The 57,435-nt window shown below is 42.5% G+C and overlaps 1 protein-coding gene across 1 annotated transcript; it reads left to right on the top strand.

Moving 5' to 3' along the window:
• The first annotated feature begins 24,625 nt into the window (after positions 1–24,625).
• errfi1a (ERBB receptor feedback inhibitor 1a) lies at positions 24,626–32,655 on the top strand. Its single transcript, XM_083770478.1, has 4 exons — positions 24,626–24,817; positions 28,377–28,576; positions 28,911–28,999; positions 29,355–32,655. Exons 2-4 carry the CDS (start codon positions 28,425–28,427, stop codon positions 30,482–30,484), a joined length of 1,371 nt encoding a protein of 456 aa, XP_083626604.1. The 5' UTR covers positions 24,626–24,817; positions 28,377–28,424; the 3' UTR covers positions 30,485–32,655.
• Positions 32,656–57,435: the final 24,780 nt, after the last annotated feature.

Genomic DNA, 57,435 nt, shown 5'->3' with positions numbered 1-57,435 from the left:
ACCTTGGCTGGTAATCCAGCATGACAGTGTGTCGCGGGTTCGAGTCAAGATCCCGACGAACTTTGCTGTGTGTCTTCCCCCCATCTCTCTCCCAGTTTCCTGTCTGCCTATAGTACCTACTGTACTTCTATCAATAAAGGCAAAAAAATATATCTTTAAAAAATATATATAATTCACTGCATTTGCATTGCAACATATTGTGAGCTTGTGGCTGTAAGTGGTGCAACTCCGTGTGGGGGTCCCCGGGGGGGTCCCTGGAACTTCCAGACCCGCAGGAACGCACCCAGGGTGCCGGCCCGGTTCTGGCGAGCCGCCCTGCTTCCGAAACAGTTGAGAAATGACAGAGTTACCATGTGGGGGTCCCCAGGGGGTTACTGTACTGTACTGTACTGTACTGTACTGTACTGTACTGTACTGTACTGTACTGTACTGTACTGAACTGTACTGTACTGTACTGTACTGTACCAAATGCAATTTCCGTGCACAGACAGTGCTGTATGTGTGCGTGTGTGTGTGCGTGCGTGGCTGCGTGCGTGCGTGCGTGGCTGCGTGTGTGAGTGTGTGGCTGCGTGTGTGCGTGTGTGGCTGCGTGCGTGAGTATGTAATTGTAGTCTGTGTATAAAGGAATGATGATCAAATTCTGTATGTGTGTGTAAAGGAGTAGTGATGATCAATTACTGTGTGTGTGTGTGTGTGTGTGTGTGTGTGTGTGTGTGTGTGCGGTGTGGGGGTAAAGTGGATGGTTGACTCCATTGGAATGCGGCGCTGACTCAGTGTGTCTGTCAGCCCTGCTGTCCATGTTCACTCTGGACTCATTCACACTCGGCCCCCCGAGTGGGGGACGGGGGTGGGGGGCTGCCTGTTGCCTCATGTTGGATTTCCGGCGAGCCTCTTAGAATTTCACGGAACACAACTCCAGGAAGTTCTGGAATATTTTGGCTTCCTCTCCCCCATAACCGTTCACACAAACAGCCAGGCTTTTGCATACATACGTAGTAGTGTAGAATAAAACTGATTACAAAATATAAAACTGAAATGCACCCAGAAGATCACAGATGTCAGATGCAATGTCACTTTTTCCAATAATATCAAATCACATACATATTAGTTAATATTTCAATGGTGAGGTAAGCATGATAATTGGCATAAGTAATCCTTAGTTCTTGCCTATAAACTTGAATTATCTGTATGAAGTGATAAAGTCAAAAGATAATAATGGCAAATATTATTAGCTTATTAATTTTGCTGATACTTCTACCTCCACCTCCCCATAAGCTGCAGCCATTGCAATGAGAATTGGGAAAAGATTTCACGTATCGATTGAGGATCAAAATGTCAATAATACTGGTACATTTTGGTCACAGTTGTATTTTGTTGACAAACGCCTGTTTGTCAAGAAAATACAACTGTGACAGACAAATAGCATGTCATGCCAAGTCAAACTAATTAAGTTTATTTGTGTAGCCCGATACTGTCTCGAATTGCTTTACTGGTCCACATTCAACAAAGGAAACGACACCCTCTGAACTTCATAACATATTATGCCTCTTTAGTGGAGCGAACTGAATCTCCTTGGTTGAGGAATATGTGTTGGTACTTGAACTTGTTGTGCAGTGTGTAATCTTTGAGATAGCCTCATCTATGAGAAATAGAATAATTGACACTTCATCTCCTGTACCCACAGCACAGCACCAACCAGCGTTTACCATCTGTAACCATCACAGCCCCAGCCTTCTGGTCTAAACCCCTCCCCTGGCCATGCTTGGTCTTAAGAGTGCTGCCTCATCATTCAGAGGTGCCTCTTGTCAGTACTGCTGTTGTAATAGCATATAATGTTGTATAATGGCTTTGTTCCAGGAGAATAAGCTTTGTCTCGACTCTGCTGTCCCACCCGTCCCGTCCCAGAGTGACAGAGACGTTGCCGTGCGTGCGTCTTCCACTGAGGCTCACCTGATGATGATCGCCCCTCCCTTCACCACATGCTGCCCAGAGTAGGCAACAACACCGGAGCAGTTGTGTCTGTCTTAAGTGTCTTTCAGTTCGGGATTACCTGGGCGCCCTCTCAAAACAATGTCAGCTCAGAGTTGATACTAGACTATAAGACTATACTCATACTGATAGCGTCACTGTTTTAGTTTAACCACTTTCAACCCCGGCGTCCCTATTTTGGACACTCAAAACCTTTCAATAAATTGCAGATTTTCAAGCTTGTATGATATGATGGAATATAAAACAGGGCTTAGATATGATTTGAAATGTGGTTTATAAATTATGAAAGGTACGATGAAAAGTTAGTTGAGCTCTCACCAGTCAACCAAGAGATGCTTCCACTCTCATTTAGATCTATTTCTAAATAATTATCATTTACGTTTCCGCTGGATTCAAATGGATATAGGTTTGCCTGCAGTCAGGTCGAGTTTCTTGTTGATCTGTTACTACCTTGGCTACCATCGTTGCACGGAACTAAAGGATCATACATACTGTACAGTATGTCTTCTTGCCATTGATCCTGATACAGTAGATCGCTGCCCAGCCTCCAGCTAGCAGCGCTTTCTCATAGCACTCATCTTTCCAGACGGCTGGAGGAGATGCATCTAGAATCTTCTTGCCGCGACAGTCGCATAAATCACAGCAGCGTAATGAGCGTATAATGGTATACGACTGTACAAAGATTTATATTTCAAGCATAACCTGTGTGTGTATGTGCGCGTGTGCGTGTGTGTGTCGCACTGTGTCTCTATTTGTCAGCAGAGCTCTCTTGCAGAGTGCAGATTGTGGCACACTCCTCTCTCTCTCTCTCACTCTCGCTCTGTCTCTCTCTCTCTCACACACACACACACACACTCTTCCACGCTACTTGAACCCTGGGGCAGAATGCCAAAGAGTTGGTGGAATGTGACCCGGTGACCTTGGCCCGCAGACTTCCACATGGAGACCGGACATTGGGATGGTGTGCACGGGAAGAGCAGGCCAGAATAGCTCCGGTGTCCGGTGACAGGAGACAAGCTCTGTTTGTAAACCCTGGCCATATGACACACGTAGACAAATAACAGTGGGGCCCGCAACCACTTGAACCCTAGCATCTCTATTCTAGGCATGGCCTAATATCCATGCGGTGGAAATAGGCGAATATTCTGCGAAAAAGGCGAATGCACAAGTTTGTAGCACGGTGCGTTGTCGATGATGTCAATTATTAGCTTCACACCCATTGTAGCTTTTAGCAAAACTACTACAAAACACCTCATAAGCTGCAGCTGATTAGAATTAAAAAATATATCTTATGTAATATATTGATTGAGAATGCCTATTTTGTCATAGCAGAACAGGCACACAGACAAACCATGTTGTGTCAAGCCGAGTTGATTTCTTATTGCCCATAATCAGTTACCGTTTCACATTATTTTACAGGCCCATTAAAGACGAACATTCATTGAATCCCTACAAGCTCCCATGTGGTCAATGAAGTATACGTGTAGGGTTTACTTTAAATGGATGCATAAATACAGACTGTAGAAAGGTGTTCTAAAAAGTGGAGGAGGCTTACTTGGAGATCAGGGGGAGTTTTTGTATGTTTTGTCATTTACAGCACTGGGTTACCTCCAGCCACACATTTTCTGCTTTCATAAATCCTGACTTTCCTGTTTGACTTTTTTTGTTTTGTTCTTTCTCTTTCTCTTAAAATACACGCATGGTGTGTAGAGGAAAAGCCCCTGTATGATTCATTCATTAATGAATAAGATAAGTTAAGGGGAAGTACTCCCGGTGAGAGCCAAGCTGTTTGAGAGACACAGGAAATGCATGCATGCACGTCCATACAATCTCGTACACCTTCCTGCATACAGTACATGTACAATGCTAAGGCCAGATTGGTTGCACAATCCCCCTGACCTGCTTTACCTCGCTGTTGTAACTGCATGTAGCATGGATACAAGTCATGCATTTCCTGATGGCAAAGATATAGTGTACAACAGCTGCTAGAGACGGACTTGACACATTTTATAAACTAGATAACAGTCCTGCATCCTGCAGCAGATTTGGCCACAGTTTGCTAGTCTGCGGCCCTCATCCTGTATAGCAGCTCTATCTAAATCTGTTGATGGAAAAGTTAAATAATGTCAGTTCTTTCTGGACTACAATGGACTGCATGTTTCCTCTCCAGTCAGTCACCATGTAAAAGGTCCCGTCACACACGTTTGGTGGCCGGAACTTTTCCATCCACTCCCATTATGGAGAAAAAACAAGTGCATTGAGTTGACGGAGGCGATGCGCGTGCACTATAGCATGAAGTCCGACGCATCGGGTTCAACATTGGTGAACCATGACCGGACCAACATCTGATCCACATTATTACTTAACTAGAAAAAGTGCCCTTCTGGGCACAGGTCTCCACCAGGATAGGAATGTAGGACATTGCAGCTTGCCTTCATCTGGTGGTTGGATAAAAGGGCAACAAAAGTAAATTAGACTTGTTTTGCACAAAGCGGCCGCTATAACAGGCCGTTCTGGAAATTTTGGGGCAGAGGGTCATCGTTGGCATCCAGGGAGTGTGTGTGCAAAATTTGGCATCGACCGGGTTAACGGTGGCCGAGATTAGCTGCTCACGGACACACGGACGGACACACACACACACACACACACACACGGACGGACGGACGGAGTGCAAAACATACTCTCCCCCCATGCCTTCGGCCTGGTGGAGACAATAATACGTAATAATAGCTGGATCTGAACATTGAGTTATACCACTTAAACCCCTCTATACTTAGTAAACTAATACTTGGTACCAACTTGACCGGGGTCTGCACTGTATTCGGCACACTCTTTGTCCTGTCTTCGCCAAATCTCTTCAATAGCTGATCTACAAGATCACACAAGGCGTCGCAATGTGACGTGGTGTGAGCTTGTACAGTATTTATTTTTTTAAATATATTTTTTATCCCACGATTTTGTAACCCATTTTTCACCCCTGTGTCAATCATCTAATGTGATCCTGGGCTCTACACACCCTCCGCCAACCTGGGGAGAGCAACGGACTTAACTCATGCTTCCTTCATGCTTGAGTGTCCAAGTTGCTCCTTTACACCTGACAGGGGGGAGTTTCCCTGGTTGGACGTAGCGCGTGGAAGGAACACGTTATTCCAACCAGTTCCTTTCCCCTCCATCAGGCGCCCCAGCTGGCCAGGGGGAGAGCTTGTACAGTAGATCGGCTATTTTTGACGAATGTCTGTCTGTCCCCCCCCCCAGAATAGAGACGCTAAGGTTCAAGTTGTGAGTAAAAGTGAACAAGGGTGATAGTGACAATGAACTCCATCCATGGAACACATTCTGTGTCAAATTTTATTTAGTACAATCTTTCTGCAGCACAGACAGACAGGCCAGGGGTAAACCCCACCCACTGTGCAAGGAGAAAGGACATGGATACATACACACACCTGACGGATCAGGTCCAACCAGTCACTGATGACAAGCCTTCAGAATTGCCCCAAGTGTATCTGACAGTAGTGTGAGCCCGCTTGCAAGTGTCACTGTCACCTGTGACTTAGTCCTTTCTTTTCTTTTACAAACGTGTTCAGCGTTTTGGTGAGCCATGCGGTCTGAAACGCTTTCCTCTTATGAGCCATGAATATTCCTATAGATCTCTGATCATTTTGCCGGAGATGATTCTTCAACTTCGACTTCAGCTTCAAGTTTATTATCACCAGTGGTGGAAAAAGTACTTGCATTTTTACTTAAGTAAAAGTATCAATACTGCAATGTAGAACTACTCCGTTACGCGTAAAAGTCCGGACTTCAACATCTACTTGAGTAAGAAGTTCAAAAGTATTGGTATCAAAATGTACTTTAAGTAACAAAAGTAGAAAGTACTCATTATGCAAAATGTCCTATTTCAAGTTTTAAAAATAGCAGATTTACAAGCTCACAATGCATCGCATCGTGACACATTTTGAGCTTGTAGATCGGCTATGTATGTAAAAAAAAAACATCTACAAAAATTCTACAAAGTAACTAATAAATATAGTTTACAAATAAAAGTACCATATTTGCCTTCCAGTAAAAGTACTGGAAATTACGTAAAGTAAACAATACCTCAAAATTGTAGTTAAGTACAGTACTTAAGTAAATGTACTTTCCACCAGGAGTGGGTGAAATCTTTTTCTGTACAAGCTGCCCATGTTTTGCAGTTGCAAAAATATAGTCAGAATAATCAAGCAGGAACAAAGGGAATAAACAGCAATGTCCAATACACATAACACGTTGTCGGGAAGCCTTAGAGTCAATTTATGTTCACCACTGTCAAGACATTAATGTCATCAAGTCTCATTTCCAGGCCGAGAGAATACAACACCCACCCACTCAGCACATAATGCGTTATTCACAAAGCAACCAAACATTGTGAGTCAGGATACAGTCAACAGCAGAGGGTTAGGACTAGCAGATCGTGTGTGTGTGTGTGTGTGTGTGTGTGTGTGTGTGTGTGTGTGTGTGTGTGTGTGTGTGTGTGTGTGTGTGTGTGTGTGTGTGTGTGTGTGTGTGTGTGTGTGTGTGTGCGTGCGTGCGTGCGTGTGTGTCATATCTATCTTGTTAAATGCAAAGCTGCAGATCACACTACCTGAGGGGCAGACAGGCTGGTGCCAGGGGGCCATAAAACAATCAGTTGGAGGCAATATATTCCTCTGCCTATCAAACTAGCCGTTTAATAGGCAGAGGAAAAGACAGAGGAGGAAAAAGATCAGCCCCGTTGAGCCAGGTCACTGCCATAGACAGGAAACAAACAGCAGGCTCCCCCCGGCCCTTACTGGTCTCTCTCCATCACTGTCACTGAAGAGACAGACTCTTTGCCACGCTATCTCTCTCTCTCTCTCTCTCTCTCTCTCTCTCTCTCTCTCTCTCTCTCTCTCTCTCTCTCTCATACTCCACATGGAGTTAGGTTACCAGATGTACTCAGGCTGCAGTCATAAACATGTTGTACAGTACTGACTAGTCCACTCGGAGGAGGGTTTTATACTCAAACCAAAGCTGTACTGCACTGTAAAGCGCCCAATTGCAAGCGTGTTGTTGATCATTCTGGAGCGCTAAATTAGACAGATTTTTTTGAGAAGATGCTTTTTTGCATAATTGTATCAGGTTCACACGAACGTGCCGAAATATACCGTGAGAGGCTTCCTTTAGAAATCTGTGATCTTTATCTTCTCTTACCCATTGCTGTTGTCAGTGGTTTAGGGGCACGCAAATCAGTCATCAACACTATTGCTAGGGCAACAAGTAAAACAAACAAAGTGAGGGGGTTTTGTAAGTGGATGAAACACTAGAACCAAATCAGCCAGCCACACAAAATGCCGTTAGTGGGAGCGGAAGAAGTTTTGCGCCCAGCCGAAGCCCATAGAATTTACCACGTCCTGCCTTCGTGAGACGGAGTGGGTGGTGGGGGTTTGGGAGATGACAAGGTTTTTTATCCATGTTTACTCAAACGGCAAGCTCCATAAACGCAGGATTAACCACGGCATTATTCCAACACGCCAGTGCACTTTCATACAGGGCTGGCTGGTTTCCTGTTGCTTCCTCACAGAGGTTATTTTTCTGATGCGATAATGCTCCTAGCTGTTGAAAAGGATGAGTTATACTTAGTTGCGTGCCAGTGTCATGCTGACAACAGCAGATCTACAAGCTCACATAGGCAGTGCACGACACTGTGGCGACCAAGCATAACCCAGGCTTAATGTTGCCCAGTCCTGCCTTCATGACTTTGAACTACAATGAAGTTGTACAATTACAGTTGTTTGTGTAGAAGCCCCTGATGCTTCTATGGGTTTCTTCTGATACTATACTGTACAGCAGGGGTGGCCTAAAGGTAGATCGTGATCTACCAGTAGATCACATAGGCTGTGCTGGTAGACCACACTACATATATATAAAATATATATAATCATAAATATATAATGCAATACTTTGTTTTCAAGGGGGTTGCAGACAAACGTCAGTAGCAGGGTTGCAGACAAACGTCAGTAGCATTACAAAGTTGCATACAAGAAATCCTACCAATTCTATTTCCCATTCCAAATTAGTCTTATGTAACTTATTTAAACAAAAATTTAGCAAAGGGATTATAATTAGTTTGGTCAATAGATCTTGTTGAACTGGTCATTTTGTAAGTGGCTCTCAAGACAAAAAAGTGTGGGCACCAGTGCTGTACAGTATGTAGCATGTAGGTACCATTCTATACACGTATGCATGGTCCTGGTTTGAAAATAATGGAATGGATGCAACTTACGTACGCATGCACGCACGCACGCACACACACACACGCACGCACGCACACACGCACACACGCACACACACACGCACGCACGCACGCACGCACGCACGCACGCACGCACGCACGCACGCACGCACGTACGCACGCACGCACACAAACACACACACACACACACACACACACACACACACACACACACACACACACACACATTCTGTCTAGCTTGCATTGACGATTACTCTCTGCATTGTTCTTGCCTTAGGCCTATAGCTGACTTTATGCTTAGTCTAACTCTGAAAGTGTATAGTAAAAATTGACCCTGCAGAGTGTCCTGTAAAATAATGCTGAGGCTGTGTAAAATTGCACTTGGTTAGTAATGGCTTAATAATACGGATATCTTAGGCTTGACCTTTTGTGTTTGACCAGTATGAATGAACAAGATGGAGGTATTATTATTATTATTATTATTATTATTATATCTTTGGTGACCTGTTAGGCTTCACCTTTATTTGACTGACCAGTGCATGGTCAAACAAATAAAGGTCAACTCTTACAGGTCAACAAACAGTTAAAGGTCAAGCCTAAGATATAATAATAATAATAATAATAATAATAGTATGACGCAGTAATATAATACCAGTTAATTCGCCCCCAAACTCCCCATTCTTAGGCTTTTGGGTTTATACTTCTTGAGTCACTGTGTGACCCCAGCAGGTACGGGAGATTTCAACATTCAGTAAACACCATTAAGCCCGTCATGCTGGTTAGGAACACATTTATACACCATGTGTGTGTTTTGTCTGGGTGCAAACATGCATTGGCTACTCCGTCTGTGGCGTAATCAAGTGCCCTTATCTGAGTGTCCATAGCAGAGTTGTTATTATCTAGGCCGTGGCCTATTGTATGAGCCTGCCAGGAGACACATTGTACAGAGTTGCAACAGGACAGTAAATACACTGGGGACATAGTGGCATGTAAACAGGAAGGGACAGGCATGGGTAGAAACAACAAGCCTTTGTTTTTGAGCGGTGCCTAACCACTCCAATGAACAGCTATGTGTGTCCCCATGGATGTATGTCTGCATGTATGTATGTCTCTATGTATGTATGTATGTCTCTATGTACAGTATGTATGTCTCTATGTATGTATGTCTATGTCGGTCTCCATGTATGTCTGTTTGACTGCGGACAGCTGCAATACCACTAGGTGACCGAAAGTGGCACTGTTGAGCAGCATGGCCATGTATGTCTCTATTCCTCTATGTACCTGTATGTCCCTATGTATGTGTGTCTGTTTAGCCATCAGCCCAACACACACACACACACACACACACACACACACACACACACACACACACACACACACACACACACACACACACACACACACACACACACACACTCTGCACTGTTCAGTTCACACGTTGGTGTGATTTTTCTTTTACAGCATGTGACTTATGACACTCATGCTTTGGGAAGAACGGATATGAGCATCTATCTATATATACATTTGAGCCGGTAAGAAGTTGTGAGCGAAGATTTTGTGTGCAGTTCAGTTCGGCAAGTCATAGACTGCATGACGCATGCTGAGCATGCGGAAGCGCGGCTTACGCCCGTGCTTCACTACTGCGATACGTCACCGAACCCTACCCCTGTGTTTTCAACCCAGCAAACCCGTGGTTTGCCTTTCCGTGATATTATGATGGGCCGAGAATATACATGGACAGCGGACACACGACATTCACGGAGAAACAACAACACAACTGGCCCAGCACGGAAAACACATGGTCAGTGGGCCCAGATAAAGTGTGTGTGTGTGTCTCAATCGGATCACACTGTGACAGATATTCGTGGCATTAAACGCAGGCAGGTCGAGCTTCTATTTGAATACAACTGGGACAAGTAGTGAAGGGCCAAAACAGTGGGGTGGAACAATTTACATAGTAAGAAGTTGATAGCTAATTTGGGACAACGTTAATAATACACTTGGGATGCTGGTTTTGCACTACACCTCGTTTTGTTAACTCGAGTCGTCTCATTTGACTTTGCTCGCCGTCTAGTACACAGTAAAAGCCTCAGTGTTAATTTAACACAAATGGAACCAAATGGACCCTCATATTTGGTTCAATGTGTACCTTTTTGGGTTTAAAATTAACACCAAGGGTTTCACAGAGAGGTGAACATGTTCCTGTGAGCGAGGGAGGTCGTCCTACACAGTAAAATATCCGGTGTTAACTTAACCGTCAGAGTTTCTTTAACTCAGAGAGGGTTCAAATAACACCGATGATTTCTCTGTGTGCTCTCCCTGACCAGAGCCCTGAAGTGATTGACCCCGTTATGCAACGTGGATTTGACAGATGAAGCATTGCAGCTGCAAGTGCAGCGGTAAGCACACAATGTGCCAATAAGCGCCGTGGCCTTGTTGTTGTCACCACTTATAAAGTGTGTGTAGCGAATGTGTGTTTAATCATCACCAGCAGTCTATTTATCACCTCCTTGTTCCCCTCTACACCAAATCTTCTTGGAGAGCCTATTGTATTACCGCCTATTTTGAGGTACCCAAGAATACGGATGTTACTGTAGGGTTCATATGGTTAATTTGTCAATCTTTTTTTTACTGGAATAAATAAAGTATAAGAGAGATAAATCCAGACAAGTTACACAAGATGATAAGATAAATTAAATAACCAGCATTATCACACACAACGTGTGTTTGATAATGTTACAGTATTTAACTGGTGAACTTTTAACTGGCAAACACACCCTGACCAATACAATGTTAGGAGTGACACTTGACAGCATGCTATATAAACCACAGTGCTTTGGATCACAGTGCGTCCAACTCAAAGTGGCTGCCCTTGTCCTCGCTGTGCTGCCGTCATGAGAGCTGATTTTGTGTGTAGACTATAGCATGTGGAGGAGACCCTGGCTAGCGTCCCTGTCCCAGAGCTGTGTGCCAGCCCAGCTAGAGTATGAGTCAAGCCATTGTGGTCAGTGTGGGTGGCTTCCCTCCCCGTCTCAACCCAGTGACTACTCCCTGATCCATCTCTTCTCCAATTCCCTTTCTTTTTCTCTCTTTCCTTCCTTCCTTCCACATGAATCACCGAGGGCAGAGATGATGAACGGGTATGGCCCGGGAATTCCGCGTCTCCTTCTTCACTTCCTTGGATGATGTGCCGTTGATTGAAACGTGTCGATAATGTCATGCTATGCCTTCATACAGCAATACTACACTGTTGTGGAATTAAGATGACATAGTTCTCTGTTTGCCCAGCCGTGTGTCACATGAGAAAGACGCATTACGTCAACCTGGACACACGTTGCCCGTGCAAAACGTTCCAGCACATACAAAAGGCCAGTCGGCAGCAGGGAGTGGTGCGTGTGCTCGCTTTTATTGGGCTGTTGTAGAATAAGATAAGATAAGATAAAGATAAACCTTTATTGATGCCCGGAGGGAAATTCAGGTGTCATAGCAGCTGACCCTAACCCTGACAATGAAACACATGAGAGCCAGGTACGGGTAAGAGTCAAGAACCAAACAAAGAATAGCCCTTTATATCTACAATATCTACAGTATCTCTGAATGGGTGATTGAGTGGTGAATGAGTGAACATTCGTACCGGTATAACAGTATATCAATAAATATAAATGTACATTGGATAGAGCAATGACTATGCATTGCTATACAGGCCCAGCTATCGCCAATGAATATAAAATTAATGTCAGTCAGCAACGATTATACAGTTGGATATATACGTGCTTTATCTATCTATGCATGAATATACAGTATACATTCTACCAACAATGAAAATGTATATGAATGAATGTACAGGCTAGCAATGATGAATATAGGAATGGATATGTGTGCAATCAGTATGAACAGTGAATATGATAATTATTAATATATTGGTCTGTATGGCAACCGACGTTCAACAATGAGTATCTGGATGAATATACAATCTATGTAATCCTACAAATATGGTGAAATAATATACAGTAGTAAAGGAGGCTGAAAACAACAGCCAAAAAAGAACACGAACATCCAACAAGTGAAAAGTAAAAGTAAAAAAATGAAAAAAATCTGCACACCATTTTCTGCTCCCAGAAATGTCTCTACTTAAGTTGGTAACGTTTCGAGCCGTAGGCCTTCTTCAGACCTTCCTCTTCAGACCTTTAAGGAAGCAGAAAATGGTGTGCAGATTTCTTTCACTTATTTACTTAGTAATAATATACAGTCCCTCGACGGTTCTCCTTTACAGGCATCTGTCAATGTTTGGCAAGAGTCCATGCGGGAGTCATTAGTCAACAGTCAGCAACAATACAGTGCAGGTCTTGGAGTTCAAGCGAGGTGGTGCAGTCAGTGGATATATAGGTGCAGGCCTGCAGGTCTGTTTCTCACTCGGCTGATCTGTGTCATGTTATGTACCAGCAAAGACATATACAGTACAGTACACTGATGTATGTGCACTGTCCCCTTCTTTCCTCTTTTGCTTAACAGCTGATGATGTGTTGGTGTGTGCGCGTGCGTGCGTGAGTACTCTTATCATACATCACATTCCGTGCTCAACCAATCAAATCATCACAAATGTCATTCCGGCCAATCACAATTTGCGTCTTCACTTTTCTGTCCTCACTTTTGGCTTCAATGTTTGTGTTTACACAGACACCAAAAGCTGGGCATAGGAAATCAGAAATGGGTCACCCTTGAGAATGAGATGCTGCATCTCAAGGGGCTATCCCCAAGATAGAAGAAAAGAAGATTTTCTGCCTTTATTGATCGGACATAGTGGAGAGAGACAGGAAACATGTAGACAGAGACAGGGATCGGGACTCAAACCCGTGACACACTGTCAGGCATGCGCCTACAGTATATGTGGTATGCGCCTGGACCGCTAGGCCAGCGGGCGTCCCCAGGGCCTATATTCCCTTTAATACAAATCTAAAAATCTGTGTCTTCTCCGTGCTGGGTGTCAGTCCCTGGTTACCTGTTACTCTGAGCAACTGGGGGACTGACAAAACACTTGTAAGTGTCATCCTGTCCAGGGCCTGGTTCTCCTCAACGCTCAGTGCCAAGTGCATACGGGCATATGCTTCCATGAAGCACTGCTTGTGCTCCCCGAGCACTGTTGTTGTTCATCTTGTGCTTGACACTATAGTTGGATTACCCGTCACACTTTTCTGGCACACACGCACATGCACGGGTGCGCACACGCATGCACACACACGCGGGCGCGCACGCACGACTTTTTCCATTTTCCAGAATCCATGTCAGTTTCCTAATGACGCAACATCCCGGGCAAGGGATAAAGGGGAAGTAAAGCTGTTGTCGTTTCTGTTGGCTGGGTGCTTCCTCTGCTGATAGAGGGACAAGTGGAGATAGCCCTGAAAGGAGCTGTTAGGACAGGGAGGGATAGCTGGGTGACTTGGATCCCCTTCAATGACTCGCAATCTTATCTGCTATGGAGTTTGGTATGCATCGTCCGCTGGAGTGCCCGTGCTTTCCCTTCCACGCGATGCTGTAGTAAAGCCTTTGCAAAACTATACTGCTTTACTGACGCACAGCTCATAAGGCATTCAAATAAAAAATCTAATAAAAACCGTCAATCGATCAAATGTATTCATTCACATTTTGCCTCCTCACTCCTTCTAACCACACGTGTGTTATGTACCCAGTATTAAACCACTACAAACCCTATTAGGCCCCCTTCTTTCTCCCCAGGGCGGCTGTGGCTCAGGAGGTAGAGCAGGTCGTCCAATGATCCCTAAGTCGGAGGTTCGAACCCTGGCTCCTCCTGTCCACATGTCGAAGTGTTCTTGGGACACTGAACCTTACATTGCCTCCAATGAGTTGGTCGGTGTGAGCTTACCACCATTGGTGTGTGAACGTGGGAAGTGAGGACGCTGGCGTCGACTGTTCGCCGCTTCACCTCCCAATGTATGAATGAATGAACCATTGTGAAGCGCATTGAGCACTTGGAAAAGCACTATAAAAATGCAATTCTTTCATTATACTATAAAGTGTTGCAACACAACACACTGTAGATCTGCTATTTTCTCCAAACAATATAGGAACAATGGGTTCATGTGGTAATTGTGAAAGATTTCCTGTGGATTTGTGTGGCGTTTGCAGTATTTCAACCAGTCTTTGAAAAGTGTTGGTGACGGGAGCTGTTTAATGAGAGTGACCTTGATCAGCTTGTCCTGGTAGAAATGTTGCGCAAACTGCCTTCAAAAGGACTGCAATTACTCTGAGGTAAGCTCAAAACACACAACAAACGGAATATTGTCAGAGAAACTTTACCCATAACAGTCAACAAACTGTTTGCTATAGCCAAAATGATTCCACACCACACTGTGCGATAACTTTCCAATTATGTGCAATGCACAGCACTTCAGCTCATTTGACCTGTACTGTATTAAGCTCTGTCATGGTCAGTTGGGTGTGAAATGACCCTTGCATTCCTGCTTTCTTCATTTCAAACCACTCATTAAAGAAAACTACTGTATTAAGGTCCCTATTCCGTTAATTTTTTTTATTACATTTTTTTATATTTAATTTTATTTAATTTTATTACATGCAACACACAGAACACAAATATTATACGACATTAAAGCGAGACAATTTTTATTCAGAAAGAGGTCAATGTTTCACGGTGAATACGTTACCATGCATCAGCCAGTATAAATGAGGCATCAATGAATAATATTTATGCTAAATACTAATTTCATACATTTGTCATGCCTTACTCTGCTGTGGGGGAGAGCAAAATGGCCACAGTGCGAATCTGGTCAATTTCAACACATGCTGTCTGTTTAACATGTCTGTTATCAACACTTGGAGACAGCCTGTCTGTCCACCCATCCCTGTCCCAGTCAGAGCGTCCCGTCTCTTCTTTATGACACGGCGCAAGTAAGTCAGTCCGTGGGAAAAGACCCCTCTATCAGTGTGTTGGGTGAATGTAAACATTGAACGGTCCTCTCCTGGCCTCCGGGCCCTGCCTGTGGATAAGAGCTGCAGGTGATAGCTACAAAATGACCTGGAAAACAGGTGGGTCTCCACTTATTACTATAGACAGGGTGGCTTTGTTATCACAGTTAAGGAAACATGATGGGTCATTGGATGTTTGGCTATTGTCTCCGATGAATGAAGGATTGTGGCGTCTCAGACACATGTATGCAAGCACCCACACACATCCACACGGTTTAAGCTGAAGCACTGCATTTAGCCCACTGTACATTGTTGCTAACCTGCTATGACATAATGATATGGCAGCATTTGTGATAAACAGGCAGACATAATTATCTGATGGCAGTAATTTGGGACTTGAGAAAGAGGCTTTAGCGGTCTTTATATTGAATCCATAAACACCTTAAGTGTTGAAAAGTAAACTTTCTCTGCTGAGAATGCCTTTTCTAATGTTTTCTCAGAAGGTTTTAAAACCTCTCAGTGTTTTGAAATAGTTTTGGGAGGAGTGGAACTTTAGTAATAAGCCATAGGGCTTGGTGATATGGGCTTGGTGATATATATAAAAATCACAATATTGATATCGTGACGATAATATAAATTAGATTATACATTTTCAAAACATTTCAAAGATTTTCCAAAATAACAAAAATAGTCAATCTACAAGCTCACAATGCAGAAAATAACCCCTCATACATACAGTGTATGCAATGTATGTATCCCAGATATCTAGTCTCATCACAATATCGATATACCGGTAATATAAATATGTTGCCCAAGCCTAGTTGTGTATACTTACGCAATATTACACGTCAATATTACCGTCATTAATGCATGCCTGCGATACTGCAGGAACTCGGAATGGCAGAGCAAGCCACACCCTCGAGTATAATATTGCAATTATACAACAGTTACCCTTAAAACTAAGATATTTGCTAAAACAATTAATGTCAGATGTAGCCACTACGACCAGTGACCAAGAAACTCATTAGCTTAACAAGTCAGTCCGCTGCGCTCTGGGAGAACAGAGCAGCTGATTTCTATGTTTTGATTAGGCGTTCCATCATGCTAGTTTGAAACACGGCTAGATGGCTGTTTCAGCCAATCAGATCGCTTCCTCGAAAAACAACTTGTTGTATACAACTTCTACTGCCACTGTTAGTCACTCATTTGAAATAGTGTTGTGAGGACATGATTCTAGCAGCACACTAGGTCACGATAGATAAGATGGAGAGCACTTCAATGCCTAATGTCATAGTGTGTCTTAACCACCTCAACATGATCCCCTGTTTTAAAGCCAATCCTACAACAAAGGCAGCCTGAGGTCAGAGAGACGTCGCCGTGGGTGTGAGGTCTCTTTGAAGGCTGCCAAATGATTCTCTTTTCCAAACGTAATGCGTAATCATCTTAAAGGCTCTGATGTTTTCTTTCTCAAAGCCCCGTTCCCCCCACCCTGGAGAAAAAGACTATAATCATTCTCGTATTTACTTGAATCCCTCAAGTAAATAGTAGAATGATTATAGTCCTCTTTTAAACATCGTATTAGGGATGTTTCAGAAGACGTTACCAATTGCATGTGCTGTGCCAGCCTGTGCCCCTGTTTTGAGTTTGAATGTGGGAAGGACTGTGTGTATGTGCATGTGCACATACAGTACGTGCGTAGCGATATTGTGTGTGTGTGTGTGTGTGTGTGTGTTAATTTGGCATGAGTTCTCGTGAGTTTGTGTCTGTGTATACAGTAAAGTCTGTTCTTGTACTTGATGCGTAAGTAACAAGCCCGTTTGTGCCTTGTGAAGTGGCGCGGACACCTCCCACACACCCACACCTCGAGGCTCCAGAGGCCCAGGCACTGTTTAGCCCCGGGGCGGCTCCCCGGCTGATCCACTTCCTGGCCAGGGACCACAAGGCTGTGGCGAGGAGGAGGACAACGTCTCTTTTTTTGTTTTTTTCTTCTTCTTCTTTTTACACATAGGCAAATCTTTAGCGTTAACGTTTTGGTTCCTTTGTGACATGAAGGTTTTCACTGTGCTGGAGTGGAAAGAAAACGAAGCATAAACTGAAAATCTTTTTAAATGTAAACAACAATGTATACAAGCATCTATCTCGGTAAATACAGAGCCAGCCAGCCAGCCACTGTCCCAGTGAGTGTGTATACTTTAGGTCTCTGAAAGTCCACAGAGCCTTCAGGCCAAGGTATGGTTTGTGTACAAGACAATGGAGTGAGTCAGTTCACACTTTGGTAGCCTTTTACTAAACAAGCGATGATAGTGACAGAGCTCATGCCTTTCAACTTTGCTTGTTATTCCATTTTTTAAATAAGGATCCTTAGCAACAATAACTATTATTATTCTTTGGTGCTTAGAATAAACGACCGGTTGAAAGATAATTACAGTCCTCATTTAAACTCTCGACTCCCAATGTTCTTTCCATAGAGTGCTTCATTTACTGAACAGCCTGAATTGCAGGTCACAGAATTATGGGTCAGCTGCCTTTTGTCTTGGTAATAGCATAGTAGAAAAAGCCACGTTAGTATGATCTCATCTTATTTTGTTATGTTATGCAAGTCACGGTATGTAAATTTTTGTTGTGTTTGTATGTTGTGCTGTGCTGTGCTCTTGTGTTGTGTTACTCTATGTTGTGTTGTTTAATACAATATAAAGAACAAGTCTGTGCCAAGCACCTACGTAGTAGTAATTTCCGGTGGGCAGCTTTGTCTTTGGTTTGCCTCTTCCTTTGTTATAAATCTTTTAATTGGTTGTAATTAGATTCATGCCAGTGGCTTCATTAATTAAAAAAAAGCAGCACACAGAAGGCGCTGAGCAGACGGCAGTGGTTGGGTTATTCATCTGCCTAGGCTTTCAGCACGTAGCCTGAAGGCTCTTACAGTCCTCTTACCCCTTAAGATTGGGTTCAAGACGAGACTGTACATTTCCACCCACGCATGACTCCCTCCCCGGAGCACCTTATTTTGTCCTGAACAAATGCGTCTACACAGCCGACCTGCTTGTGGGAGATGGAAAATGAGAGCTCTATCTCATCTGTATTCTTCGGAACCCGCAGGCCCCACTCGTTAAGGAGCCCGCGCGAGCGGTGAGCCATAGCAGCTCTGATGTCAGGAATTAATGTGGTGGCTGCCCAGCCATCGGATCAGGTAGCCTGATGGGCTACATGAGAGGTCCTAATTCCACCGGGGAACTGAACAATAGGAGCCCTGACTGAGCACATACTCTGCCCTGGATGAGTCAGGCCCTGTCATCAGGCATGGCGACACATGCATGCACGCACGCAGACATGTACACACACACACACACACACACACACACACACACACACACACACATGGACAAACGGACACGCGTCGCGTACACACACACACACACACACACACACACACACACACACACACACACACACACACACACACACACACACACACAACGGAAGCCTGGCCTCACTGATTCTAGCTCATCTGTGGGCTTTCGACTGTATTCCTCATTAAGCATGTGTTCTCATCTCCTCTCCACGTACCTAGAGAGCGGTGCTTTCTTAACCTTTTGGATATTGACCTAACTTCAGCCCATAGACAAGTCCCCTTTGAAGGTAAATGCTCTCCATCTCCTGGACAGACACAACATCTGATATGTGCATCATGGAGATCCGGGGGCCTGGGTCCCAGTGAGCGTCTGTGTTTGCAATGCCTCCCTCGAGGGAAGCCCATGCAGGAAACCTGGGAATAGTGGACTCACACGGCAACCACTTGCTACTTCAGATTAATAGATTGCTACGTTTTCAAAGGAGCTTTAAACTCGTCCTCTGAAGACTGCCATCGGAAACGCAGGCAAACCTGGGATACTCATTGGCCATCGACTGCCACAAACTCGATCCTGTTTTAACTGTTGAAATAATATACTGTACGGTACCAACTTTTGTGGTCATATATAATGTCTGTGACTTTTGTATGTGGTTTCAAAAGTTGGTGTTGCATTGTTGGACTGGTCAGCATAGTTGCTCTTTTAGGATTCAATACGGAAAATGTTACAGACAAAAACGCACTTAGGTTTCAAAGATATGTAGGTGTAAAATAACAGATTATATTGTCAGCAGAAAGATTATCAGACCTTTGGGACAAAAGACATCCAGACGGAGTAGAATATGGGACCACTAAACATCTGTGTCAGTTATTGCTTTTGAATTCCTTTGTGCTGAGTTGGTTTTCAGGGAGTCTGTCCAACATAAGAATCAATCAGACCACAGCTGTTTGTCTCACTGCTTCTCTCCAAACATCAGACACAAGTGTGTGTGTGTGTGAGAGTGTGTGTGTGTGTGTGTGTGTGTGTGTGTGTGTGTGTGTGTGTGTGTGTGTGTGTGCGCGCACGCGTGTGAGTGCAAGCGTGTGCGTGGGAGAGAGTGACTGCCATAGTTAATTAACACTGCCCTAAAAATCTCTTTTTATGATGAGGAATCCGTTTCGTCACTGTGGAAATGTTTCCATGTTTCTCTTTTCATGGCCGTTAATAGTTGCGAAACCAGTAATATTTGAGTCATTTTAATCACAAACAATCTTCCTCACTGAATGTCCGCTGACAGTCATTGGCTGTGTGGGCCAACAACACCCTCAAACTGAGCGTAATGTGATGTGAGTGAGTCCTGGAGACTAAACACACCCCGCCACCATCAAGAAGAGCTGGCGTGCTACACCCATTACTAACATCAGCCTGTGTGAACATCTCAAATGACAATGTCCTGAGTGATGCAACATAGGGACTGTTGTCATTTCTGTTTTCACTTAAGTTGCCATTACCAGTGGTGGACACAGTACTCAACCCCAGTACTTCAGTTCAAAGTTATACTCCTGGTCAAATATTACTCAACTACACATGGAGGTTGCTTAGTTCAATTTGTACTTGAGTTAGAGTACTGGAATACTTTTTTTCATAGATTCAAAGTACAGTACAAATTACAAAAGTTAATTTTCTTTTTGATATGAATGCATGCATGTGAATGATGTATTGACATTTTTATATTTTCCAAACAAAAACAAACAGCGGCAATATGTGCTGTCGCGTTGTGAGAGCCTGCATGAACATCTCAAATGACAATGTTCAGAGTGATGCAATAACAGGGACTCCTTGCTGCTTTCAATTACAGCATACTGTGATTGGAAGTACCTGATGAAGTACCTGATGCAATTCACCATCCTTTTCCACTGTAATTTACCATCCTTTTCCCAGAAGTCTTTTTTTACCTTTAGCGGAAGTGATTAATAAGAGTGAGCCAGCGTGAAGGACTCCTCACAGCATGCATGGTTAACATCTACAAAGTGTTGTAATACGGTTATATATTTACATTGAGGCGAGAGATGACAGCCTGTTGCCTGGGGATTTGTGTTTTGTTTCCAAGGCAGAAGCCAAGACTGTGTGGGTCTGCCAGACAGAACCGCTATCCAGCCAAAGTACATGGAGATGTGTCAGCTAAAGCCTTTGGCTCTGGCTCCCACAGCTGGACTGGTTGGACAAACAGGCTTCTGGGGACATGTTTAAATGACAAACTGTGTTCTTTCTATTGTTGAATCTCCATTGTTTTAATTACATAAACCTGCCGTCCCTATTTTGGGCATGTCATCATAGGCAAAAATGGTTCGCAAATAGCAGATCTACAAGGCTAAGCTCATACAGTATACTAGCTTGTACAGTAGATACGAGTAGTTACTGTATGGATAGTTTGAGCCTTACAGTATATGACAACTATTATAAAAACGTATTTGATCAATAATGTAATCTAATCTCATAATTTGTGCCTTTACCATTTCCCGGTTTTGCCCGTGACGTCACCTTTACTAAACGATAATTCCAAACCTTTTTACTTTTTAATCTCTAGGTGAACTTTGGTCAGAGGCTGGATACGAATGCATCTTAATTACCTCAACAGCCAGAGAGGTCATCAAACTGCTGACCTCCATAGTGAATGAATCATTTACGCTGACTGTGGAGTCTTGCCCTCCTTGTAGCGTAGCCAAACCACACCCTTCCTCTTAGCAAGACACCCATAGTAATCAGCTGATCGAATGTAGTGTCATTCAATAAGTATAGCCTTCCGTTGGAGTGTGAGCCACAGAGGGGAATTCCTCCAGGCACTATTTGCAGCAGAAGTGAAAGCTTGTGTGAGAAGGTGTGATTTCTCAGGATGCTTGATGCGGTGGAGATGAAGACCAGCGTGAGTCATCATCATCGTTATCATCCCACGGACACTAATGACATTCTTTCCTGACCCAGATTTCCTTTTTTGATAGGATTTATGGTATGTGCCATCAAAAGCTCAAATCTCTCTCTGAATGTACCTACTTCTCGTCCTCTATGACTCACTTTATAAGGAACTTCCTGCAGATGATGATGTCACAGGTGGAAGGGAGGTTCCACTTTGGAGAGGGAGACAAGTGGGAGGAGAGACTGTTTGGAGGCAGGACTTTCAAACTGTCTCACTGCACTGGGAAAAAGAAAATCATGTTTCTGTTGAGGTGCAGTACAAATGGTACAGTATATGATTCTCAGCATGGCTGGCTGGGTGATATGACTTCAAATCAATATCAGGATTATTTCAAACTTTTGCCTCGATCAAGGAACAATTATAACAAAAAGTGAAAATCTAATCTGATACCCATGTCTCTGTGTTTACTCGTATGTGTGTGTGCGCACACACACACACACACACACACACACACACACACACACACACACACACACACACACACACACACACACAATGTGAAGCTCACCTTGCAGTGCCTGACAAATACCCTCTTCCTCCTGCTGGCCACAACTGGCCCACAGGAATCTCAAAAATGTGATTGAAATTATAAAGGGGGATTAGAGAGAGCCTGGTCTATGCGAGGGCCAGATATTTCATGATAAGCCTGTTAGGTTTGGGGGCCACAGCGAGCCATGGAGATTTACCAACTCAAGCACAAGAACACTCTGTTCCTGCCTCACACCTCTGCTTTCTGCCACTATTGATTCAGCACTCATGTTGTTTGTATCCATTGTGCTGCTATGTTTGGTTAGCCTGGTTAGGATAAGTAACAGAGCTAATGCAACACCAGTCACATCTGAAGTAGGTTAAGTGAACGTGAAAATATATAGCCACAGTAAAATGTATCGATTTGTAACTCAGAAAGTGTACAAATGTATCACATGTATTACATGTGTACACTCACAGAGTTAACTGAAGATTTTACTGTGTGATGTATATAGCTAGATTACCTAGTACCGTAAATGGCTTTAGCTATAAAATGTTGCTTTTCTCTCTTTGTATTGCACATATAGCATAGCTCTCAAACTGCAGTCTGGGTCTGGGACAGATGTCAAAGGACTTAATTCAGGTAAACATAGAACAAGTCTAGCTGCAGAAAATGTCCAGTGATCTGATAAAAGAGCTGCTAGGCAATATCTGTTCAGGTACCAGCACATATATTGTGCAGATAAGAATGTTTTGGCTGTGTCGCAATGCGACACGTTGTGAGCTTGTAGATCTGCTTTTTCTCTATTTTGGGCTAAACTTCTGGAAAGTCTTTGAATTGTGGGGGAAATGTTAATACAGCAATGCATTGATATTAAAAATTAAATGTGCTTTGTACTTCATACGTTTGAATACTTACAGTAAGTGTTTTTGAAAAGCAGGTACTTTTGAATATTCAAATATTTTATGCTTTGTGGTTGAGTACTTTGTCCAGATGTCCACCTCTGATTGCAGCCTCTGTCTCCCCTCGGCCTTCATGAGTTTTTCATTCCAGTTCAGACTCTTCTTCTTTTGGAAGACACTTCAGTATTACTAACGCAGTGGAATCTATGACTTCCATTTTCACGTCATTGTGCATGCACTTAGTATCCTGCAGCGTTTGATGTGACTTTGATTCTTTGGGCCTGCAAACAACTTCACAGTCCAGCGCCAAGGATGAAGCACGGTGACGCTGCAATGAGCTTTTAAAATTCCTTCCACAGTATTCATAACTAACGTATCCTTAATATAACATTGCAGCATGTTTTGGTAACAAGTTAACAACCCTTCATCGTATGAAATAATAATAAAAAAAGCTTATAAGAACATAATACTCAGAAAACATGTATTTTCAGATTATCTTTGTTTTAACTGTTTCCACTGAACAGTTCCAGTGCTGTCTTTTGTGCAGGATTCGAAGTATTTAGAATCATAGTACTATGTGTACTGTACTCATCATGACAACGACATACGTAGCATCATCTATTAGTTCACAGCATTATTTTGTTCACAGCTGCTCTGTCCCCTCAGGTTAAAAGAATATATGAGGCAGTCGTACTGCACACTTTGATCGTACCGAGCTGAGTAAACCATGATTTAACACTTGAACCCCAGCATGCCTACTCTGAGGGGAACATTCGCCAAAAATAGCAGATCTACAAGCTCAAAACGTGACGTATTGCGGCGTGTTTTGATCTTGTACGTAGATTGACAATTTTTGGCGGAGAGTTTCGGTATAAACGGAAAAAAGCAGAACCGAGTAGTCGTAAAGGGTAACTCAAGTCTATTTCACGTGACTAAGGGGTTTATAAAGTAGGTTTTTGAGTATCTGAGTATTTGCATTTTTTGGATGTCATCACTCCACTACATTTCAAAGACAAATATTATACTTTTGACTCCACTACAAGATTTGACAGGGAACTTTCACTTCTAGTTCAGTAATATTTCACCAGGCAGGAGTATAGGTCTATATGACTCAAGTACTGGGGTTCAGTACTTTGCCTACACCATGCACTGCTGGTTTGTCTCGAGTTGCAGGTAATGTAGCACAATGAGGGGACCAGGGACTCTCTCTAGGGGTCCTTGAGGGGGTTTCAGGGGTCTCCAGCTAAATGATTAGTTACAGACACTGACAGTGCATGGGAACCAAAAATCATGGACCCTAGTCTGTAACTCGATCTGACTCTGAGAAATGTACAAATGGCTCCAATTTGTACCCTCTCAGAGTTCATTTAACACTAAGGATTTTACAGTGTAGGTTAGGGCCAGGTATAAAAGTCATATCAAATGGGGGTCCATGGTCAAATTAATATCAAACTGGGGGTCCCTACTCCCTGCCCACTTAAACCCTCTAGACTTTAATAGTAAATTGGTTCTGAGTGAGTTGGCTGGCTACTTGGACAGCAAATCTCTACGCTTTACCAAAATTACGCACCGTGAGATTGTAGATCTTCTAGTTTTGGCTGATCTTCGGTTGGTGACTTGGTGGCAGGGTTCAAGATTGAGAATCACGTGTGAAACGAAGAGCTGTCACTTTAAGAGCAAGTGTGTGTGGGCGGAGCCGCCGTGCTCTTGTAGTGTGGTGGAGCTTAAAAGATCATCGCTCACAACAATACTACACTATTTCAAAGTGTCACATTGTAGCTACAGGATCGCGTTGTACTGTATTCACTTTACGTGATACAGTACCTGGGTGCCCAAAAACAACCACCACCAAAGGATTTCTCGATTATATGAAAAAACCACCATAGAAAACAAAGGGAGCTATATTTACCGAAAGAGGATTCTTATGATTGGAGGGAAAACTCCGAGAACTCCGAAGTTGTTTAGGTGAGTTCCTAAATCAATTAGAAATGTAGAAGATGTTGTAAATTCACATGCGTGTTAGTCTAACCCTGCTTGTTTTATTATGCTGAGGACAGCACTTGTGAGTGAGACTGATGCAAGTTCACGCCTGAATACTCATGCGTTTAATCAAATTAATGCAGATTTTTATGGGACAAAGCATGATAGGGATTCCCGATTTTGTTGTATTAAACATCTATCATCTATGCTTCGAATTCATGATCAGTGAATAGCACACTATTTTATGAATATAATCAAATGCATTTAAAGGCAAACTACCCTGCTGTCAGATTCAAAGGAATGAATTGAATTGTTTGCTAAAAAAAAAAAAAAGTAGCAGGGCAAGCAGGCCTATACTTTTACATGTCTACAACAACATCATGACATGTTTTATTTTCGCTTAGGGGCACACATCCATTCATCCATCCATCCATCCATTCTATTTCACCATTTCCGAGACATGTAAATATATATCAGTCTTGTATGTTATGGTGTGAGTCACCTGCCTCGCTGGAAGGCTTTTAACCATTATTATCTCAATCCGGTAAAGTGAGGGGGTGTGTGCGCGCGCCTACAGCGGCTGTTTGCTTGCAGCACAGGTAGAGCGGGTATGGTTGCTGGGAAACCAGTGCAGGGTGTAAGTGTGGGGTGTGAACGAGCTCCTTCCTTCGTGGCTTGTGTATAACTAATATCATATTCATATGTATCGATGGCAAGCAAATATAGGCAACGTCAGTGTGGTTCTCAAATAGTGGGACCTGTGGGGGTCTGGCCTGGGAACCCCCAGGGGTGAGGGGTCCTTGAGGAGGGGGTTCCATGGGTCCACAGCAAAATAAGTTTATATGGAACCAACTTTAACCACTAACCCAATATACATGGGCTAGCTTGTATAGTTGATACAGGCTATTCTCAAAAAACCTTGGGGGGGAAAAAGGTAAACATTTTAGAAAATATTGAAAAACAAATGTATGGAGGTCCCTGGCACAATTATTTTCAGCTGATGTTTTTTTGTTTTTTTTAACTTTTCTCTTTTGTAGTTTATTTCGATGTTCGTATTGACGTGACGGGTGGAGGGGTCTATGGATGAAAATGAGCATCTCTTGCTAAATCCATGTGTATTTACAGTGTCTTATATGTGTTGTTCATTGGTACATGATGTCCCTCCTAAATAAAATAAACAGAATAACAGATACATGTAAAAAGCGTTTAAATACTTAATGTGGGTTTGTGTGTGTGTGGGGGGACTATATGATGTTAAGTCACGACTCACAGCTCACTGACATGTCCATTTTAGGCTACTGTATTTCTAATGGGTTAGGGTTAAGGCCTATTCATAGTCCAGTTTTCGGTGAAGCGAGGTGACCAGTGAAAACTACAACATGATGCCACACTGCGGTGGTCACACAACACATCTCTCTGTTTTTACTAACCACCGTTTTGGTGGTCACCTCTTCACCGAAAACTGGACTATGAATAGGCCTTTTAGTGTTAGGCTAGTTCTCATGCGGTATTTCCAATTTTCCATCCACGTCCACTGCCCGAGAACACATTTCACCTCTTACGCCTGCAGACAGGATTATCCGACCATCTCTAAACTGACCAGTTACCCCATGACTGCTTTAGGGTTAATGATCTCCATGGCTACGCATCATTTGTTTAATCCTGTTGCCTGTAAATGCTCCTATGGTTAACTGCCAGGACGAAGTGCCTTTGCACCTGTTGCTAGAGGAAGTGCAAGACCCTGGGGGTTCATTATCAGGGATCAGGTTGCTTCCCATCCCCACCGAACCAAATCAGCAGCCCTGGGCATAGAGATTGGATGCCTTGTTGGGCAATTTGGCTAAGGCCGATGATGTCCCAAGCTTGCTGTTGTTTCAGAGCTGTGATTTATTAATATATATTTTTAACCAGCTGTCTAGTCTTCAGTTGCGTGTCCCTCGGTGACTGTGGGGGACGGGGGTAATGGTCTGCTCAGTCATCACACTCACATTATTACGAAGACTGCGTGTGTTTGAGTGCACACAGACCTCATCTGTGGGTCCCAACAGGGATAGTCATGGTCGTCAAGCCTATCGGTGCACCTGTTTTCCTCCTTTTTGAACAATGGGATTAATCGTGTTGAAATTATTGCTTGTGAGTATGTGTGTGTGATGTGTGTGAGTGTTGCAATGCTGCACGGCTGGTATCACAATTACAATGTGTATTGTATTTCGTAATGAATGATGCTCACACTGAATTATTCAGATCTCTATTGTTTTCTGATTTACTTACTCACTGGAACTTTAGAATCATCATCATTCCAAAATGTATTCCACCTCACATTGCCAATACTTTCATAACTAATTCATGAGATGGACACTGGGCAGTCAAAATAACTAGTGGCATTTCTAGTCTCCGGACTCCGGTATATTACTTACTTTTCCTCGCCGGTGAACATTGTGTATGAATTGTTTACTCGGCTCTGACACGGATTTGACATCACACAAACATCCAGGTCATCTGACATGTAGAGTGGTTGCAACACTATCCCATGCTGTCCCGTTGAACCCTAGTGAAAGACATTGAGCTCTGCAGGGGCAAGCTACATTAGTAGTCTAACACTGAAGGTCTGACTTGTAAAATAAATGATTTATGTGTAAGACTTTTGTGGTTGTAGGTATTGTGTTTAATAGCAAAGTTTAGAATCTTATTGTTAATGGAGAAATGTGTATGTTTTGAGCTTACTTTAGTGACTCAAGACTTGCAGAGACCTTGTGCAGCTGATGATTGATTGCATACAGAAACATTTATTATGATTCTTTGAAATGCATTTGAAGAAGGTTTCTGAAGGGATTGTCCCAACTACCTTTTTTGTTCTGTCCCAATTCCAACTTGTAGCATCTTGACCAAATTATGTTCTTTAACAGGAAATCTTTTTTTGAGTTGTCTAGCTCGCACATTTTGTCTGTCAAATCCTGGCCAGAGAATTCTGTGTGACGCATTGTGCTCTGTGAGAGTGTCTGCAGGGCTTGTTGGGGCACAAGTGTCCTAAACTCCCGTCAAACTGAGCGTTTGGCATTCTTTAGTCAGAGGAACCAGGGCAAATGTTGCTTCATGTTCTCTCTGAAAAGTAGTACTACAGGCAGCAAGACCATCATGACTCACTCTTTAATTAGAGTACAGTAGAACCACCGTCATCATGCTGAGGTTTTGTTTTGCTTTCAATGTCTTCTTGGAGAATCTTAAAAGTGTTCCTGTCTTATTATACAAACAAACGGTGAAATCACTGGCATGAGTGGCATCATCAGATTATTGACCCTGGTTTTGGAGATCATTCTTTGATCTCTCAAGACTAGCTTCTGCATTCAAATGTCTTTCACTGTCATGCATGTATGTTTCTTGGCTGTTTTCTCAGGTACACTAGAAAGCAACAGAGGCCGGTGTCTGAGTATTTCCTGGCTTTGATGCGAGATCAGATCATGCTTTATGTCTCACCACTCACTAGCTTCTGCATTCAAATGTCTCTCGCTGTCATTCACGTATGTTTCTTGGCTTGTTTCTCCAGGTACACTAGAAGAAACGGAGGCCGGTGTCTGAGTATTTCCTGGCTTTGATGCGACCCGATTGTGCCTGGAGCATGTGCACAGCGGGCCTGACTGCCCAGGAAATCTGTTTACCCGCAGAAAGCCCCTTCCTGCGGGGCAGCTACTGTCACAGTATGGCTGGATCTAAGCCCTCATGGAGTTATCCTCATGACGTCAACAAGTACGTTCCTAGAAGTTAAAGACGCTTTTATGTCTGATTTATACTTTGTTGTACGCAGAAGTCTTTGTGTGCTGAAAATAGTCCCGATCTACAAAGTTGACGCTCCACATTGCGATGCACTGTGAGCTTGTAGATGTGCTATTTTTGGCTATCCGCAGGTATAACTTGAGCTATTTTGTCGTACGATGGGATGCATTAATTAGGCATATAAATGTATCATTATCCTTCGATAATAGTAATGTAGCTCATGTTTTGAAAGGGCATTAATTTCCCCAAACATGAGACGTACACTAGTGAAGCTAATATTGATGTTATCTCTCTCTCTTCCTTTTAGTTTGTACTACCAGTTGAATACAGCTCACATGGATTACAGCTCTCGTGCCCAGCAACACATGCCACCTACATCGTCGTTGCCTTATGATGGTAAGTGTTGCATCCATCCACTCTACGATCATCCACACCAGAGTAGACTCACAGTGCATGGTTCAGCTGCTACACTCATGCTTGAAACTGAAATCTAGAATTATGATGCATTATTTTATTATATATCATAGTTGAGCTCTAAATAGTTTACTGGGGTCTGTACTTGGGCCCGCTCATTTGTTTTCCCCCGTACATCAAATCTCTACGCTGAAAATGTCTCCGCAAGCTCACTATTTTCACCGAATTTTCGCTCAGAATAGGGATGCTAGGGTTCATGTCATCAACAGATCTTGATTGGTAGATGATGCAGTTCATACAATAACATCTGTATCTTCATTTAATTTTCCTCTGACAGGACAGAAACAGAAACATAGCCCCAGCATGCAGAGACTACCCCCTAAGAAATCCCGGCCCACCCATCTCTTCTTTTCATGCGCAGAACCGTCAACGCCGAGCCCCGTCGACGACGACCAGGTAGTCCCCTCATTCCAGAGGCTGTCTGTGTACGAGCACAGCAGTCCACCGCAGACGCCAGGCCGATGTTCCAAGCCTCTGCCCCCCCTCCCCGTACGGACAGACCTCTCGCCTGAACAGGCGATGGACAATGAGGTGGAATTCTTCACAAGCTCCGACGACAGTCGCTGCCTGGTGCCTGATAACTGTTCCAAGCCGCCTGCGTTTCGCTACGGAGCCCCTAGTCGGCGGAGCTTCAGGGGCTGCGGGCAGATCAATTATGCCTATATTGAGGGCCCGACTGCACAGAAAAGGCCACCGCAGCAGCCGCAACAGCCCCCCCCGCCGCCGCTACTGCAGCAGCCTCCACCTCCTCCACAGCAGGTGGTGCAGGAGCGCCTCGAACACCGGCCGCAAGAGCCAGTGGAGAGATCTGTTGCGGTGTGTCAGAGACAGCAGGAAAGGGCTCAGAGGAAGTTAAGACGTTCTCACTCCGGCCCAGCCGGTTCCTTCAACAAGCCCACATCACGCCTGTCATGCCATCACCGGCATGCCCAGGGCACGGATAATTCAGAGGTGCCCCCACCTATCCCTCCGCGGTCCGTCGTCGGTAGACTAACAGGCGTAGACTACCGGCGCTGGTCAGCTGAGGTTTCGTCAGGGGCTTACAGCGACGAGGACAAACCCCCTAAGGTACCGCCTAGGGAGCCCTTGTCTAGAGGCGGCTCACGCACTCCGAGTCCCAAGAGCCTCCCTACGTATGTAAACGGGATAATGCCACCCACCCAAAGCTTTGCCCCCGATCCTAAATATGTAAGCTTCCGGGGCTTGCAGAGACAGAACAGCGAGGGGTCGCCCTGTATCCTGCCTGTCATGGAGAATGGCAGGAAGGCCAGCACCACTCATTACTTTCTGTTGCCTCAGCGGCCTGCTTTCCTGGACACACCTGAGGTTGAGAAGATCCTCCGGGTCATGAACAGTCCCACAGGGCCATCGGACTCGGACTGGAAAGCACACGTAGATTTAGTTTGAAAAGAAATGAACTCGATTCTCTTTTGATGGGAGAGGACTCTACTTTACCCAAGCAACAACTGGTCAAAATAAATAACGATGAAACTGGACACACTAAAGCCCCTCAAACTGCTGCTTTTACTGAATATCTGTTTTACCCCTTCCGTATTCTGAAAATACAGGGAATGCATGCACTGTATGCAGTTACTGGAAATGTTGCAATGGCTGTAGCTACAGAAATTAGATGAGAAGTGGTGTCCCTGATCATAGATTGTGGATCAAATTTGACATTGCAGAGTGATTCTTTTTTATATTGTTTCATGGTATTTGATATATTGTACCGTTTTGCTGATATTGTGGTGCAGTCTGAAGGTTCAAGATGGACTTCAACCTCATGTTCTCAGTGGTGTGTGTGTGTGTGTGTGTGTGTGTGTGAATGGTCAGTGTGTGTGTGTGAATGGTCAGTGAGTGTGTGTGTATGAATGGTCAGTGTGTGTGTGTGAATGGTCAGTGAGTGTGTGTACGAATGGTCAGTGAAGCAGCCATCACTTAACCACTTGAACTCTAGCATCCCTATTCTGGATATGTCATGATAGGTAAAAATAACAGATCTACACAAGATATTTGGTGAAAAGGAGCAGGTCAAGGACAGAGACCTGGTGGTCCCAAGTATATGGGGTTTAAGTAGTGAAATATGAAGTCAAAGTGGTGCAAACTCTCTAGCTACCTGTATTATAGTGTATGCATGCCATGGATGATAAAACTATATGGATGCATGTTAAATTGATCTAGTTCACCACCCTGATGAAGTTTATCTTTCTCTAGCCCACTTACAGGTATGTCTGTGTTGTTTTGCATTTGCTGATGTACACATGGCATATACATTTTGTACTAGTGAGAGATAGATTACTGGTAGCTATGTATGATTCCAGTGAAATGTCTAGTGCAGCTTTTTGGTGAAATTGACTATTGTTAGTTTACGTGTTGTGTGTGTATGCATGTGTTTACTGTATGCGTGTGTGGCCTGTTGTGAGCGACAGTAGTAAAAGTACACACCTGGTGATACTGTATAGAATGACTTTCTACTACAGTATTAGTAGAAAAATAGCTAACAATATTTGTTACTGTGCTCTGCCTGTTTGCAGCACCTGCTTTTAAAAGTACATCCTTCTAAAGTGCACACTTATATATTTCTTTCTGTCAATGTCCAGGTCTGTTTTGTTGCACAGAAAATGGCCTGTTGAACATTATGTGAATGTATGATGCTGTTCTTACTGAACTATGTCAAACTGTTGGAGCTCATTTTTGGTCAAGCTGTGAGTCATAGCTTGGAACTAATTTGCCTCAAATACTACCTCCATTGATATTAGAATTAATATTTAATCTACCCACCATTTTAGCTAGTTCCCAGTGTCACATTTGTAATTCGTAGGGTACAATAACCAGCTACTTATTAATTGCCGATTGGATAGTTGACAAATATATTGTAATGCCCATTACAATATAGTTAATTCGTTGGGTTTTAGATTAAAAATCACTTCTAACTTTGGACAATCTATAAATAGATATTGTGGAGATGAGGTGTTAGACGTATTGCATAGACTCTGCAGGGTTTACCTGCATAACACACAGACTTTCCTGTTCTGCTCAAGCATTCCTGCCTTACATGATTGCAGTGGGTGTGGTCCGAGAGACTTTGGCTGCTGGCAGCCAATAAATATATTAATTTTATTATGGATGATTCAAGAAACGTAGGGGATTATAATTGTAAATGTAGCACATTCATTGAAGTAACCCTAGGCGAGGAACATGGTGTTGTTCAATTATGGAAAACAAATTAGTGCTGTGGTCAAACAGTTTTTGAAGTACACTTTCCCCTCACCCCTCCTGGTCACAAACCTTGCAACGACAATGTTGTTTGGACTTGGCAGTAATGTCTGAAATATTGTTTACATTGTACACTGATGTTATTTAATCTTAACCTGTCACATGTCTTATTAGGAATTAAGAGGAGAAAAGAACATCAAAATGAAGACTAGTTTATCAAGAATTAAGTGAGATTCTCTGTGTTGAAGATATGCACTGAGAGTACAGTATGCTGTGTACAGTATTTAACAATTCCATTTGTTATGAATAGTTGATCAATCTATATTCTTTTAACAAGGAAACAAAATAAAATGGCTTATTTATGACTGTGTTTATACAATTCTTGTATGTTCTTTTGCATTGTTTTGACCACAAGCATCCGTATTCTGGGGTGAACATTTAGCAAGAAATAGCAGCTCTACACAAGCTCACTATGCAAGCGATGAGATTTGGTGCTGAGGGGGAAAAAAAGGATTGGGCCTAACAGAGGACTCGTGTCTACAAAATATATAGGATTTAAACTGAGTTGCAACTGTATGCTCTTTCTTTTCCCCTCACTCTAGTCTGGACCAAAGTGAGACCTGCTATTTTTGGTGAATGTTTTCGCCCATCATGACAATTTTCTGAAAGATTTTAGGCACATTTTAACGATTTTTCAAAAATAGCAGCTAAGCTTGTGAGCTTGAGCTTCAAGATCTTTTATTTTTGTAGAATATTGTTGTAGAGGGAAAAGAGGAGGAGGGGCTTTACTATTCTAGTATTAGACCTCTGTGGGACTATGGTTATTTAAGTGGTAAAATATGGTAAAACATTTCAACAATGGTTGCAAGTGTTGCTTTTATTGTCTTAGTTCAGTGTCTTTTTTTTGCATCGATGCCTCTGTGTCATGTTCTCGGTCATTTCCAGCAAGCGACACACTTGAGCGACAAAGCATTTATCACATTTAATCCCAAAACTTTTGGAGGCAAAATAATTGCCAACTTTGGGTGTACTTGTCTATTGTCCCCAGTAGTGACTTGAAAACATATGTACTGTGTGCTGATATTAACTGTGTGCTGTGCCTCAGTTGAACAAAAGGCAACTGTGATCAATCTAGGCCACCTGCAAACCCTTTCACCTGGGCTCTTGGCTGAGCTGCTAAGCGACAGCATGGGTGGTGGCTATGGCAACTGGGACAAGGGCTACCCATTTAAACTATGGTCTAGTCAGAGACACATTAGATCAAATGTTGACTGAATGAGCAGAGCGCTGAGAAATCATAAATCTGATTTGAGGCCTACAGTACATATTTAGAAATCTCTCGTATTGATGTCCATTATCTAAAATTTTGAATCAACATACACTCTCTAAAAACATTTAACGTTTCTCTGCTTCATTATAGAATCAACATTTCGGTCATAGCCTACTGTATGGGATAAGTATAGTTATGCAGTACTCCTAAGTAAGTTATTTAAAGTATTTAAAATGGTAACCTACTGTACATTTCAATGACTTTACTACAAACTTTAATTTTCAGTAGATATTTTAGATTGTTGTAGATTATTTTATACTATTACATTTCTGACTTTCTGTTTATTTTAACTCATGAGCATCAAGTAGAAGCTAGCGGAAAGTTAACTTCATACCTTAACATTTATGCAACCGAGGTTTAACCCATTTTGACCTGGGAACGATTCTATAAATGTCTTCAAAATCCTGACAGTTTTCTGAAAAAGCTATGTTTCTATGTCAGTCGTTCTTCGATATTTCAAAAATGGCAGACCTACAAGCTAGTAGATTTTTCAATAGCTAAAGCATAACATGATGTGAACACCAAAAGGGGTTCCCGCCCAAATGGGTTAAATCGCACGTCCCACAGGGAGGAGATCCCGGGGCAGACCAAGGTGCAGTTGGAGGAAACACATCGACTCACTGGCCTTGGAACGTCTCGGAATTCCACCAGGAGGAAGTCACTAATGTTGCTCTGGAGAGGGAAGTCTGGAGCACTCTGGTGGAGCTGTTGCCCCTGCGACCCGACTACGGATAAGCGGTTGAAGATGGATGGATGGATGAGGTTCAAATTGGACATTTTTATGAGCCCATGGGATAGCTATCAGGACTTGACCTGAGGAACTATTTTCAATTTTGTGACTTTAGTCACAAATACAAAGTGGGGTCTAGGGATCCTCAGGGTTCCTTGAGGGGGTCCAAATGGATCCTACAAGGATCCTACAAGGTCTGACAATTTGGTTCCATTTCTACACTCTACACATTAGAGTTATTGGAAGTCCTTGATATTTAAAAGTTTGCAAACCACTGGTATAAAGTAATTAGTCTGAGCCTGAGGTCCATCTATGGACTGATTCAGCAGAAGTTTCACCTAAGCCTGGGACAAACTCCTTTTCATGATAAGAATTATTATGCTCATTAGTGTATAGCGCCTCATTAATTGTTATATAACATCTGCTGTTCTGGCTGCAGATGACTGTAATGTGTAATGTTTGCCTGGAACAGCAAACCATATCAGTGGTGATGATGATGATAATAATAATAATTTAATTAATTTACTTTTGTAGAACAGAAATCACAAAACATAATGAAACAAAAGGGTATTCCAGTTCAAGCAAAAAAATCCATGCATTTCTGTTCAGTAAATAATGTCAGAGCACGCCACTCAGTTATGAAGAACTAATTAAAATAAAATAAGGTAAAGTAATTGTTATCATAGTAGCATTTGTCTTCCATGCAACTGTGATCAAATTATATTAATATTTAGTGAGCAATAAGAGGCTGTCGAGAAACTTCTGTCTACATTGTATACAAAAGGTGGTGTAAAGAGTAAGCACGCCATCTAGCGAAGAAACACTTAATCACATCTGACCTAACAAAAGCCTTGTGGGTAGAATATTAATAAATGTAAGCAAAGAAAATAAGTAAGTAATTATGAACATGGTGTATAGTGTTATAATGCTTAAGCTGGATTGTCATGACAAAGAAAATCATGACAAATCATCGCTATAAGTGAGCAAATTCGCTTCTGTTCTGTTGCAGTCAAAATGCATTTCTTCCTCGTCTTGTATGCAGGCGGATCATGAAGCAGCGACCAGCGAGCAGTGTCAGGTTATTTGAGTTTTGACGACATGTTTTACAGGTAAACTTTAAATTGTATTTAACTGAGTGCACATTTTCTTATTTGGTGCACCGTGCCGGCCTCTTTTAGCCTACCATTGTCAAATCACTGACATAGCCTACTTACTACTAGCTATGGTCCATAGCCCTAATGCCCTTTGCTGGCGTTGACTAGAGCTATGCAGAGAGCAGAGCTGGCCTAGCATAATTATACTTTGTTGAATGCTCTTCTAAAATGGAGTAAATTATTCAGGCAACAGTTGGTTACTGTACTGTACTGTCACTGTACGGTCAAGAAATGACAGAGGTACCATGTGGGGACACCCCGGCGACCCCCGGGGACGGACAAAGCCAGGGACGGACCCACAAAGCTGCGTAAGCAAGTGGTTGCACCACTTAAAAAGGTACCCAGAGGTCTCAGGGGCCCACTTAATTGTACTGGTTGGTTACCCAATAAGTAAAGTAGCCTAAGTAGTAAGTACAGTAGCCTACAGACAGACAGACAGACAGACAGACAGACAGACAGACAGACAGATGGCACATCTAATAATATGTAGGCCTATGAAAAATACATCATTTATAGTTCCATTGTATGATTAGAGGTGGTAGTCAGAATCAGAATCAATTTATTGTCACTTCCATAATACACAACTAGTACATGGGATCAAAATATCTTTCTCTCGTCAACAGTAAAAACCAAATATTTTAAAGGAGGCAAAGGCAATTAAAAACATAAAAGGTGAGAGAGAGAGCAGCATTAAAATAAAATAAAAAGTGCTAATGCGTACAATGTGCAATAATTTGGAACAGTGGCCTACTATTCAAAGTGCAAATCATTAGTGTTGGTATGAGCAGTCACAGCAGAAACAATGCAGCCAATGTAATTTATAATGAATAAGCAACAAGAAAAAATAAAATGGTCAGTCAATAAATTCATCCTAACTCAGAAAAAACATTATGTGAGATTACACTGTACATTTTTTCAAATAAAATGATAATTAGTTTTTTTACTTCACCCCCCAACCTTCAATTTGCACAACTTCTGTAGAATGACCTAATTACCTATATGGCTTATTGTGTGTAAATGCACACTATAAACAAACACACTGCTATTCAGTGTCAATATTCTCTATATAGATTAAAAACTGAACTAGAGCTTTATCGAGCAAATCCAAAATTGTGATTGACGCTGTATGCCCCTCCCTGGCCTGTTGAAAAAAGAACCAAATGTGGAATGTTAAAATCACATACTGTTTAAGGATGATGCAACATTGATATTAATGGACTGGAACAAACCTAAGTCTGAGAAATCAAAGAAGTCCTCCTCGAAATCCGCCAGTCGGTTGCCATGTGACTTGTTCCTAAGATTTGTTAAGACATTCTTAATCAAATGGATAGGGGCAATAAACCTTAGGGAAGCATTTGCATGTCACATGTTTTTCAATTACGATTAATGAACGATTACTCTTTTTTAAATAGTGAAAATACCAGATCTACAAGCTCAAGACGCGTTGTGAGCTTATAGTTTGCCTATTTTCACAATGTTTGTACACAACCACAAAGTATAATACAGGGTTAATCAGACTAATTGATTTAAAATTGATTCGAATAGTTTTTGTTGATACATTGATATATACAGTAATAAATAAAAACAATTATCAAAAGATAAACCTTTCTTCTCGATGATTTGATTAACCTACAACATGAGCAAGATGAATTATTGGTTCTAAACATGGGTTTCGATTTACCCCTATTGGTCTGAATATAAGACTACGTTTTTTTCTTCCAATAGAAATATCCTAAATAACGGATTTGTATTATAATCGGGGACTAGACTATTTGACATTCAATGTTCTTTTTCCACAAATGAGTCTTGAAAAAGGGGGGTTGTCTTATAATCAGAGTCGTCTTATATTCGGTACAATACGGTAATTGCCCAACCCTATTTCCATGCATGAAAACTCACCACATGGCTCGGCCTCCGCCTCTCTTCTTCAGTATAATGACCACAACAACAACAAGTATCAGGAGGAGAAGAGCTCCAGCCAGTGATCCAAAGAGTGCTCCATAGAACCCCGGGCCCCAGTGGAAGAGTTCACACCGTGGACCGTCATACTGCTCCAGGTCAGACTTGTAGCACCTGTGTTCATTTAAACATGGTTACTGCCAGTGTTGGATGGATACTCAACCCCAGTCAAAGAATGGATACTCCTGTCAAATATCACTCAACTACAGTCATATTTTTACGATTGAAATGTAACCATTTAAAATAATAGTTGAAATAGCAGATCTACAAGCTCACAAGTTAACTCACGTTGTGAGATTATAGTGCAATAGTGCAATATTTGTCTTTGAAATGTAGTGGAGTGAAAGTCACGAGTATACAAAAATACAATTACTCAAGTAAAGTATAGATACTCGGGTAAATGCACATTGTTACTGTTCATAACTGGATATTGTTGTATTGTTGTATGATCCATTAACATGATATGCAGAAATAAAGAACGATGTTTGGTGACTTACTGACAAGTAGCTCCCAGTTTAATGTTATTCAGACATTGTCCATGCTGATTGCAGTAATCTGGGCTTGTTTTACAAGGTCCAATGCATTGCCATCGCCCATTAACAACCTCAGCAGTGTAATTAAAAAACCTACTGCAGTTGATATAGAGCCGGAGGTCTGCGATATCTGTTGAATATGCAGTACATAATACAAAATATGACTTCCCAATGTCACATCAATTTATTGAATATAATTTAATAGTATACTACAAACGCCATGCCCACCACCAAGATTGTTAAACGTACAGTACAAAGCAGCTGTGTGTATATCTTAATTTTAATGTGTCAAAAATGTATGCATTCATGATGGTCTCACTCACTTTTAATTTCAGGTGGTGGCAGTATTACGCTGTTTTGCAGCTGCACGCTCACATTTCCAAAGGCTTGGCCAATTCTGTTTAGGTTGCTTGTGTCATTGAAGATATCACTCAGTCTGTCACCGATTTTGTAGTTGAGAAACAGTATTTGAGTTTCACTGTTATTATAGCTGTATTCAGCTGTAGTCTCTGCAACAACACTTCCTGGTCTACAGCAGTGAAAAGTAAAATGTCAAAGTAAAATGTCAAATAAAAAACAAAGGAAAAAACCCGTTTAGATTACAATTCTGATCACCTACATTAATTTAGTGACTTTTACTCCTCTGAAATTCTGTGGATCTGCCTCTTTGCATAGGATTTCAAGCTGGAAGTAAAAAACAACGATATGAATAAGGCCGTTCAAAAAGATAGGCAGCATTACCCATAACAGAAGCATTAACGATGACGATTATTACGTTTTAGTGAATAACCTCATAATAATTAAATCATACAACATTGAATCTATCTTTTACCTCCTTTTCCAGAGTGTTTATGAAAGCTAGCGACTGTGGTGAGCTTAAATTGTAAAATGCCTCCTGAAATGTCTTCATGATTTCCAAAGAAATATTAGCATTTCTTGTGGGTACTGCTCCACTATCTGCAATTGCAACACATGATTAACATGAGAGATTTCAAAATGAATAACATAAATCTCTTTATGTTGTGTCAATATTGTAACTGGATTACAGTTATGAAGATTTTATTAGTTTATACAATACAATACAAATGTAAAACAGTTTAACATCTTGTTTAAAATCACCACTGAATGATGTCATCAGTATGTGGGGTCGAAAGCCCATCTCTGAGACACAGTGACTAGACGGAAATGGTATAATCTTCAATCTTATGATGAGCAGTAGTGAGGAACAATATGAAGAAGATGAAGTAAAAACATGGGTGAAGCACTCCATTAAGAACAGGACCACTAACCGAAAACAGGAGTTGCAACATTGTCCCCATAAATGCAGTTATCTCCAGAGGTGTCATCTTGGCACGGAGACAATGTAGATGCTGATTGATTGGTTATTGGTTCGATAGCAGTTGTGACAGTTGAGCTTTCTGTTGTAACAGTGTTTGTAGTTTGTTTTGTGCTTGTCATTGGTGTGGAGAAAATAGTTGTGTTGTGTTGTGTGATTGTAGATGATTGAGTTGTTTCTGTAGAATTATTTTTGGTTTGTGTAGTCACATCTCTTGATGTGGTTTCTAGAGTAGAAGAGGGTGTAACTTGTATTGAAGGTTCATTGGTCTTGATTGATGGAGAAAATATTTCAGTGGACAGTTGTGTTACATATGTCTGGGAAGTTGCTTTAGTTGACTTTGATGTTTTATGAGAACCAGTTGTGACATTGTGAGGTGAAGGTACAGATGGTCCTTGTGAATATGTTATAGTTTGGACAAGAGATGGTGTTGGCTTACTGGTTGGAAATGTTGACGAATGTGTACCAGTGGTACTGGTTGTCATTGAAGAGTTGGAGGGCCTCACAGATTGAGATGACACTGGGGATTCAGCTGTGTTAGAAGGTGTTTTTGTAGTGCTGAATGAAGTTACAGAAGTCGGAATGGTTTCACTGCCCGTGACAGCTGATGTTTGAGGTTGAGACTCAGAATGGCTGTTAGTAGTTGTTGCCGTTTGCGCTGAACGTTGTGTTGTTGTTTCACTAGTTTGATCAGTTGACGAATAGGTGCTACTGGTTGTCATTGAAGAGATGGAGGGCCTCACAGATTGAGATGACACTGGGGATTCAGCTGTGTTAGAAGGTGTTTTTGTAGTGCTGAATGAAGTTACAGAAGTCGGAATGGTTTCACTGCCCGTGACAGCTGATGTTTGAGGTTGAGACTCAGAATGGCTGTTAGTAGTTGTTGCCGTTTGCGCTGAACGTTGTGTTGTTGTTTCACTAGTTTGATCAGTTGACGAATAGGTGCTACTGGTTGTCATTGAAGAGATGGAGGGCCTCACAGATTGAGATGACACTGGGGATTCAGCTGTGTTAGAAGGTGTTTTTGTAGTGCTGAATGAAGTTACAGAAGTCGGAATGGTTTCACTGCCCGTGACAGCTGATGTTTGAGGTTGAGACTCAGAATGGCTGTTAGTAGTTGTTGCCGTTTGCGCTGAACGTTGTGTTGTTGTTTCACTAGTTTGATCAGTTGACGAATAGGTGCTACTGGTTGTCATTGAAGAGATGGAGGGCCTCACAGATTGAGATGACACTGGGGATTCAGCTGTGTTAGAAGGTGTTTTTGTAGTGCTGAATGAAGTTACAGAAGTCGGAATGGTTTCACTGCCCGTGACAGCTGATGTTTGAGGTTGAGACTCAGAATGGCTGTTAGTAGTTGTTGCCGTTTGCGCTGAACGTTGTGTTGTTGTTTCACTAGTTTGATCAGTTGACGAATAGGTGCTACTGGTTGTCATTGAAGAGATGGAGGGCCTCACAGATTGAGATGACACTGGGGATTCAGCTGTGTTAGAAGGTGTTTTTGTAGTGCTGAATGAAGTTACAGAAGTCGGAATGGTTTCACTGCCCGTGACAGCTGATGTTTGAGGTTGAGACTCAGAATGGCTGTTAGTAGTTGTTGCCGTTTGCGCTGAACGTTGTGTTGTTGTTTCACTAGTTTGATCAGTTGACGAATAGGTGCTACTGGTTGTCATTGAAGAGATGGAGGGCCTCACAGATTGAGATGACACTGGGGATTCAGCTGTGTTAGAAGGTGTTTTTGTAGTGCTGAATGAAGTTACAGAAGTCGGAATGGTTTCACTGCCCGTGACAGCTGATGTTTGAGGTTGAGACTCAGAATGGCTGTTAGTAGTTGTTGCCGTTTGCGCTGAACGTTTTGTTGTTTCACTAGTTTGATCAGTTGACGAATAGGTGCTACTGGTTGTCATTGAAGAGATGGAGGGCCTCACAGATTGAGATGACACTGGGGATTCAGCTGTGTTAGAAGGTGTTTTTGTAGTGCTGAATGAAGTTACAGAAGTCGGAATGGTTTCACTGCCCGTGACAGCTGATGTTTGAGGTTGAGACTCAGAATGGCTGTTAGTAGTTGTTGCCGTTTGCGCTGAACGTTGTGTTGTTTCACTAGTTTGATCAGTTGACGAATAGGTGCTACTGGTTGTCATTGAAGAGATGGAGGGCCTCACAGATTGAGATGACACTGGGGATTCAGCTGTGTTAGAAGGTGTTTTTGTAGTGCTGAATGAAGTTACAGAAGTCGGAATGGTTTCACTGCCCGTGACAGCTGATGTTTGAGGTTGAGACTCAGAATGGCTGTTAGTAGTTATTGCCGTTTGCGCTGAACGTTGTGTTGTTGTTTCACTAGTTTGATCAGTTGACGAATAAGTGCTACTGGTTGTCATTGAAGAGATGGAGGGCCTCACAGATTGAGATGACACTGGGGATTCAGCTGTGTTAGAAGGTGTTTTTGTAGTGCTGAATGAAGTTACAGAAGTCGGAATGGTTTCACTGCCCGTGACAGCTGATGTTTGAGGTTGAGACTCAGAATGGCTGTTAGTAGTTGTTGCCGTTTGCGCTGAACGTTTTGTTGTTTCACTAGTTTGATCAGTTGACGAATAGGTGCTACTGGTTGTCATTGAAGAGATGGAGGGCCTCACAGATTGAGATGACACTGGGGATTCAGCTGTGTTAGAAGGTGTTTTTGTAGTGCTGAATGAAGTTACAGAAGTCGGAATGGTTTCACTGCCCGTGACAGCTGATGTTTGAGGTTGAGACTCAGAATGGCTGTTAGTAGTTGTTGCCGTTTGCGCTGAACGTTGTGTTGTTTCACTAGTTTGATCAGTTGACGAATAGGTGCTACTGGTTGTCATTGAAGAGATGGAGGGCCTCACAGATTGAGATGACACTGGGGATTCAACTGTGTTAGAAGGTGTTTTTGTAGTGCTGAATGAAGTTACAGAAGTCGGAATGGTTTCACTGCCCGTGACAGCTGATGTTTGAGGTTGAGACTCAGAATGGCTGTTAGTAGTTGTTGCCGTTTGCGCTGAACGTTGTGTTGTTGTTTCACTAGTTTGATCAGTTGACGAATAGGTGCTACTGGTTGTCATTGAAGAGATGGAGGGCCTCACAGATTGAGATGACACTGGGGATTCAGCTGTGTTAGAAGGTGTTTTTGTAGTGCTGAATGAAGTTACAGAAGTCGGAATGGTTTCACTGCCTGTGACAGCTGATGTTTGAGGTTGAGACTCAGAATGGCTGTTAGTAGTTGTTGCCGTTTGCGCTGAACGTTGTGTTGTTTCACTAGTTTGATCAGTTGACGAATAGGTGCTACTGGTTGTCATTGAAGAGATGGAGGGCCTCACAGATTGAGATGTCATTGGGGATTCAGCTGTGTTAGAAGGTGTTTTTGTAGTGCTGAATGAAGTTACAGAAGTCGGAATGGTTTCACTGCCCGTGACAGCTGATGTTTGAGGTTGAGACTCAGAATGGCTGTTAGTAGTTGTTGCCGTTTGCGCTGAACGTTGTGTTGTTGTTTCACTAGTTTGATCAGTTGACGAATAGGTGCTACTGGTTGTCATTGAAGAGATGGAGGGCCTCACAGATTGAGATGACACTGGGGATTCAGCTGTGTTAGAAGGTGTTTTTGTAGTGCTGAATGAAGTTACAGAAGTCGGAATGGTTTCACTGCCCGTGACAGCTGATGTTTGAGGTTGAGACTCAGAATGGCTGTTAGTAGTTGTTGCCGTTTGCGCTGAACGTTGTGTTGTTGTTTCACTAGTTTGATCAGTTGACGAATAGGTGCTACTGGTTGTCATTGAAGAGATGGAGGGCCTCACAGATTGAGATGACACTGGGGATTCAGCTGTGTTAGAAGGTGTTTTTGTAGTGCTGAATGAAGTTACAGAAGTCGGAATGGTTTCACTGCCCGTGACAGCTGATGTTTGAGGTTGAGACTCAGAATGGCTGTTAGTAGTTGTTGCCGTTTGCGCTGAACGTTGTGTTGTTGTTTCACTAGTTTGATCAGTTGACGAATAGGTGCTACTGGTTGTCATTGAAGAGATGGAGGGCCTCACAGATTGAGATGACACTGGGGATTCAGCTGTGTTAGAAGGTGTTTTTGTAGTGCTGAATGAAGTTACAGAAGTCGGAATGGTTTCACTGCCCGTGACAGCTGATGTTTGAGGTTGAGACTCAGAATGGCTGTTAGTAGTTGTTGCCGTTTGCGCTGAACGTTGTGTTGTTGTTTCACTAGTTTGATCAGTTGACGAATAGGTGCTACTGGTTGTCATTGAAGAGATGGAGGGCCTCACAGATTGAGATGACACTGGGGATTCAGCTGTGTTAGAAGGTGTTTTTGTAGTGCTGAATGAAGTTACAGAAGTCGGAATGGTTTCACTGCCCGTGACAGCTGATGTTTGAGGTTGAGACTCAGAATGGCTGTTAGTAGTTGTTGCCGTTTGCGCTGAACGTTGTGTTGTTGTTTCACTAGTTTGATCAGTTGACGAATAGGTGCTACTGGTTGTCATTGAAGAGATGGAGGGCCTCACAGATTGAGATGACACTGGGGATTCAGCTGTGTTAGAAGGTGTTTTTGTAGTGCTGAATGAAGTTACAGAAGTCGGAATGGTTTCACTGCCCGTGACAGCTGATGTTTGAGGTTGAGACTCAGAATGGCTGTTAGTAGTTGTTGCCGTTTGCGCTGAACGTTGTGTTGTTTCACTAGTTTGATCAGTTGACGAATAGGTGCTACTGGTTGTCATTGAAGAGATGGAGGGCCTCACAGATTGAGATGACACTGGGGATTCAACTGTGTTAGAAGGTGTTTTTGTAGTGCTGAATGAAGTTACAGAAGTCGGAATGGTTTCACTGCCCGTGACAGCTGATGTTTGAGGTTGAGACTCAGAATGGCTGTTAGTAGTTGTTGCCGTTTGCGCTGAACGTTGTGTTGTTTCACTAGTTTGATCAGTTGACGAATAGGTGCTACTGGTTGTCATTGAAGAGATGGAGGGCCTCACAGATTGAGATGACACTGGGGATTCAACTGTGTTAGAAGGTGTTTTTGTAGTGCTGAATGAAGTTACAGAAGTCGGAATGGTTTCACTGCCCGTGACAGCTGATGTTTGAGGTTGAGACTCAGAATGGCTGTTAGTAGTTGTTGCCGTTTGCGCTGAACGTTGTGTTGTTGTTTCACTAGTTTGATCAGTTGACGAATAGGTGCTACTGGTTGTCATTGAAGAGATGGAGGGCCTCACAGATTGAGATGACACTGGGGATTCAGCTGTGTTAGAAGGTGTTTTTGTAGTGCTGAATGAAGTTACAGAAGTCGGAATGGTTTCACTGCCCGTGACAGCTGATGTTTGAGGTTGAGACTCAGAATGGCTGTTAGTAGTTGTTGCCGTTTGCGCTGAACGTTGTGTTGTTGTTTCACTAGTTTGATCAGTTGATGAATAGGTGCTACTGGTTGTCATTGAAGAGATGGAGGGCCTCACAGATTGAGATGACACTGGGGATTCAGCTGTGTTAGAAGGTGTTTTTGTAGTGCTGAATGAAGTTACAGAAGTCGGAATGGTTTTACTGCCCGTGACAGCTGATGTTTGAGGTTGAGACTCAGAATGGCTGTTAGTAGTTGTTGCCGTTTGCGCTGAACGTTGTGTTGTTGTTTCACTAGTTTGATCAGTTGACGAATAGGTGCTACTGGTTGTCATTGAAGAGATGGAGGGCCTCACAGATTGAGATGACACTGGGGATTCAGCTGTGTTAGAAGGTGTTTTTGTAGTGCTGAATGAAGTTACAGAAGTCGGAATGGTTTCACTGCCCGTGACAGCTGATGTTTGAGGTTGAGACTCAGAATGGCTGTTAGTAGTTGTTGCCGTTTGCGCTGAACGTTGTGTTGTTTCACTAGTTTGATCAGTTGACGAATAGGTGCTACTGGTTGTCATTGAAGAGATGGAGGGCCTCACAGATTGAGATGACACTGGGGATTCAACTGTGTTAGAAGGTGTTTTTGTAGTGCTGAATGAAGTTACAGAAGTCGGAATGGTTTCACTGCCCGTGACAGCTGATGTTTGAGGTTGAGACTCAGAATGGCTGTTAGTAGTTATTGCCGTTTGCGCTGAACGTTGTGTTGTTGTTTCACTAGTTTGATCAGTTGACGAATAAGTGCTACTGGTTGTCATTGAAGAGATGGAGGGCCTCACAGATTGAGATGACACTGGGGATTCAGCTGTGTTAGAAGGTGTTTTTGTAGTGCTGAATGAAGTTACAGAAGTCGGAATGGTTTCACTGCCCGTGACAGCTGATGTTTGAGGTTGAGACTCAGAATGGCTGTTAGTAGTTGTTGCCGTTTGCGCTGAACGTTTTGTTGTTTCACTAGTTTGATCAGTTGACGAATAGGTGCTACTGGTTGTCATTGAAGAGATGGAGGGCCTCACAGATTGAGATGACACTGGGGATTCAGCTGTGTTAGAAGGTGTTTTTGTAGTGCTGAATGAAGTTACAGAAGTCGGAATGGTTTCACTGCCCGTGACAGCTGATGTTTGAGGTTGAGACTCAGAATGGCTGTTAGTAGTTGTTGCCGTTTGCGCTGAACGTTGTGTTGTTTCACTAGTTTGATCAGTTGACGAATAGGTGCTACTGGTTGTCATTGAAGAGATGGAGGGCCTCACAGATTGAGATGACACTGGGGATTCAACTGTGTTAGAAGGTGTTTTTGTAGTGCTGAATGAAGTTACAGAAGTCGGAATGGTTTCACTGCCCGTGACAGCTGATGTTTGAGGTTGAGACTCAGAATGGCTGTTAGTAGTTGTTGCCGTTTGCGCTGAACGTTGTGTTGTTGTTTCACTAGTTTGATCAGTTGACGAATAGGTGCTACTGGTTGTCATTGAAGAGATGGAGGGCCTCACAGATTGAGATGACACTGGGGATTCAGCTGTGTTAGAAGGTGTTTTTGTAGTGCTGAATGAAGTTACAGAAGTCGGAATGGTTTCACTGCCCGTGACAGCTGATGTTTGAGGTTGAGACTCAGAATGGCTGTTAGTAGTTGTTGCCGTTTGCGCTGAACGTTGTGTTGTTGTTTCACTAGTTTGATCAGTTGACGAATAGGTGCTACTGGTTGTCATTGAAGAGATGGAGGGCCTCACAGATTGAGATGACACTGGGGATTCAGCTGTGTTAGAAGGTGTTTTTGTAGTGCTGAATGAAGTTACAGAAGTCGGAATGGTTTCACTGCCCGTGACAGCTGATGTTTGAGGTTGAGACTCAGAATGGCTGTTAGTAGTTGTTGCCGTTTGCGCTGAACGTTGTGTTGTTGTTTCACTAGTTTGATCAGTTGACGAATAGGTGCTACTGGTTGTCATTGAAGAGATGGAGGGCCTCACAGATTGAGATGACACTGGGGATTCAGCTGTGTTAGAAGGTGTTTTTGTAGTGCTGAATGAAGTTACAGAAGTCGGAATGGTTTCACTGCCCGTGACAGCTGATGTTTGAGGTTGAGACTCAGAATGGCTGTTAGTAGTTGTTGCCGTTTGCGCTGAACGTTGTGTTGTTTCACTAGTTTGATCAGTTGACGAATAGGTGCTACTGGTTGTCATTGAAGAGATGGAGGGCCTCACAGATTGAGATGACACTGGGGATTCAACTGTGTTAGAAGGTGTTTTTGTAGTGCTGAATGAAGTTACAGAAGTCGGAATGGTTTCACTGCCCGTGACAGCTGATGTTTGAGGTTGAGACTCAGAATGGCTGTTAGTAGTTATTGCCGTTTGCGCTGAACGTTGTGTTGTTGTTTCACTAGTTTGATCAGTTGACGAATAAGTGCTACTGGTTGTCATTGAAGAGATGGAGGGCCTCACAGATTGAGATGACACTGGGGATTCAGCTGTGTTAGAAGGTGTTTTTGTAGTGCTGAATGAAGTTACAGAAGTCGGAATGGTTTCACTGCCCGTGACAGCTGATGTTTGAGGTTGAGACTCAGAATGGCTGTTAGTAGTTGTTGCCGTTTGCGCTGAACGTTTTGTTGTTTCACTAGTTTGATCAGTTGACGAATAGGTGCTACTGGTTGTCATTGAAGAGATGGAGGGCCTCACAGATTGAGATGACACTGGGGATTCAACTGTGTTAGAAGGTGTTTTTGTAGTGCTGAATGAAGTTACAGAAGTCGGAATGGTTTCACTGCCCGTGACAGCTGATGTTTGAGGTTGAGACTCAGAATGGCTGTTAGTAGTTGTTGCCGTTTGCGCTGAACGTTGTGTTGTTGTTTCACTAGTTTGATCAGTTGACGAATAGGTGCTACTGGTTGTCATTGAAGAGATGGAGGGCCTCACAGATTGAGATGACACTGGGGATTCAGCTGTGTTAGAAGGTGTTTTTGTAGTGCTGAATGAAGTTACAGAAGTCGGAATGGTTTCACTGCCCGTGACAGCTGATGTTTGAGGTTGAGACTCAGAATGGCTGTTAGTAGTTGTTGCCGTTTGCGCTGAACGTTGTGTTGTTGTTTCACTAGTTTGATCAGTTGACGAATAGGTGCTACTGGTTGTCATTGAAGAGATGGAGGGCCTCACAGATTGAGATGACACTGGGGATTCAGCTGTGTTAGAAGGTGTTTTTGTAGTGCTGAATGAAGTTACAGAAGTCGGAATGGTTTCACTGCCCGTGACAGCTGATGTTTGAGGTTGAGACTCAGAATGGCTGTTAGTAGTTGTTGCCGTTTGCGCTGAACGTTGTGTTGTTGTTTCACTAGTTTGATCAGTTGACGAATAGGTGCTACTGGTTGTCATTGAAGAGATGGAGGGCCTCACAGATTGAGATGACACTGGGGATTCAGCTGTGTTAGAAGGTGTTTTTGTAGTGCTGAATGAAGTTACAGAAGTCGGAATGGTTTCACTGCCCGTGACAGCTGATGTTTGAGGTTGAGACTCAGAATGGCTGTTAGTAGTTGTTGCCGTTTGCGCTGAACGTTGTGTTGTTTCACTAGTTTGATCAGTTGACGAATAGGTGCTACTGGTTGTCATTGAAGAGATGGAGGGCCTCACAGATTGAGATGACACTGGGGATTCAACTGTGTTAGAAGGTGTTTTTGTAGTGCTGAATGAAGTTACAGAAGTCGGAATGGTTTCACTGCCCGTGACAGCTGATGTTTGAGGTTGAGACTCAGAATGGCTGTTAGTAGTTATTGCCGTTTGCGCTGAACGTTGTGTTGTTGTTTCACTAGTTTGATCAGTTGACGAATAAGTGCTACTGGTTGTCATTGAAGAGATGGAGGGCCTCACAGATTGAGATGACACTGGGGATTCAGCTGTGTTAGAAGGTGTTTTTGTAGTGCTGAATGAAGTTACAGAAGTCGGAATGGTTTCACTGCCCGTGACAGCTGATGTTTGAGGTTGAGACTCAGAATGGCTGTTAGTAGTTGTTGCCGTTTGCGCTGAACGTTTTGTTGTTTCACTAGTTTGATCAGTTGACGAATAGGTGCTACTGGTTGTCATTGAAGAGATGGAGGGCCTCACAGATTGAGATGACACTGGGGATTCAGCTGTGTTAGAAGGTGTTTTTGTAGTGCTGAATGAAGTTACAGAAGTCGGAATGGTTTCACTGCCCGTGACAGCTGATGTTTGAGGTTGAGACTCAGAATGGCTGTTAGTAGTTGTTGCCGTTTGCGCTGAACGTTGTGTTGTTTCACTAGTTTGATCAGTTGACGAATAGGTGCTACTGGTTGTCATTGAAGAGATGGAGGGCCTCACAGATTGAGATGACACTGGGGATTCAACTGTGTTAGAAGGTGTTTTTGTAGTGCTGAATGAAGTTACAGAAGTCGGAATGGTTTCACTGCCCGTGACAGCTGATGTTTGAGGTTGAGACTCAGAATGGCTGTTAGTAGTTGTTGCCGTTTGCGCTGAACGTTGTGTTGTTGTTTCACTAGTTTGATCAGTTGACGAATAGGTGCTACTGGTTGTCATTGAAGAGATGGAGGGCCTCACAGATTGAGATGACACTGGGGATTCAGCTGTGTTAGAAGGTGTTTTTGTAGTGCTGAATGAAGTTACAGAAGTCGGAATGGTTTCACTGCCCGTGACAGCTGATGTTTGAGGTTGAGACTCAGAATGGCTGTTAGTAGTTGTTGCCGTTTGCGCTGAACGTTGTGTTGTTGTTTCACTAGTTTGATCAGTTGACGAATAGGTGCTACTGGTTGTCATTGAAGAGATGGAGGGCCTCACAGATTGAGATGACACTGGGGATTCAGCTGTGTTAGAAGGTGTTTTTGTAGTGCTGAATGAAGTTACAGAAGTCGGAATGGTTTCACTGCCCGTGACAGCTGATGTTTGAGGTTGAGACTCAGAATGGCTGTTAGTAGTTGTTGCCGTTTGCGCTGAACGTTGTGTTGTTTCACTAGTTTGATCAGTTGACGAATAGGTGCTACTGGTTGTCATTGAAGAGATTGAGGGCCTCACAGATTGAGATGACACCACTGGGGATTCAGCTGTGTTAGAAGATGTTTTTGTAGTGCTGAATAATGTTACAGAAGTTGGAATGGTTTCACTGCCAGTGACAACTGATATGTGAGATTGAGACTCATTGGCAGTTGTTGCTGTTTGTGCTGAACGTTGTGTTGTTTCACTAGTTTGATCAGTTGACGAATGGGTGCTACTGGTTGACATTGAAGAGATTGAGGGCCTCACAGATTGAGATGACACCACTGGGGATTCAGCTGTGTTAGAAGGTGTTTTTGTAGTGCTGAATAAAGTTACAGAAGTTGGAATGGTTTCACTGCCAGTGACAACTGATATGTGAGATTGAGACTCATTGGCAGTTGTTGCTGTTTGTGCTGAACGTTGTGTTGTTTCACTAGTTTGATCAGTTGACGAATGGGTGCTACTGGTTGACATTGAAGAGATTGAGGGCCTCACAGATTGAGATGACACCACTGGGGATTCAGCTGTGTTAGAAGATGTTTTTGTAGTGCTGAATAAAGTTACAGAATTTGGAATGGTTTCACTGCCAGTGACAACTGATATCTGAGATTGAAACTCATTGGCAGTTGTTGCTGTTTGTGCTGAACGTTGTGTTGTTTCACTAGTTTGATCAGTTGACGAATGGGTGCTACTGGTTGACATTGAAGAGATGGAGGGCCTCACAGATTTAGGTGACACCACTGGGGATTCAGCTGTGTTTGAAGATGTTTTTGTAGTGCTGAATGAAGTTGCAGAAGTTGGAATGGTTTCACTGCCAGTGACAACTGATATGTGAGATTGAGACTCATTGGCAGTTGTTGCTTTTTGCGCTGAATGTTGTGTTTCACTAGTTTGATCAGTTGACGAATGGGTGCTACTGGTTGTCATTGAAGAGATTGAGGGCCTCACAGATTGAGATGACACCACTGGGGATTCAGCTGTGTTAGAAGATGTTTTTGTAGTGCTGAATAAAGTTACAGAAGTTGGAATGGTTTCACTGCCTGTGACAGCTGATGTTTTAGGTTGAGACTCAGAATGGCTGTTCGTAGTTGTTGCAGTTTGCGCTGAACGTTGTGTTGTTTCACTAGTTTGATCAGTTGACGAATGGGTGCTACTGGTTGTCATTGAAGAGATGGAGGGTCTCACAGATTTAGGTGACACCACTGGGGATTCAGCTGTGTTTGAAGTTGTTTTTGTAGTACTGAATGAAGTTGCAGAAGTTGGAATGGTTTCACTGCCAGTGACAACTGATATTTGAGGTTGAGACTCATTGGCAGTTGTTGCTGTTTGCACTGAACGTTGTGTTGTTTCACTAGTTTGATCAGTTGACGGATGGGTGCTACTGGTTGACATTGAAGAGATTGAGGGCCTCACAGATTGAGATGACACCACTGGGGATTCAGCTGTGTTAGAAGATGTTTTTGTAGTGCTGAATAATGTTGCAGAAGTTGGAATGGTTTCACTGCCAGTGACAACTGATATGTGAGATTGAGACTCATTGGCAGTTGTTGCTGTTTGTGCTGAACGTTGTGTTGTTTCACTAGTTTGATCAGTTGACGAATGGGTGCTACTGGTTGACATTGAAGAGATTGAGGGCCTCACAGATTGAGATGACACCACTGGGGATTCAGCTGTGTTAGAAGATGTTTTTGTAGTGCTGAATAAAGTTACAGAAGTTGGAATGGTTTCACTGCCAGTGACAACTGATATGTGAGATTGAGACTCATTGGCAGTTGTTGCTGTTTGTGCTGAACGTTGTGTTGTTTCACTAGTTTGATCAGTTGACGAATGGGTGCTACTGGTTGACATTGAAGAGATGGAGGGCCTCACAGATTTAGGTGACACCACTGGGGATTGGGCTGTGTTTGAAGATGATTTAGTAGTGCTCAATGAAGTTGCAGAAGTTGGAATGGTTTCACTGCCTGTGACAGCTGATGTTTTTGGTTGAGACTCAGAATGGCTGTTCGTAGTTGTTTTAGTTTCCGCTGAACGTTGTCTTGTTTCACTAGTTTGATCAGTTGACGAATGAGTGCTACTGGTTGTCATTGAAGAGATTGAGGGCCTCACAGATTTAGGTGATACCACTGGAGATTCATTTGATTGGCTAATCGTAGTTGTAGTTTGAGCTGAACTTTGTGTTTTTTCACTTGTTGTTTCAGCTGTGTTCGAAGATGTTTTCGTAGTAGGCCTACTGAATGAAGTTCTAGAAGTTGGATTATTTTCAACACCAGAGACAGTTGAGGTATTAGTTTCAGATTGAAAGGTTACTTCATGATACTCAATTGTCACATTATCACCAAAAGCGTGGCCAATACTGTCCAGGTTGCTTGAGTTGTTGAAGATATTGTTCAGTGCTTGTTGTAGTTCAGCGTTGAGGAACTTTGTTTGTATTTCATGTTCTGGATAGGTGTATTGCACCGTACTCTCAGCGACAACACTCCCATGTCTAAATAGATAGCAAAAGCATTGTTAAAGAACATGAATTATATACAGCAACATGCTATTATGAGTACACACAACCTATCTAAAAATATAATTTTGCTGTCCAGAGGAAACCACTGACTACAATTTTTAGGTTTTAGATACCCATAAATCAGTGCTATTAAATCAATGCCCATAAATCAGGGCTATTCTGTGTGTATAGCAAAACAATATTGAACCAATGAAGTTTTTTTTTGAAGCGCTTCGGAAAAAAACCTCCATTGGACCCTCAAACTGTCTGCTAAAGCAACTACCTCCACCACCTCTGCCTCTCATGCAAGTCATTGATAATACATAAAGTCACAATACCACTACGTTGATGAGGCAATATTGCAATGTTTTAAAAATATATGGTTTTCTTCATTTCCTGGAATTCTTTTTTTAATTTCCTGAAATTTTTACATTTTGGAGTTTCCATAGTTTATTACTATGAAATTTGATGAGTGCATTTGTGGTACCTGGAGAGGATCAGGATTAACCCACTCTTCCAGTGACCTTATGACCTGTAATCTACTCTGGCCAAAACATGAATTTTGCACACGAATCTAATTACAGGGTGAATCCATTTTTATTTTAGAGGCCATGACCGTTCTAACACCACCCTTAGAAAATAATTTACTTTGACTTCCGAGAGGCAAGGAACCATCTTAAAAAATAATAATCCAAACTTTCAGAAACGTTCACAGTTATATTTTAGATGTGTCTTAATCAATGTCCATGTCTACATAGTTTAGCACCAAATCAATGTAGATGTATTAGTAAAAAGAACCTAGTACCAGGGCCACAGAAAGTGACATAAAATTATGTAAAATCAGAACTACTTTCTGAAATAATATTAATTGAAGACAAATAACTTTTGAGTTAGACAGTGTACTGTTATGTGATGTTTATGATGCAACTTAGTAAACAACTAGAAAGGTCGCAATTAAAAAAAGAAAATTCCTGATGAAGCCTGTCGGTTTGACATATGTCTTGAGCGTGTGCGGCAAAAACTGTGGGAGGAGTAGTGCGTCAAAGTATCCAAATGTACAATAACACCACACTAAATAGCATTAGCTGCCACACCTCGGCTGTGACTCAGTATTTTGCGATTTGGCATAATAAATATACCTTCTTGTCATACACCAACTAATTTAACAAATTGTATTAGCTACAGCTGTAATGATTACGTCACAGAGTACCTAGTTCAGCAGCCTTGTTTTTTTTACTCTTCTATAATTATTTTTGAGGAGCCCCTCATTCAGCTATCAGTGTAGATTTCCGTCTTATACATAGCCTACATTAAATTCCCATTGACAATTAATCGATTAAATTTACGTCATATGTAGACTTAGTGTTTTGGTCCTACACAAACATTACATTTCCATTGACAATGAATGGACAATTTAAAGTATAGTGTCAAATAGGTGTCGTATCGGGACAATAATTCTATAATATATCGTGTAATTTGGGTCAACTACATTTCTGTGCTAAAGTCAAATGTCTGCAAGTTTGAAAGCAATCACGCATAGTCAAGTACCTTGGCTGGGTAGGTGTGAGAGGAAGTTAGCATACTATTGTTTCAACGAAGAGGCCACTTGATTAAATCTCAGACGTCACTCTGTTTGCATCTCCATGCCATTTGTATGTAAAAGTCTCAATCACACCCAGAAATTCAACTGTTTGACGTGACTCTGTATATAATGTCTGTAAATAGAATGTTAAGGGAGTCTTGCTTGGGCAGGCTGACCCACGGTCAGTCTGCCGTGTGCTCCCGTGGCACAGCATGGCCACAGGGAAGCTGATGCTATTCCGTCACTCTGGACTCTGTCTTTTGATTGAATAAATGGTCAACTCTACACTTCAGCTCATCTCTGCCTGCGTGTTTCTTCATCCGATCGTCTGAGCGTCTGAGGCTTTGATGCCTGGTACTCTTCGTCCTTTTTGCCTCTAGTAGTCTAGTTTTAGTTAGTGTGGTGGGTTAAAATTTACCACATAGGCATAGTGTCTATTTGTCATGATGATGTACGATGATAAGAGCGCCCCTCACTTCACGCGGGTGTGATTCTTAACATTTAGAGAGCAGCAAACTTGAAAGTGGCTTGGTGTTCACTGCAGTGGGATTGGCTGTATCAACTAGCCACTACAACAACAACTACAAGGGGAAAACTCAACGAGGAGGTTTATAACTTACTTTAGTTTGGTGACTTGTACATCTTTGAAGTTTTTTGGATCTGCTTTCTTGCACAGAAGAGTAAGCTGAAAATAAGATGAGCAGAGAATTATTTTCTTACATCTTGTTTACAAATTATAGAAACATCAGCAGTCTGAAATACCATATAAAATAAACATAATCGAAGTAATTCACCAATAATAATAGCTTTTTTCCATTTGGAAATTGCATAATTTGAATACTTGTTTTTTCCATAGGCTATACCGGTACTCTACCTGTTCAATCAAAATGTGGATTAACAGTTGTGACTCAGGAGAATTCAGATCTTTATAAGCAGGCACGAATTCCTTCATGATTTTCAAGGAAATGTTTGCCTTTCTTGTTGGTACATCACTTTCTGAAAGTGAAGCACATTTATTACATGTTAATAATCATAATTATTGTATACATTGTAATGTAGTAAATAAAAGCAAATAAATATTAAAATAATAATAATAGTAATAATAATAAATGTTCCTGTGTGTGTGTGTGTGTGTGTGTGTGTGTGTGTGTGCGCGCGCGCGGGTGGGTGTGTATATATACACATTGCATGTATATATATATACATTGCATATATATATATACACATGCACGCGCACGCACTCACACACACACCACACACACACACACACATACACACACACGCGCACACACACAAATTTATTAAATGTAGCGTAAATACACCGGATTTAGCGGAGATGCTATTTTCCATCCGTAGTCCCCGGACAATGAACACTAAACAAAACTGACATTACAAGACATGAGAGGACAGCATACAAAAACATGCATTTCAAAACACAGTAAAAGGAGAAAATAAGAAAAAAATTAAACTATTGCTAGGGCCAACTCTATTGTGGAACGACAGTCATACGTGATCACAAGACTGGTTGTTTTTCAGCCACTGTTTCAATTGACCTTTAAAAGCTGTGAAAGTGGGAGAGGGAGTTCATTCCAGTATTGACAACCTTTTATGGACAGTACATTTTGACTGAAGGTAGACTTTCTGCCATGGACCTCACAGTCACCCCTGGATGTAGACCTGGTGTCATACCTACTGTCTCTCTTTGTATGTATACATTCCTACAGTATAGCATAAAAGACTGTTTAGATTCTGTTAACTTTGTTTTGTGGTAATTACAGAAGGAATTGTAGACTGGGAAGACTCACCAGTGACAGGTAAAGTATCATTATCTCCAGAAGTGCTTGCTGAGTTTACTGCTGCTGACTCTGTTTTAAAGCGTATTTCAGATGTGGAAGACATGGACAGATGGCGATGCTCCTCTGTTTTGGGTAACATTAATCCAGGAGTAAGCATACTTTGCATAGTGGTTTGTTCAGGAGGTCTGGGATTCTCTGTTGGTTCAGTTGTAGATGTTGTACTTGTAAGTGTAGACTTTGTCGATAAAAATCTAGTAGGCGATGGGTTTTTTCCACTGTCATTGTGTGTTTTATAAAGCTCTGTAGAGGTATTTGTGGTATAGTTTGATGCATCTGTTGTTTCCAAATGTCTTGCTGGAATTCTATTTCCCTGGGTTGTTGAAGTAATGTCCTGTGTGCTCAATACTGTTTTGTGTGTAGCTACACTTGCATTTGTACTATTTTGCAATAATGGAATAATTCTGAAATCCTCCAGGGGCTCACTTTCACCGATATTAGATCTTTCATTCGTTCGATTTAGACCTTTATATTTGTCTGTAATCCCTGGTTTCCTCAATGTATGTTCTGATTTATCTTGTGCTGGATCCTTATTTCCTGTGTAATGAGAACATGTGAGACATTAGTATGAGGAACATACAGGGCTATAGCATGTCCTTGCGTCAAGCATGGCATTTGGTGAACATCAATCCGTTCATTCCATTCGTCCTTGCAAAATACATTTCCCCATATACGCAAGACAATTGCTGGGCCCCCTGTAAAATATATGTTACTGGGCTCCTGAGTGTTAGTTGACAAAACACTGACATTTTAATGAATGGATTTTACTGTTCACCTGCCCTGCATCAAATAATGAGATCGGTGATCTTCCTCGTTTAAAGAGGATAGATCCATTCTTCATATTGTCCGAATGTCTGACTCATCACCAGACCAGGAAACGTTTATCCAATCTTTATTGTGTGTGTGTGTGTGTGTGTGTGTGTGTAATATGTGTTGTGTTAGTGGGCTAAAAATAGCCACTTGACCTCATCACATTTGTGAAGACGGCTATGGCCATTTTTAGCCCAAGGAGTGTTTTTTGTGCAAAACTAATGCTTGGAATGGATTCAGAATCATGAAAACCCCCTAGTTTGACATGTCACATGCTACTTAAAGCAGAATGAATTTGAGGTAATTTTGCCTTATTGTGCCTTAAGAGGTTGTTGATGGTGGCCATATGGATTTGGGGCTCTCATGAATTTTGCCCGCATTTTTGCGAGGTACATGGGGGCTCAATTAGTTTTTTAACCTTCATAGATGATAAGTCCACTGAGAAACGGACCTTTGCTCTCCACGGTCACGGAAGTATCAGATACGACCCCACTATGTGTGTGTGAGTGTGAGAGAGGTGCGTGCGTGCGTGAGTGCGTGCGTGCGTGCGTGCTTGCGTGCGTGCGTGCGTGCATGCGTGTGTGTGTATCTCTACTGCCACACCAGAGCGGAAACGGTTTTGCGCTGCCGACAGTCTCGGCTGTCGGCAGCCGAAAAACTGGGTTTTTAGACAGCTGGTGGATGGAGAAAATGCTCCACTTCCGCCGACGACTTGCGCGACGGCCAGCTTACATCTGACGCTCTCCTCTGCGGCAGATGTAAGCTGCCGACAAGCATAAAAATGAAGTGTGTCACCCGGCAGTGATAGGCACTAGCCAATGGAACAGATGCAGCCTGCATCCCATCCACTGGGCGTTTATTCACTTGTAGTTTTCTTCTTTCACGGAGTCAAACGCCCCCTGGGAGGGAATTGTGAAGCCATGTCCTCGAAGTAACATTCTGTCCAAATTGTTAACAAAACATTGAAAAATCGTCTGAAGAAATGGAAAGCAGT

Source organism: Protomyctophum parallelum, assembly GCF_964188405.1.
Source record: "Protomyctophum parallelum genome assembly, chromosome: 8".
In the NCBI taxonomy this organism is placed as follows: domain Eukaryota; kingdom Metazoa; phylum Chordata; class Actinopteri; order Myctophiformes; family Myctophidae; genus Protomyctophum; species Protomyctophum parallelum.
This window is presented reverse-complemented; position numbering and strand designations above follow the sequence as displayed.

Bases quoted from the DNA above. Each gene is read 5' to 3' on its own strand.
- errfi1a (XM_083770478.1), top strand. From the start codon at position 28,425: ATGCGACCCGATTGTGCCTGGAGCATGTGCACAGCGGGCCTGACTGCC. The intron at 28,577-28,910 runs GTACGTTCCTAG...TCTTCCTTTTAG, and splicing joins TATCCTCATGACGTCAACAA to TTTGTACTACCAGTTGAATA. The intron at 29,000-29,354 runs GTAAGTGTTGCA...TTCCTCTGACAG, and splicing joins ATCGTCGTTGCCTTATGATG to GACAGAAACAGAAACATAGC.